The 72,089-nt window shown below is 33.5% G+C and overlaps 6 protein-coding genes across 9 annotated transcripts in view; 3 read left to right on the top strand and 3 right to left on the bottom strand.

The window, feature by feature from the left end:
• Window positions 1-20,556: 20,556 nt before the first annotated feature.
• On the top strand, window positions 20,557-26,983 carry LOC132309098 (homeobox protein SBH1-like). Its single transcript, XM_059807467.1, has 4 exons — window positions 20,557-21,042; window positions 21,494-21,740; window positions 25,996-26,240; window positions 26,780-26,983. The coding sequence occupies exons 1-4, from the start codon at window positions 20,641-20,643 to the stop codon at window positions 26,981-26,983; spliced, it is 1,098 nt and encodes a 365-aa protein (XP_059663450.1). The 5' UTR covers window positions 20,557-20,640.
• Window positions 26,984-33,721: 6,738 nt separating this feature from the next.
• LOC132308697 (chromatin remodeling protein EBS-like) lies at window positions 33,722-40,052 on the top strand. Of its 4 annotated transcripts, XR_009482461.1 has the most exons (7): window positions 33,723-34,113; window positions 34,733-35,075; window positions 35,167-35,235; window positions 36,187-36,322; window positions 36,771-36,817; window positions 38,797-38,838; window positions 39,779-40,052. XR_009482461.1 is itself a non-coding variant. In XM_059806875.1 (6 exons), the coding sequence occupies exons 1-6, from the start codon at window positions 34,041-34,043 to the stop codon at window positions 39,803-39,805; spliced, it is 690 nt and encodes a 229-aa protein (XP_059662858.1). In that variant the 5' UTR covers window positions 33,722-34,040; the 3' UTR covers window positions 39,806-40,052. The 4 variants fall into 4 exon arrangements, 3 of the variants coding, with proteins under 3 accessions (XP_059662858.1, XP_059662866.1, XP_059662877.1); XM_059806875.1 differs by lacking the exon at window positions 36,771-36,817 and having other exon boundaries at window positions 33,722-34,113; XM_059806883.1 differs by lacking the exon at window positions 38,797-38,838.
• A 1,562-nt stretch (window positions 40,053-41,614) lies between these two features.
• LOC132278543 (FAM10 family protein At4g22670-like) lies at window positions 41,615-41,878 on the top strand. Its single transcript, XM_059780357.1, has one exon. The coding sequence runs from the start codon at window positions 41,615-41,617 to the stop codon at window positions 41,876-41,878; it is 264 nt and encodes an 87-aa protein (XP_059636340.1).
• A 673-nt stretch (window positions 41,879-42,551) lies between these two features.
• On the bottom strand, window positions 42,552-56,064 carry LOC132278537 (putative germin-like protein 2-1). Its single transcript, XM_059780348.1, has 6 exons — window positions 56,044-56,064; window positions 54,479-54,501; window positions 51,283-51,446; window positions 50,972-51,075; window positions 50,771-50,834; window positions 42,552-43,087 (listed from the first exon to the last, which is right to left on the bottom strand). The coding sequence occupies exons 1-6, from the start codon at window positions 56,062-56,064 to the stop codon at window positions 42,552-42,554; spliced, it is 912 nt and encodes a 303-aa protein (XP_059636331.1).
• On the bottom strand, window positions 44,295-50,270 carry LOC132308689 (O-fucosyltransferase 15-like). The gene is made up of 10 exons (XM_059806862.1): window positions 49,578-50,270; window positions 48,727-48,816; window positions 48,515-48,614; window positions 48,326-48,387; window positions 48,072-48,160; window positions 47,011-47,131; window positions 46,762-46,905; window positions 46,326-46,660; window positions 45,544-45,784; window positions 44,295-44,769 (listed from the first exon to the last, which is right to left on the bottom strand). The coding sequence occupies exons 1-10, from the start codon at window positions 50,067-50,069 to the stop codon at window positions 44,461-44,463; spliced, it is 1,983 nt and encodes a 660-aa protein (XP_059662845.1). The 5' UTR covers window positions 50,070-50,270; the 3' UTR covers window positions 44,295-44,460.
• A 15,610-nt stretch (window positions 56,065-71,674) lies between the features above and the next one.
• Window positions 71,675-72,089, bottom strand: part of LOC132308681 (protein STRUBBELIG-RECEPTOR FAMILY 8-like) — a 10,469-nt gene continuing 10,054 nt past the window's right edge. The window contains exon 16 of the mRNA XM_059806851.1: window positions 71,675-72,089. This exon is cut by the window's right edge and continues 282 nt beyond it. The gene's annotated coding sequence lies outside the window, so the exon portion shown is untranslated.

Raw genomic sequence — 72,089 nt, 5'->3', positions numbered from 1 at the left:
ATTATATAGAGTTGTATTTATTTGTATAGCCCACTATTTCCAACAGAGTGGTATCAAAACAAAGTCAGAAAGTGGTATCAGAAAAAAAAGGCCAACATATTCACTTTGTCCTTTAAAGAATGTGAACTTTGACCTTTTCACTTGAGATGTGAAGTAGTACCATTAGGTTGCTCTAGCCAACTTTGAATTGAGGGAACTCAATGTCAACACGTGTAACAGTGGAGAGGATACTACATAGAAAAAACATGGAGATGTGAAGAGCTTTAGAGTAGGGGTGACAATTCGTGTTTACGGGTCATAATCGTGTCATGTAAACATATGTAATAGTATTATACTAAATAGTTCAACTCGAACACGACCCATTTAATATTCGTGTCAAGAACCCTCAATACTAATCCAACCTGTTTATTAAACAGGTTATACGCATAACCCGTTTAATGACTTATTTACTAAAACAAAAATATATATATTATTTAAATTATTAATAATACTCAATCAAATAATAAATAGTATAAAAAAAAAAATAACTTTCAATCCAACCAAATTACTAAATAATCTCTAATTTACAAAAGAGTAAATTATAAAACAAAAATTTAGTTAGTTATTTTGGAACTTAAATATAATTTTTTTATGACACGTATAATTAATCGTGTTGAATCACTACAACCCAAACACGATACGATCAACTAAACGAGTTTATCGTGTTGACCTATTTACAATCTGAACCCATTTAAGGTCAACGCAAACCTATTTAAATTATGTTGTCATGTTGGCGGGTCGTGTCTAACTTTGTCACCCCTACCCGGGGGTTATGGTTGTTCTCAAGATCAATATCTGACAGATTCAAAGAATAAGGTTTTGCCAAGATGATGATGATGATAATGAAAAATAAGGTTATTTTCTAATACATTATTGTCAAGAATTCAAAGTAATTGTTCGGTGCTACCTTGTAAACATACCAAATTCTCAAGTGATTAATATTGATTTCTGTAAGAGTTATGGCCACGCCAAAACATAATAGAAAGCAGTATTCAAAATCCATTTTTACCGGCACAATAGTACATGAAATTAACTCAAACGGATGCCTAAATTTTAACTAGACATTTTGCGTTTCTATTTTCATCCAAAATAGAAATGGTGGTTTTAAGAAAAATCGGGCAAAAAGTAATGTAAAATATGTGAAAGAATTTAAATGATCTTGTTCCTCGAGGATGGTTGTGATCGCACATATATGTGAAACGTTCTTCAAATCCTATTTCCGTAATACACCTCGATTGTAGAGCCACAGGTGATCAAGTTCGAGCACAGATCCGAGGGATACCAAACAATTAATATTTAAATAAACACGGAATACAAAATGAATTAATAAATAAATAATAAAATCTAAAGAATTTTAAACGATAATCCTCAATATTAAATTATTAAAATCCAGTAATTCCAAAACCTCCAGTATTTAAACAACTTAGGAATCCATCTAGGGGACCCCTATCAAAATCTCAAATTGATAAGTAAACAACTGAAATAAAATCTAAGATTAAACCATGAAGAGAAATCTTACGTCATCGGAAGAATGAGTGATCGTCTCTGCTCAACACGAACAAGTTCTAAGATTAGAACAGTCCGATACCTGAAAAATAATAGTGGGTTAGGCCTATGAACAAGTTCTATTCTAAGTACAATCCAAAAAAAGACTCGATACACAGATACATCTTAGACAACTCAGACTATATAGTCCGTACATATATACAACTACACTAAGGGACTCTCACTGGACTACAGGCCAGTCTCAACCTGGCTAGTAGGTAACATGCAAAACGCACCTGAAGTGGGCATGATTACCTAGACCTAACAGGGTACACTTCCAACCATCATAAAAGCTATGCATCCCAATGCATATACGCTCCCTAACCGTCGATCCTGAGACTCAAGCTTATATCGAGGTACTATAATTATATATTTAAAACCCATCCAAACCAAAGTAGTGCCGCTCAACTGTTCGTTGCCAAGACACGACATATCAGTAGGATTTAACTTTATAGTTAATCTATTCCTTAATTCCAAAGTGAGTAGGACTTAGCGTTATAAGTTAATCCACCCCTAGTATGCCACCGTCCTATACCGGTGCACACAATCCATAAATCCACTAATTGATGAAATACATAATTAAACTAACATCAATTAAGTTCAAACAGTTGACATTACAAATAATAAATGTAATCATTAATTACTCCACGATAAGCATAATAAAAAAAAAAAACTGTAAATTAACATGCTTATTTCATACCATTGATACATAATTAAACAGTATATCCATTCACTGAAAAATTGCTAAAATAACAATAACAATTTAAATCATCCATACCCAACACAGTAAACATATTTGCTTAAGAAAAATATAGTGTTCAAGCCATAAGCACTATGTGGTTTACTAAATCTTAATACACACTCTGAGAGATTATTCTACATCCTAAGAACCATTTTAATCCTTCCTAGAAGTTCCTAATACTCTCTGGAACTTCAAAATCCAAGCCCTGTGGCCCAGAACAACCCAAAAACGCGTCAAAACAACCAACCAAACAAAGAGCCGCCCCCCCATGGAAGGAGCTGCCTCCACCAAGCATGGAGCCGACTCCCTCCTCAAAGGAGCTGCCTCCCTTGCATATAGAGCCAGCTCCCTTCCATGGGGAGCCGCTTCTTTGAGAAAGGAGCCGTCTCCCTTCAAAAGAGAGCCGGCTCTCTTTCTGTTTTCCTTCTCTGCTTCGCCTCTGGTAATGTTTAACCCTTCTGTAACTCCTGTCTAAGGTTTCTAGGGTTTTGTCTATGTCCCAATTTATTCTAGAACTCATAAGAACTTAGTATGAATTATTTGCAGAATTACAATACAACAGAGGCAATAATTGATAGGATAAATTAATTTCACTTTACAATGCATAACACGGTTAAACATTCAGAATTTAAATACATACATGATCAGTTTTAAATGTCCAATTAAAATCCTCAAGTTATCTAAGCATGCACAGAACACAGGCCTAAGAGAAAGAATTAGAGATAGAACTTGCTTTTGAGATTTTCGATTAAAATCTCAACTGTCGTCTTCCTAAACTTCTCCGACAATTCCTACTGTTCTCAACTCCTCTGGAACCACCCACGAATACACTCCTTCATTCACTCCTTGATTCAGCCCTAATCTCAGCCAAATCCTAAATTTCCTCTCTTTGATTTCTCTCAAGTCTCTCTGTACGTGAATAGGGTTTCCAACCTTAAACAGACGTATGCAGGTAAATATATAGGCTTATACAAATACAACCCTAATACGAATTATATTAAGAGAAGGAAAAATATACATATAATTAATTATATAACTAAGTCGGCTAACTCCCCAACGTGACTACCTAACAGAAAAACCCTAATAAACAATTATTGAAAACAAATAACTTAATAGCCACATAAGCATACCACAATGAAAGCAAATAATTAAAACAAATAATTCAGTTAAATAAAAATAAATAAACAAATCTTTCAATTAAATAAAAATAATTAAACAAATAGGCAAATAAGTAAATAATCAACTAATAATGAAATAAAACAATTAATTAAATACCTAGACTATCCTTTTAAAATTAGGGATATTACAATTTCCATCTCAAAACTCTCTTTTGGCATGTTTGTGGTGTTTCATTTGCACAATAAGAGCGTTGTTGTCACCAGGTTTGTCCCATGTTAGACAAAGAGTTCAACTCAATTTAAATAATTAAAACTTTTAAATTGGATGACTAGGCTACAACTCATTAGAGCTGGTATAAGAGCCAACTCAGTTCCTCATATTCCTATCCCATCTATCTTCTTAACAAGGGTGAAAATGTTATGCTCCGGACTTGTTGGAGTCAATATTGACTCTATAGTTAGTCTATTTCTTTACTGAGCCCAGAAGCCATGCATCATCATCATTGTCTTAATTCCATATGAAAATAGGGTTGGCTATATGAATTCTTTATCTTCAATATTTTCTATTATATGGCATTCCACCTATTATATTTAACTTTCTAAAGTTATTTTAATAATCCCATCCTATATTATTTTTTGTCACCATTTTCGTCTCTTACCTTTTTAGATAGCTAATTTTCCTCCTTTTATGAGTGCATCTATATGTGTTTCTTATTTATGTGGCCTAATTTTTCTCTCACACTTTTCATTTGTGACCCTATATCTTCTAGTCACTTCAATCATCCATCTTAACATTCTCATTTTTGCTACACGAACGAATTGTTCTTGTTTCTTTTTGTAATACCCCTAGTTTTCAAAAAGGTATAAAAGGGATTTAATTAGTTATTTTATTATATTTTATGTGCTTACGTGATTATGTGCTTATGTGGTTACATGATTATATGTTTATTTGTCTCAATTGTTTATGTGATTTATTTAATTTAATTGGGTGCTTGTGTGGTGTATTAATTGGGTGTTTTACTTGCTTAAATGATTTGTGATTTAATTGTAATTAATTGTTAGGATTAAATAATATAATTGTTTTATGTTTTATTTTGTTGTATTTAATTTTTTTAAAGGATGGATTTGGATAGTTGTAATGAGCCAACCTAATGGTCACATGGACTACTTGGATAGGAAGCTAATGGGTACAATTATTTACCCATGGATTAAGGTACATATATATATGGGTATATATGTATATAAGGGGATTATAATTATAATAATTATAATTAATAGTTAATGATAATAGTTTTTGTAGTCGGTTGATATATATAGTTATAAGTTAATTATATATTATATTTATATACATGTATATCACGTATTATATTTAAGATATATATGTATATTGTATTTTTCCTTTTTATTTGTTCTTTTTTTTAGCAGACTTACTTAGAAAAGGATTTTATATAAGTCTATATATATGTAGTGATAGTCTGCCAAAGGGTTTAGAAACCCTATTCACGCCACTTTTTAGAGACAGGGAGTTTGAGAGAAACAGAGAGAGGAAGCTAGAATTTCGGCCAAGAGGACTGAACCAGGAAGGAGGAAGAATAACGGGTTGTTTGGGGGTTTAAGATTGAACAACATAGGGCTTAGACAGTAGTTAGAGGTCACCGGAAAAGTTAGGAAGAAAAAGAGAAGGTTTCAATCCGAAACCTTAAAGCAAGTTCTTCTTCTATCTCCTTCCCTTAGACTTCGTGTTCTATACAGGCCTAAGTTAATTCCAGGAACTAATCAGACTTTAAATTGACCTATTATGCATGCGAATTATGATTTAAAACAATGTTAGATGAATTTATTTGTAACTGATTGATCTTATAATTTATGCCATGAGTATTTGTTTTAATTGATGTTAATGATGTATAATTAATTTATATAAATTACTGGAATGATTCCGGACGTAGTTCAGACTCTTAGAACCATCAACAATGGAGAACAGAGGGATTTTGTAATACACCTAATTTTAAAAGGACTTAATTGGAATTTTAAAAGGGACTTAATTGGAATTTAGTTATTGTATTTGATGTGCTTAGGTGGATATATGTTTATGTTGAATTGATTAATTGTTTTTCGTGGATTGGTTGTTTAATTGATTTTTGAATTCTTTTTACTGCAAACTGATTTAAATAAAGGACTGAGATGCTTTTGGATATTCTTTAGACTCTTAAGAACAGTATTCATGAAGAACGGAATGGCTGAAAACGGCCGAAAACGCAGCAGACGAAATGAAGAGTTGCAGAACTCTGAGAGAGGGAGAGAGAGCCGGCTCCATGGGAGTGGGAGCCGGCTCCCCTCTTTACAGAGCTGGCTCCAAGGGCTAGGGAGCCAGCTCTGAGATGCTTGGAACCTACTCCATCTTCTTGAGAGCAGGCTCTATGGTTTTAATACGTACGGGGTAATTTTGATGAGTTCTAGAGTGGTTTTGGGCACTGTTTGGACTCGTGGGTGTCTTGAACTATGTTGGAATGTTAATGAGGGTTCTAAATATTAATTCAGAGTATATTAAAAGCCTTGGATGCATAGTCTTTAGTAGTATGCTAATAATTTGAACTGCATCGAAAATTAAACAATTTTGATTGCAGTTAACGGATAGGAAGAAGTAGATTATTAAATTTTGTTTTAATAATTTAATGGATAGTAGCATAGAATCCAAACATTATATTATGTTGTTTTAGAGCCCAATTTGCATAATTAATGTCTTTGTGCTCATGAATTTAACAGTAGAAAAGTTTAACCGATCTTGGTTACTATTAATGGATAGACAGGATTAAATTGTTTAGTTTTGTTTTAACAATTTAATGGGTTGTAGAGTGATTTATAAATCATGTTCAGGATGCATAATAGAGTCATTTAATTATCAGACTTGTTTTATGCTTACTTTGGATTATAATTGCTGAGGTATTATACTTTAATCTGCAATTACATAGATTACGGTTTTGGAATTTTAATTGCTGAGATATTAAAACTCTGTAATGCAATTACGTGGATAAAGTGCTTTGGATTCTCTTTGCTAAACTATTAAATAATGTTCTAGCAATTTACAAGGATGTTAGTTTAGATTTTGGTTGATGAACTGTTTAAATTTTATTTCATCAGCTATATGGATTATGTAGATTATATTTAGTGTACTGTATGAGGTGTTGCATCATTTACGGATCATTTGCATGATATGCACCGGTATGGGACGGTGGCATATGGAGGGACAGATTAGATCAAAACGTTAATTCCTACCTATTCATACGTACGGAATGAATTAACTAAAACAGTTAAATCTTACATGCTTTCATGTCCTGTCAACTAAAACAGTTGAACGACATATTGGATGGTTGTTTATATTTCTGTATTAGGAAGGATAAGGATTTAATTAAAACATTTAAATCATAACTTTATTTAAGTCAGATCGACTGAGTAAGTTGAATGACTACCTGGATTAATTGTGTTTACAGTTAAGTCAGATCGATTGCATAAGTTAAGTGACTAACTGGATTACAACTCTTATGTCAAATCAATAAACAATAAAATGACATACTTTGGATTCAGACGGACTATATATATATATGATTATGGTACCGCGATATGAGCTTGAGTCTCAGGATCGTTGGTTAAGGTACGTATATGCAACAAGATGCATAGCTGGTTATGATGGTTGAGGTATACCCTGTTAGGTCTAGGTACTCATGCCCACCTTTGGGTGCGTTTTTGTATGTTACTTTCTATTCAGGTTGAGACCCGCATTGTAGTCCAGTGAGAGTCCTGTAGTGTGGATATATATATATATATATTTACGGACTATATAGATGTGGTTCAGATATCTAGGGTGTATCTACGTATTGGGTCTCTGTTTGGATTGTAATTAGAATAGAACTTGTTTATAGGCCTGACCCACTATTATTTTTCAGGTACTGGACAGTTCCAGATATAGAGTTTACTCATGCTGAACAGAGACGGTCACTCACTCTTCCGACGGTGTAGAACTGTTATTTATATTTAGTTTTGGATTTTCCTTGTTTAGTTTAGTTTAATTTCAATTGGGTTTTGAATAGGGGTCCACTGGATGGATTCCCGAGTTGTATTCGTGGATGATGAGTTGCATCAGAAGAGGTTACTTATTAATGAAAATTTATTCTGCGATTTCAGTTTAGTTTATCATTTTAGGATTCTTTTCAACAAATTTTATTTATTCTTGCTCATCTTAATTGTATTCTGTGTTCATTTATTAATAATTGGTTTGATATCCTCGGGTAATCAAGCGTGGGTCTGGCCAACCCGCATCTGGAAATCCGGGGGTATCACAGATTTGAACTTGTCGAAGACGAGGAAGATGATGCAGAACCGGGTGAAAACTAGCTCCCAAGGGGTGAGAGCCGGCTCCCAAAAGGGAATTATTTTGACGACTCTCAGTGAGAGAGAGCTGACTTCATAGAGTTGAGAGCCTGCTCCCTTAAGACGAGAGCTTGCTCTTAAGTGGACAGACTTTGCTCTCACAAGGACAGAGTTTGCTGTCAAGTGGACAGAGCTTGCTCCTTAATTTGAGAGCATGCTACATCACTGCTGCTTTAATATTTTGGGATTTTTGGCTACTATTTTGAGGTTTTGGATGTTCCAGGGCTGTGTAGGTTATTATAGGTGATTTAAATGACTACAGTGAACATGTTAAATACCTAGAATGCATAATTAATAATTATATGCTATGGAACGATGAACAATGTGAAATTTTAATTAAATTTACATGTTGTTAATGGATGGTTTAGCAATCTAAATTGATGATATATAATATTTATCATGTATTAGCAGTAATAAATTAAGTTATTGTCTGACTATTATTATGCTTATCTCTGGATGTAATTGATGTTGTATTTACATATTTCTTCATCAATTATTGGATGGCATGGAGAAATTAATTGCCTAAAAATAACTTAGCAATTAATGTGGATATTATATGATTCTAATTATGCATTAACAGTATAATATGATTATGTTATTATCTGAGTTTTATTATGCTTGTTTATGGAATTAATTGATGTGTTATTTTAATTATTTCATCAATTATTGGACTGTATGGATGTAATGCACCGGTATAAGATGGTGGCATTCTGGGATGGATTAACCAAAAAAGTTAAATCTTACCTATTCTGGTATAAGAGAATGGATTAACTACAATGTTAAATCCTACTTATATTCATGTCAGGTCAACGAAACAGTTGGATGGCATATCGAATGTTTATTTTACGTTCTGAATTAATAAGGATTATATATATATATAGTATGAGCCATAATATGAACTTGAGTCTCAGGATCATGGTTAGGGAGAGTATATGCAGTGGGATGCATAGCTGGCTATGATGGTTAGTGGTGTACCCTGTTAGGTCTAGGTACTCATGACCACTTCAGGTGCGTTTTGCATGTTACCTACTAATTAGGTTAAGACCGCCTGTAGTCCAGTGAGAGTTCCTTAGTGTGTATGTGTATATATATATATATGGAATATATAGTTATTGTTGGATTAACTAGGATGCATATATGTATCGGATCTCTGCTTCGACTGTAGTAGAGTAGAACTTATTTGTGGGCCTGACCTACTATTTTTTTTTTTCAGTTGTTCTTCAAGAGTAGGGATTGTTTGTGCTGAACAGGGATCATCTACTTCATTCTTCCGGATTTTCTACATAGGAGTTTCCTTTATGATTCAGTGTCTAGTTGTAGTCAGTTGTTTACTATTGATTATTGGTTTGAGATTTTCTAGGGATCCACACAGTATGGATTCCCAAGTTGTATTATTAGAGGATTAATTGTATCAGAATAATTTATTTATTTAATGAAATTTATTCTGAGGATTTTATTAATGGATTATCATTTTAGTTTCTTTCAGCAACTTATCTATTCTTAGTTATTATATTTGTATTCTGTATTCGTTTATTATCGATTTATTTTTTATATCCTCGGGTATTCGGGCGTGGGCCTGGCCAACCCACATCCGAAAATCCGAGGGTATCACACCTTTTAAGAGTAACAATTTGTTCCATGTAACATAATTAGTCTAATATTAGTCCTATAAAATGCAGTTAGCTTGTCTCCATTTTGTCCACCCTACAACAAATTTATTAGTTATATTATTATTTATCTCTCTATTATTTTGTATTATCGATCATAAATAACAAAAATGATTATTTTAAGTAATTTTTTGAAATTTGAAGTGTATTCATTATGTTATCAATATTTAAATAGTTATTAAATTTATACTTCATAAAATCTGTTTCTAGCACAAAAAGTACATATATTCAAATAGGTAAAAAAATAAATGGGTAAAGTACAATGACACCTCATGAGGTTTGGAGTAAGGATAGACAGATACAAATTGGCCTATTTTTGGACAATGACACCCCTTAATGAGATTTGCAATCCAAATAGAGCCTAAAAATATGTGAGAAGACTATTTTACCCTTCATTATTTGATTAATTTTAATGGTAAGATATTAAAATAATTAGAGGACCGAATTACCATTTTCCTTTATATATAATATATATATTATACCTATCTTTGTTTGGACAAAATTAACCACACTAGACCATGCCACCTCATAAACACATATGGGCACTAATGTAATCTTAGAGCACTAGCTATCTGAACTCCAAAAACCCGATCCCCTCTCTCTCTCTCAACATTTCTCTCTCTGTTCTAAATCACCTTAACTATGGGGATGGTGGCGGTGGTTGTCTGCTATGGGATGGTGGTGGTCAGGCGATGATTGTCGACTATGGGGATAGTGGTTGTTGACAGGGATGATGGTTGTGGTGGTTGTGTGGCAGGGAATAGCGATGGCGGTGGTGACGTCTGTTGGTGGAGGGTTTTGTTGTGGGGATATGGTTCGGCGGCGAAGGCGACGATTGGAACCCATCCTGCCACCAAAAGACATCGACATGACGCCGTCATCAACGGCCTCCTCCACTGCCATTAGTTATTGGACCTTAAATGTAATACCCCTAATTTTAAAAGGATAATCTTGGTATTTATTTATTTGTTTTAATTGTATTTTTAATTGTTTAATTATTATTTTGGCTAATTGCTTATGTGTTTAAATTAATTTAAGTGTTACTTGATTAATTACATATTTGTCTGTGTGTTATTTGTATTATTTGTTTGATTAAATTGTGTGCTTTAATGATGTAAATTAATTGTAATTTTGTTTGGTAGATTAAATGTTTATTTTATTTTATTTTTAGTTTAAAAGGATGGATATGGATAGTAGTAATGGACCAACCAATTGGGTCACATGGACTACTTAAATAGGAGATAAATGGGTACGGATATTTACCCATGGATAGTAATATATGTTTATATATATACAAGGATAGTATTGTATTACTATTATTTTTTATATTAGTATTAATAATATTATACAATAATCTGATATATATTTATTTAATAAAAGTTATATATATAAGATTATATATACGTATATCATTAGTTACCCTTTTCTGTTATATTTCTTTATAGTCAGATTTAGGGTTAAACTAGGATTAGGGTTTTATATTGACCTATAATATGCTTATTCCTGGATTTATTGATGTATTGTTTTATTTCTTTCATCAATAATTAGATTATATGAATGTAATGCACCGTATGGGATGGTGGCATTTTAAGGACGGATTAATCAAATAAATTAAGTCCTACCTATTCCTATTATTTTAGGGACGAATTAACTAAAAAAGTTAAGTCCTACCTACTTGTGTTATTAGGTACGGATTAACTAAAATGTTAAGTCCTACCTGTTCATGTCAGGCCACTGTATCAGTTGGATAACATTTTACTTTTATGTTTTAGACGGATTTTATATACATATAGTTGTGAGCCATAATATAAGCTTGAGTCTCAGGATCAATAGTTAGGGAACGTATATCGCCCTGGAAAGTCTCATTGGTTATAGGAGTTGTTGAGAACCCTGGTAGATCTAGGTATTCATGCCCACTTCATGTGCGTTTTGCATGCTGCCTACTATTCAGGTTGAGTCCATCCTATATTCCAACGGTAACCCTTAGTGTGTATCTATATGTATATATATGGACTATTAGTTATTGTTGAGTTGACTAGGATATATACGTGTATCGGATCTCTACTTGGACTGTAGTAGAGTAGAACTTGTTTGTGGGCCTGACCTACCATTATTTTTCAGGTGTTCGTCAAATGTAGAGATTGTTCGTGCTGAGCAGGGACCAGTCTACTTCATTCTTCCGATTCTATTTAGGAGATTCTTTTCTGTTTCATTTGTCTGATGTGTACAGTTGTTACTGTTATTTATTCAGTTTTAGATTTATAGGGGTCTACACGGTATAGATTCCCAAGTTGTATTATTTAGAGAATTAGTTGTATCAGAAGAGTTTATTAATTAGTGAAAATTTATTATGAGAAATTATTAGATTATTATTTTAGTTTCTTTTCATAATTTTATTTATTCTTATTTATCATATTTGTATTCTGTGTTCGTTTCTTGCCGATTTGTTTTTGATATTCCCGGGCGTTTAGGCGTGGGCCTGCCAACTCGCATTCGAAAATTCGGGGTATCACATTAAATAACTTCCGACCCAGCACACCTTGTAAATGGAAATAAAGGCAAATCCAAGAATTGTTAATACGGTGGGCTTAATATTTCTTTGGGTTGACTAATAGTAATAAATTTTTTTTTTTTTTTTTTTGCTAGGTTAAAATTAGGTATAGTAAAAAAAAAAATTGGGCTTGAGCCCACCCCTGGATCCACCAGTGAATGGAAACCCTCGTACGTCGCCAAAATACCCAACTGATCCTCAATTTTAGTTCCGGCGACCCATCAAAGTTTGTCAATTTCCACGTCTGACCCTTGTTCGTGACTAAACCCAAAAGATTCCTCAGAAATCCACTGACCAATCACCGCCATCCCATGTTATCTTTCTTGATCTCTGTCGATCGAGTGCATCCTTGCTGGTTGCCGGTAGGTTCTTTAGAGGTCTCTGTTACCGTTGGTTCACTGTCGTGGTAGCGGCGGCTCCTTCATCGTTGTAGCGGCGATGGTAGTGAATATACAGTGGTGGGTGGTTTTGTTGATGGAGACAATGGTGGGTTTAAGGGAAAGGCAGTGGCAGCTTGTTTAGGTTAGGGTCAAGGTTTGAGAAGGAAAAGAAAATAAGAGAGTGAGGAGAGAGAAAAAATGGGTTTTCAGATGGGTTGTACCGGGTAACCCTTTTACACTTATTTGATTTAAGGGTATTTTAGTCAATTGAAAATGATTGTATTGTTTAAATTGATAATTTAATGTATCAAACGGTATTGACGTCAATTCACCATTGTAAGAGTGTCTCTATCCACTTTATCAAGAGTGTCATTGTCCAAAAATAGGCCAACTTGTATCCTTACCCCAAACCTCGAGGGGTCTCATTATACTTTACCCAAAACAAATTTATTCATTGGAGACCCTGTAATATGCCTATTAGAAACATTGTTTCTCACAATTGTAAATTCTTATCTCACATTATGATAATCTAAATATACTAAAAACATACACAAGTCATGCATATTTGCAACCTAAGTCACACAGCGTAGGAGTGAAAACGTTAAAGTCTAAAACTTTTGAAGGCGGGAGCATCTTGAGAGTGTCTATGTATTAGGTTTAAATACATGACATATATATTTTATATTTATTTATTTATTTAAATTCATAAGCAAATATATTCATTATTATTTATTCCATTAATGATGTATGTAATAAATAAGCTAACTTTTCTTACTCATAGATGCGTGATTTATTTGTAATATTCTCCAATTGGGAATTTTTTAGTGGTATATTTTCAAACATGTATAATTAATATGTGTGTGTGTGTGTGTGTGTGTATGTGTGTGTGTGGTAGTATAGCAATGCCATTCAGCTAGAGCACACGGGAAGTTTAAGTAATTAATGTATATATTGAATTATAGTGTAAGTAATAAATGCATATATAGTAATATTGGTGTTTTATATCACTGTGATTCTAACAAATTTAGTTGTGTAAAGTAAATTCGTATGGAAATCGCTAATTAGGAAAATAAATTCACAAATTGCAAAAATTAAATTTGCGGATTTTGTGCGAATTTGCAATTACCCTTATAACTTTTTAAAAATCTTATTCTATGCGGAACTTAAGAGTGGGACTTCTTTAAACCAATTGTGTGACTAAGGTTGCAACTTACATATACGATGATAAAATTCACTACATACGTATAGTTGTACTCCCTCTGTCTCTTATTAGTAGTCCATTTTTCCTTTTTAGAGTATCCCAAATTAAATGTCCACTTTAAAAAGTCAAACAAAAGAATTGTTATCTTTCCATAATTACCCTTCTAACTTTTTAAAAATTTTATAATTTGGAGTATATATTTAAAATTTAAAAGACAACTTAATAATTTAAAATGAGAATAATACATTAATTATATGTCTCTTTAAAAAAATTATAAAATTAAAAATAGATACCTAATAATGGACGAGGGAGTATAAATAAGTGATTGTAGACAAAGATACATAGTACTTTTTTTTTTTCTTGAAAGGTAAAAGATACATGGTACTCACATTACACAAGACTTTACGAGTACTTTTTAGTTATCACAGAAACTAGTTGTTCAAAACTGTGTGTGTAATTCATCTCTTCTTGGAGTAGGTGACATTTGGACGCCATACATCTGAGCCTATGAGGCATGTATTTACGCAACTTATGTATATTGTATGTGTGTGTATATATAGAGAGAGAGAGAGTGGTGGGGGTAGGGGGAGATAAGTAGAGAGAGAGAGAGGACATTCGGACTGTCCCACAACTTTACACAGCTTTTTAAGAGGAAATTCACTTTATTTCTATGTGAATAATTACTGATTAGACGGGGAAGATGAGACAAACAAAGGGATAGAGAGAGTGTGAGAATTTTAGATTTTGGGAAAGATTTTCTCTGTGCAATTTAAATTGGAGACAGCTCAAACACCTGTCACCCTTCCATTAGACAAATATGACATCATCACCGTCAGTACAACCGTGAACCGTCACACTTTAAACTTCCGATAAATTACATTTAAACTGGAACACTGTAGAAAGAAAAGAGAAATAAAATGATAATATAGTATTAGTTTAAGGGAAAAAACAAAGAATGAAAAGGAGAGATAATGTTAATTCCTTGTCATGTTTAATTGATTAATGAAAAAAAAATGAAATAATAAAAATTATGTTTTGAAAAAAAAAGAGAAAATTTTATTTTATTGAATTTACAATCATACCTTTATTAGTGGAGTTTTTTTTATAAAAAAAATAAAAATAAAGACAGATTTAATATTAATAAAATTTTATTAAAAATATTAGTCTTTTATTCCTTTCCTCCCATTTTTGGAGTTGTGTTTTAACTTAATTAATTTATGTTGTGTGTCTGTATAATGCAGTGTTAACACCAAGAAGTATACAATACACAATTTTTTTTCTTAAATTGTATTTTTATATAATTAAAAATAAATAAAATTGATGAGGTTAGTTTGATGATCATCAATGACTGAGGATACAAGTTCACTGTAAGAATATTTTGTTATAATTTTTTCATCATAAATATGTGAAGATTAAGGCATTAGAAATTCATTCAACTTTTGATAAAGACAATTCTAGTCTAATTAACATAAAATGACTCTTACAACCCAACAATATTATTTGCTTTGTTTCCCCACCCCCCAATTTTAAAGGAAAATGAATTCTGATAATAAATAAATAAATAAATAAAACATAATGGGTTTTCAAAAAAATAAACACTTTTTAGTTCTTTTTTTAGTGAAGTGCAATAGTATAAATATCATATCCTATTTAAATCTCGCAACCTTAACAATTTTTATTATTATATCTATTAAACTTAATATATATATAAATGTTTTTTTTTTTAAATGTAATTTTTTTTGTCATGCAATATTACATAGTTTAATGATATATTGTAATAAATATTTATTACGCAAGATATATTGTGCACCGAACTAATATGAATCGTTACGCACAAATATGATGGATAATGCATCAGCCGAATTGTACTCCTCAAAAAAGGAAAGGGTTCGAGCTCGGTGAGCATGAGTGAGTGTGAAAAAGTAATAAGTTAACACCACCTTTTAGATCTATAAGAAACTAAGAAATACTAAAGAGTCCAGACAACGTAAACACCCACACGCACACAATTACACAAAGAGATACACACGGGTTGGTTCAGATTCTTCCGAAAGATTTTACTAGTCTCACACAGAAATTATAGAATAAAAGATGTTCACTTCATAACCAATTATTTCTTGTATTCTTTATTTTTTTATTATAAAAAATACGAAAAGGCTTTTAAAATTGGTACCACAAATTAAAATGATTAGTTGTCAAATAAGAATTAATAGATGTTAACAAGAATCTCAGGAGCACTAAATCAATAAATTATATTTGGAGTTAGAAAAAAATTAGTTAAAATACTTAGGTCCTCATTAGTGAGGATCTACACTTTATGTAGTTTATTAAAAATAAAACAAGTTCTCTTTTTTTTAAGAGGTTAGAAAAATAAAATAAATTGAATCCTACCCGAATGAAATCAAGTAAATGGGTACCGCCTTCAGCCTTCTCTTTCCACGATCTTCTTTCTGTCAATCTTCTCGTCCTAAAAACAATAATATTTGAAAGAGATATGATCTATTTGTTTTTTTCACACATGTAGGGTTCTTTTTCTATAAGGGGATTTTCCATGAAAGATTATGGATTAGATTTAAGGTTCCACATACATATCAACACAAAACTCTAAAACCTAATTTCCCCTGAAATTATGTCCCTAAGGTTTTTTTTTTTTCTTTCCAAAAATCTGATCTTTTTTTTTCTCTCTCTCTCTCTCTCTTTTCTCTTTTTTTTTGGTTATTTATATGCTGATTTTTTATTCAAAAAAAATAAAAATCAATGGAATTTGAAAGAAGCTTAACAGAGAGGCCAATGATTTGTCGAGGACTAAAAGCTTATGAGGAAGAAAATGGTGGAGAGAGAGGGATGAAGGTGGTGCTGGAAAGCGAGAGGACCAAAAAGCGACGTTGACCCCTTGAAAAAGATAAAAAAAATTGGTTAAACTCGCATTACCAAAAAATTGGTAAAACTGAAATTATGTCCCTGAGTTTTTTTTTTTCCTCCAAAAATCTGATTTGTTTCTTTTTTTTTTCTCTCTCTCTCTCTCTCTCTTTTTTGTTATTTAAATGCTGATTTTTTATTCAGAAAAAAAAAAAAAATCAATGAAATATGAAAGAAGCTTAACAGCTAAATTACAACTATACATAACATGATGCTAAATCAAAGGATGGTGACTGATATGCAAATCCTTGATTCATGAGAAATTGTTCAATCTGGTTGTGCTTGATTGGGAAAGTCAATGGATTTGCTAGAGCTTGATTTAGAGACATTAATTGACTTCTGATTGTGAAGAATTGTATCTAATCTCATAAAAGCGTTAAACCTTTTTAAAAAAAATAAAATAAATCATTGAACCCACATTACCCGATCTCATTAGGGTATGATCCGATTTATTTTATTTTTCTAATTTGTTTAATAAAAGAGGACCCGTTTTCTTTTTATTGAATCACATAATTGATGAGAATAGTGTAAATTCTTATTAGTGAGGACTTAAATATTGATATAAATTTATTTATGTAACCCTGTTTTAGAAAAATTATGATTTCTGAAATATTGAGGACCATTGGTCAAAATCTATATTTTTGAACATAATAACGAATATTGAATTGGTCAAAATCTATATGGTCCATCTGGAAAGACGGAAGCCTAAAGAGCTAGTTGTTTTTCAGCACATATCCAACCTATTTTAATTCACCAATGCCAATTTTTTAGAATCATAACTTTTAAAAAATATTTAAAATTGTTCATTGGTAAAGCAGCTTTCCTAGCCACTCCAACAACAGAAAAACAATCTTTCTTCAGATTCTCCTTTATTATATTTCTTTAATTTTATCATTCAATTTGTGTTAAAACCACTAAATTAAGTAATAAGCAGGGAGAATTTGAACGAGAGTGGGTGCAGAGTTTGAGAGCGACACATGCTGAGAATTGTGTGACTTATGGTCCAAGTCTCTTCAAAATCACTGTAAAGAGTTATTTGCCACAGATAAAGAAATAAAATTCTCTCAAATACTTCTATATATAATAATCCGCCAGGGAACTACTCCCCTGATCCCAATTTAAATATTGCTTTTAAGGAGTATGAATTTTTAAGGAGACATGTGGAATATGTCTTGTCATTATGAAAAGTTACTAATTTGTCCTTATATTCAAATTTAAAATTTAAAATTTCAAAGACATATATAAAAAGATTTAAAATATATTATTTGAAAAAGGTAAGTGATTAATTATTTTGGGACAGACAAAAATAAAAATAAAAAAATATGATATTTTTTTTGAGATAGAGAAAATAGATCTTATGAACATGGGAGGTCAAATTTAATGACTCTCTAAGGCGATCACATCTAATCTAAATTTTTGGATAAAAACATAGGCTTCACTCTAAACATCAAACGAGTCTTTTTTATTATTATTATTTTTTACAACTGAGGCTTTAAGCCACAATTTTAGGACCTGTTTAAAATTGGAAATGGAATCCCTTCCGGTCATGTGCCATATTTTGTGCATTAAAATGGCATAGTTTTGATGTACAGTACAGAGTTCCACGCGCCCCAAATTGACTTCCATGTTTACCCATCAAAATTGTCCTGTCTTGGTGCATAGCAAGGGGATTTGAGTTCTTAGAATTGTTATTCAACTAATTGAAAGCACTTTTATTTTAAATGTTTGCTTTTAAATATATTTCCTTTTAAAAAATACTTTTAAGTGACAGAAAGGTTTTTAGTATACAATTTTATTGAATTTTATTTTTTATAAAAACAATTTCATCCCTCTTTTTAGGCATTATTGTAAAATTAACTATAGAAATATTTTAAACAATATTATTATCAAACAAATTCAAATATCTCAAATTGCAGAATTACTTTATAAAATGCGTCATAAAACACCTATCAAGTTTGTTTTGTGTTAGTGATAATTTACGTTAATAAAGATGACTTAGGATGGAGTCAAACGGGAGACATTTCGGAGGTGATCTAAAACACATCTTTAACTAGAAGGTATTAGATACACTCATCATATTGTGCATTGGGCTCATTTGAGCAATACGTGTTGTACACTCACGGACGTGTGCACGTAAGCTCGAATGAGTTGGTGTATCGTGCACCGAGTGCACTCAAGGACGAAGCTAATATAGGACCCAGGGGCATGTGCCCCCCTGAATTTTTTCCTTATTTGTTTCTTAAATATATATATATTTTAAATTGTTTTATTATATTATGTATATATAATTTATTAATTTACTTCATCACAAGAATACCAATCTCTATATATATCCACTTATGTCTCTTTATATATATATATATATTTTGTAAACACTAATTTAATTTATATGTAATTTAGTGTAATACAATGTGCCCCACCTAAAAAAGAATTCTGGCTCCATCCTTGGCGCACTTAATATCTATTCCTTCTTCAACCTAGTTATTTTTCTTAAACTCGATACATTTTAGAGTTGATGTAAGAGAAAAACTTACTCCATGTATTAGTGATATGGTATTACGAACGATTAAATATTGACACATAATGATATGAACCGTAAAAAATAAATTTATTTTTACTTATGTAACAATATTTAATTAGTTGATCACTTGTAGGAAAGCCTTTGTTGTGATCTAGAGACACATATTGTATTACCTTTTATTTATTTTTTCAACAATGGACCTTTCTGAATATCCTGAATAGTTATCGAGAAATTTCCTAAAAGTGGTTCCAAGAATAATCTACACAGGTACATGTAAGAAACAGGCAGCAGTGAAAATTTCAAGAGTATTACTCAATTTTCCGGAGAAAAAAACAAACGGAAAGAAAAGAAAAGAAAAATTCAAGAGTAATCAAATGAGTATTCTGTCATACAACCTTGTAGCCTCAATAATAATCCCTCACCTTTAATATCAAAATATTCCTATAAAAACAACAAACATCAAAAGAAGCTAGATGCTTTTGAAAAGTCGCCATGCATCCAATTACAGCATGAGATGACTGCATTATATTATATATAGATATATTGAAAAGGAAAAATATTATCTTGGGCCTCCCCCATTCAATGAAGACTTGTTCTTCCCTAAAAAGAAAAAAATACAAAAGTAAAAAAAATAAAAATAATAAGGAAAAAGAGAGCCAGAGAGTGTTGGATAATCGAGGGATAGAGAGAGAGGACAATCCATGAGCGAATATTGAATGAGTGGACAAATTGCTCTAAGCAGTATCAGTACACACGGTACCACAGGAATTGTGATTCCGTGCCCCAAAAACCAAACCTTCTCACTCCGGTCGTTTTTATCTCTCTCTCTCTACACTAGCTACACCTCGATTTGATCGTTCCTCTCTCTCTCTCTAACATTTTTCTTTTCTTTTCTTTTCTCTCTCTAGATGCCAGTAATGGCAGTGCACCAGTGGCAGTGTAAGAAAAGAGGGAGAGAGTTTTCATCGGGAAGGTAAAGCTTGCACCACAAAGGTGACTCTTTGTGAACTCTCTCACTCTTACTGCTACAACCGCGTGCACATCTGCAAATCTCTCTCCAACTTCCCTTGTAGAAATAGGGAAGATATATTTGTATATATGGAGAGAGAAAGTGTGTGTGTGTGTGTGTGTTAATACATGCTCTTAATGAGCAGAAAGATAAACACCCATTTCCAGAGGCAATCTGAACAGGCTTTCTCAGACAAACCAAGAGCAACAAAACCTTCATAAACTGACTACTACCACTACAACTATTTAGGATTTTTCTGTAAAAAGGCTGAAAGCTGAAGCATAAATCTCGGGAGAGCACTGCAGAGATAGAGAAAAGTGTGTTATTATTTGAGTGATACATATCTATATATTTCTCTATATATATATGTGTATGTAGAGAGATAGAGGGAGAAACAATCATCAAACAGATGGCTATGGTTAGGGTTGTATAAGAAAAAAGCTAGGGGGGGAACAAAGGAGTGAGAATATTAGCGTAGTATATTGTAGAGAGAGAAATTAAACAGGAGAGAGAGAGAGAGATAATGGAGTGTGGTGGTTCTAGTAGCACTTCATGTTTGATGGGGTTTGGGAGCAACAGTAATGGACTATGTCCTATGATGATGATGATGCCTCCAATGACTACCACTAATGTGGACAACAATACCCTACTTCTTCCTCTACCTCTACCTTCCAGCAGCAACAACAATCAAGGTCAAAACCGTCATAGTAGCTGCAGTACTGGTAATTCTTCTCTCATGCTTGATCAAGATCATCACCACCACCACCACGATAATCACATCAACAACAACACAAGCACAGGAGGAGGAGGAGGGTGTTATTTCATGGATAACAACAACGGCAATTCATCCCCTTCTGTCAAGTCTAAGATCATTGCTCATCCTCTTTATCACCGTCTCTTGGCCTCCTATGTCAATTGCCAAAAGGTGAACCAGTCAAAATCCTAACAATCCCAAACCCTACTCTCTCTAGCTCTCTCTGTGTGTTTGTGTGTGTGCACTCAAGCTCCCATAATTTGTGCCTCTCCCTAGCGAAAGATGGACAAATTCAGACACCCTTTTCTCTTTTCCTTTTAAAAATTGTTTTTGATGATGAAATATGCATATAGACACAGAAATATGTAATGGGTAGCAAGTAAATATATGCATCTCTCTCTGTAATCTCTGTGTGTGAGAGAGGGAGAGAGCTTTCATTTACTGTTTCTTTAACTTTGCTAGGATTAACCCTCAAGGAAAAAAGTTTAGAACACAAAACGATTCTGACTAGATAGTGACAGTAGTCTTAGTTTTGGTACTTCATGGAAATTATTTTCTACTAATTAATACTGATGACATATAGTGAACTATGTGTGTGTGTGTATACGTGTATTATACGCAGATAGGAGCTCCACCTGAAGTGGTGGCAAGACTGGAGGAAGCCTGCGGGTCTGCCGCGGCGATGGGCCGAACGGCAGGGTCCGGCAGTTTCGGGGAAGATCCGGCGCTTGATCAATTCATGGAGGCCTACTGTGAGATGCTGACAAAGTATGAGCAAGAACTCTCCAAACCCTTCAAAGAAGCCATGCTTTTCCTCTCAAGGATTGAGTGCCAGTTCAAAGCCCTCACACTAGCTTCCTCTGATTCTGGTGATCATCACCTTCTCTCTCACTAAATGCTTCTGATTTGTTTATTGTTTGAATATGTTTGTTTCATGGTAATAATAGCCAGATATAATTATTCATTTATGTGTATGTTTCCAAGAACATAAAGATTTAATTAAGCCACAACTAAAAAGGAAAAGGGTTATAATTATTTAACAACTGGGTGCTTAGATTTTGTCCATTTCTTTAATCTATGTCTCTCTCCATGCCACTTAATTTTTTTTTTTTTTCTTTTTTTCTGCTATATATCTCTATATATGTACTCCTATTTGCTTAGTTTGTTTTTTTTTTCCTAATGCTTGTATACTTGTGGAACTGTTTTAGGGCTAGGGTATTAATTCAATTGATGTTCTATCATATGGATGAACAGTGATGTCCCTAGCTTTGATCTGTTCTTGATGTTTGTTTCTTGAACTCGGCTTATTCCTTTGCTTTACATTCTTGATTCTTCATCTGGTGTTTTGGAACTTTGGTAGGTACTGACACATTTTTTTGCAGCTTTTATTATTCAAAGAGAATGGCTTTTGTCATTCTTTTTTCCTCTTAATCTGTTGTTGATCAAGCTTGATGATCTCGATTCTTCGCATGCTTCATAATCTGTATCGGTGTTATATATAGTGCAATTTATGCTTAAGCTTTATCGCAATTCATCTTTGATCTTTTATATGATTATTTCAGGTATTTTGTTTATGGTGCTAAGCTGCCAAATTTATTTAATGCTTAAAGCTTTATACAAACCATGCCATGTTATTTTTTACAGTTAATGATTTAAATGTATCTGATAAGCACTAAACCTATAGGTTTAATTGAATTGTCTTCCAAACTAGGGTTTGCAGCTGGAGACTATAGGAAGACAATAGGGTTTAAATATATATTCCACTGAAACAGGTTCAATTGGTTTTTAAAGATGCATGAACATAGAAATATGTGCCCAGTATAAAATTGTGTCATTTTTTATATAACCAAAGGGCTGTTATATATATATATATATATATATCACCAAAGGGCTAATAAATTCTCATTTTGATGTGATTGAAAAACACCATGGACTCTTTTTAATATCCATGAGTTGTACACTCATTACTCCATGTGTGGGGTTCAACATGTTCCTATAATTCTACTTGCCATTATTTTTGGTTTCGTCCGTTCATACTTATGTGGATGTTTTATCTTCAATGTGGGTCACTAAAATTCAATAGACATTGTAAATTCGATTTAAAATCAGTCAACTGGGTATCTCTTCCAATTTTTCTTGGCTTCTTTCTCTTCTATGATCAAAAAATGTGGTTAACTTTTCTAAGCTGCATGTGCTACTCATCTTTTACATGCTCAGTGAATGATCTTAATGATTCCTCTACTGAGTATATACGTACTGGCTAGTTTTACCATTTTATCTCTCGAACTTGTCTCTAAACACTCCACCTCCTAAATAAAAATGAAATTTCTGAGAATTTCTTGTATTCAGACATTTATATTTTTGTGACGCACGCTGGCTAGTTTGAGGATTTCTTGTATTCAATCACGCATTTAGATTTTGTGATGCATCCCGGGTAAAAATGAACTGGTAATGGCTAATAATTTGTAGTGGTTAGTATGTGTAGGGTCTATTATTGACATTTACTACAGCGAATGAACTGTATGAAGGTCAATCACGTAATCTTGTAAGTTGCAAATTTTTTTTTTTAGTTAAAGGGTAAGCTTGTACATAATGGAAAAGAATGTACAAGGCAGTCCTAAAAAAATAGGAACAACAAACTGCACAAGGCAGCAGCAAAACCCAAGCCAGATACTAAGGCAAGGGGCCAAACTTGGCCAACATACTAAGGCTACACCATACAAAGCAAGTGACAGTCCACAGCAAGAGACAGTCCACAGCATACAAATGTTATTTACTGGTTTATATTGACTTTGTGCATCCTTCTCTTTTTATGTTGTTATTTCACTAGAGTGTCATTGTTAGAGGTTAATGTGATTACTAAAGATTTTCTCACCATCTTCATTAATTTGGAAGCAGTCTGCAAGCTTTTACCACATTATCATTCATGAATAGAGGCACACCATCTTTATTTACTGTCTTTGTGCTTGTGTGATTTGATTTATTTGTTGTTATGAAAAGGGCAGTCTTCATAATAAACCTCAATCTTTTTGGAGTTCAAGAGATCGATTGTTAGGTTGGCGAAAAAGCAAGTCATGAAGTCAGGCTCCTACTCGCAGATCAAGCAGCACTTTACAAATGTTTAAATTGGTTTCAACAATCAATTGGTACACTAGTAACTTCAAAAAATACTCAACTTGGAAGCTGTTTTTCCTTTTTCCTTCTCTTTTTCTTTTCTTCATGCATTTATTATTCCATATGTAGAGCATTTTCAACCCCTCTATTGGATGCAAGCAATTCGAGAACATGCATGTCTTCAATAGTTTTAAGCCAAGATTGTTTCTTTTGTGATAGCTAGCACTCTTTAGTTAATTTTTTTTTTTTTTTTCTTCTTCATAAATATAACTTTATTATATTGCCAAAATTTTATAACTGGTTCAGAGTTTCATGTAGCGTTGAAGGGTTATCATCAACTGGCAGGCAGTACATAGTGTCAATAACTAGCCTATTATTGCCATATTCTTCACTGTGAAAATGTGATCATATAGCCGGTCAATAAATTCAAAAAAGCTAAATATTCACCTATAAAGAAACCTCTAGTCAGTTTAATTAACAGGGTGTCAATGGACTGTTAGAAATTACTTAGGCGGATTGAAACTGTTCATTTCATCCTTGTAGGCTTGAGAAAGAGCCTATATAAGCCATGAAGCAGGGCTTATGGACATCGGGCCTTTAATTTAGGACTCGGAAACTCAAAAAAGACACCTTCAGGTAAAGTTGGAAAATCTAGGATTGTATACTCAATGTTGGAAGTCAAGATACTCGCTCAACTAACATCTACATGATATTAGTGGGCTGCTGTAATTAATATATTAAGGGTTAAGACTGAAGAGAAACTTGGTTAGATTATAGGTTCACATTTTGTTTTATAAGGGGTAAAAGAGAAGGAAAAAGAGGAAGACTACATCAAATAATAAATTGACATTTATTGAAAATCAATCTACATACTTAGCTTCTTATAATTTGACCTTTTTGTGAAATTCCCTTGGATGAATATCAGACTTATCTTAATGGAAGTTTCAGAACCTGCTTTTAGTTCTTGAGGTTTTGGTGAATTTTTGGTGAAGTGGCCTCCACTAGAGGCTTATTGATCTCTACATCCCATTCTTCTGATGTCCTAGACATGGAATTTTTGATAACTTATAATGATGTTATCGACCTTTTTGCATGAACTATCTATATAAAATGTACATATATATAAATATTTGTGTCCTTAGCTGGTCCTTCGGATGAATTTTGTTTACTATGCTTGATTACTTGGCATAAGTCTTCCAAAGTGCCATTAGGGGATGGTATGCCTTTACGATAAGTCCTACTTGTTCTTGAAGCTTGCCAACCTATACCATCCGTTCTTATGATTCCAAAAATGGGAGGAGCATTTCTTATTTCAAATGATGTTTCTGTCCAAGTGACTTTTGCTTTGAATTGTCTGTCCGTAGTAAATATATGATGTATAGATATTATTTGCATGGTTAGTTACTATTTGTGAAACATGTGTATTGTGTTCAATTACATGGATCTTTCATGATATCTATAAGCCTCCAGGAACACTATATTGATGGATAGTGTATTGTGAAGCATGAGGAATATTATATTTGATGATTAGTGTCTTCCATAGTTCCCTTGTTCTACTTGAAAAACTATAGGTATTTGTTCTGAAACTTACATATTACAAGTACGTTCTTCTGTTTTGGAGTAGAAGAAATGGATTAGAGGTTTGGAAAGTAATTTGTTGAAATTAATTACATTTCATATTCACCTCTTCCCCTAAATAAAGAATAAAGGGATGGTAAAATATTAATCGGTTCATTCCTTCCTCCTCAAAATAATCACGTTGAGTTCAACTTTAGTGGCCTGTGAAGTAAACAAGATGGTACAGCAAAGTTTGATTTGATGATCTGCGGGATCTATTTTTTTCCTACTATAAAAGTTCATAAACTTTTGTAATACATAATGCTAAAATTTAGTTTGTTGTGATATCCAATCGTTAAACTATGACAGAAGCACGTGTAACACTAATTTTAGCTACTTATTCCGGAAACTCATTTTCACATTGAAGTGCTTACTATTTCCTGTTATAATCAGCTTGTGGTGATGAATTAGATAGAACTGAATCACCCGAGGAAGAGGCTGACATGAATAACAATATGATTGATCCTCAAGCAGAAGATAAGGAATTGAAAGGTCAGCTTTTGCGCAAGTACAGCGGATATTTAGGCAGTCTCAAGCAGGAGTTCATGAAGAAGCGAAAGAAAGGAAAGCTGCCTAAAGAAGCCAGGCAACAATTGCTGGATTGGTGGAGCAGACATTACAAATGGCCCTACCCATCGGTATCTATCTTTGCTCCTTAGATGATGGATTCATAGTAATATAAGAAGTTTATGACTCTTGACTCTTGATTTTTTAATTGCATTTCCCTATCTCTTATCTTCTTCCGTTCTTGCCTCTTGTATTGACTTAGCCTGTTAGTTGTAGATGACTTAATAACAATCTATGATGCAGTGCCCAGCGATAATTTATCCCGGTCCTGCTGTTGGTTACTTTTCAGGGAAATTAGGGGATCCTCTTCTAGCATTTTATCATATGGCACACAAACACTAGTTCGTGACATGACAATGTGTTTGTTGTTCAATAAATGCTAGAATAACAATTTTAGAGAAAAAGATTCAATCCCTTTCTCCTAATACCCAGTTGAATGTCAAGGCATTGTGTTAATTGATACACTTGTACGAATGTATTCAAACTTCATTTTCTGCTTGACACATCTTTTTAGTGCTTCTATGTGGTTTATAGCTTGTTTTTCATTCTCTATGCAAATATCAACAGAATTAATGGTTTTAGTAACTAGTAACATTTCGTGTCTCCACAGGAATCACAGAAGCTGGCATTAGCGGAATCCACTGGGCTGGATCAGAAGCAAATCAACAACTGGTTCATAAATCAAAGAAAGCGACACTGGAAGCCTTCTGAGGATATGCAGTTTATGGGGATGGATGTTACACATCCTCACTATTACATGGATAATTTTATGGGCGATCCTTTTCCTATGGATATCTCGCCTGCACTCCTCTGAAGTTGCCGGTGATGTCCAACTAAGTTCTTGAACTCCTATCTTTTATGTGTACTACTTGTATGCATGCACTTTCTTTATGTTGTTAAACTGAGACTTTTAATTAGTCCTTAATTCGTTAGATTGTCACGATCTTAGAGTCTTGTATTTGAGATTGTTGTTGCTTAATTAAGCTCGAGTTCGAGTAGGTTTCATTTTTTTTCCCCAATAAATAAAACTTAAAAAGGGCAAAAACACAAGAGACCCTAGAAGGGCCAGAGCTCAAACAAAGCCTACTGTGGTAACTAGAAGTTATTAGTTGTGTAAGGTGATGGAAGACTACACAGCAGCCATTTCTCTAACCCATTTCACATTTCTGTCCTTGTCTGCCATAAGCCTACGTCTAAAGGAATCAAGCACTTCTTCTTCTTCTTTTCTTTCTTTTTTTATTTTTTTATTTTATCACTTGGAAGGAGAAGAATAATTTTTTAATATTCTCTGTGTTTTTTTGTGTTGTGCTGCATTAGATGGATCCCAGCTCATACACGTGTGAGGTGAACTGTTTGGAGAGTTGGTGAGAACGAGTAGTGGTTTATCTCTAGTTTGGAGAATTTTTTGGGATAGCATCATAGCAAGCCAAATAGTGAAACATTGCCTTGGAATGGATGGATCAACACAAATGAGGGGTGAATTAAATGTGTGGAATGGAAAAGGAGTTAGAAGGAGAAGCAATTCTGGAGTACATGAGGTAAGACCGTGTACATATGATCCTCTCTAGACACTGCAATGACGAGAGCCTCGTACACTAAGCCGTGAATGGTCGGTGTTGGTGCCATTGGTAAAACCAAAAACTTGTGGCACCTCCATTACATACTTGCATTCTGATAAACTGTTCTAGCTAAAGGTCTTTTAGCTTTAGGATGTTTCTCCAACTCCATGAGCTATCAGATGGAATCTTGATATCCCACAAGCTTTCTTTTTCTCAGAAGGTGAATTCTGACCCATCTAACCTAAAGACAGTTGTTTGAGTTGTCAATCAGATATTCCAAATGATTCTTACCACAGCAACTTGGTTCCTTGTGTTCAGGTAAAATGAACACTAGACCACCCTCCTCAATAGGCTTAATTGCCAAAACTGTGCCAAGCCACTATGGCTGCAGTTTCATTTCAAAGGAATCTCCTCATAACGAGTGTATCTCATATTGGTTGTTGTTATAAGGGGTACTTGTGTCCTACATCGAATTCGGCTGGGAAGTGAAATGGGTATAAATAAGTGAGTATGCAGTACTACCTAAAGTAAATAAGTAAGCGTCTCCTTATCCTTAGAAATTTAAATTCATAAACTAGAATGTTATTCTCTTAATCTAGAAAAAAAATAATAATAATAATAATAATAATAAAAAAAATCTTCTAATTTTTGGACATTTTATTCAAGTATTATTGGGAAGAAAAATACATGTTTTGAAAAGAAAATTAAATTAATTATTTTTCCATTTTACTTGAACTTCTAAATCATTGGTGTATAAAAAAAAAAAATCAAAACTCTACTGCCGGGATTTGCCAAAGTGCTACAGTGGATTTTGTCGTTTCATTTAACAGTTTTAGTTATGACCAAAAATTCAACTTTGGGCAAGGCCCACACAAGCCCATTATGGAATTTCGGTGCTTGAAATCGTATGGCTGATTTCTATTGGGCCTGAATATGAAAAATAATAAAAAATTATTCCACTGCCAGGATTTGAACCCGGATTCTTTTCACCACAAGAATTGCCAAAGTGCTACAGTGGATTTTTTTGTGATGTTGATGGAATTAATTTTACTTATCACCATTAATATTCAACTTCGGCCTGTAATTTTTGTGTACCACTTACTTCTATGCATGAACTGGCTTTCTGATGTTACTTTTAATTCGGTATATTGTCTCGATCTTTGGAGTGTTGTATTTGGGATTGTTGTTGCTTAATTAAGCTTGAGCTCAAGTAGATCTAGGGCAAAAGAACTAGAGGGCCTAAAAAGGCTACACACATTCTGCAAATGAAACAAGTAGTGCATGAACACAATTTGAACTAGTTTGTGTTTCAATTTCAAATTGGCTAAACGAGCCAAACAAGTCAAGTTCGAGATTGAACCGAATTTGAATACATATTTGTGTTTGAATTGGATTTGAAGTCAAAATGTAGATCGACTTGCATTTTGTAATTGGAGTAATGTTATATGTATAAGAGTAATGATATTTATATGAATGAGTTAGGCAGAATTGTTAGGCTTACTAAATTTGATTGGTCATTAATGCATTAAATAAAGAAATGGATTATTTCCTTGAGTTTTATTATCTGTTTTCGATCAACCAATTTGAAAAAAAAAAAAAAAAACTTGTGAAGATGTTTTGTTTGGATTTTCATTATTAATAATTAATATTATTAAATAAAAAACACTTTTGCCCTCAACTTTTATTTACTCAAGCTTCAATTATAATATTTAAAAACATAAATAATACCGAATATTGTACTGTAGTGACATTTTTTCTCTTTTCAAATTCAAAAGTACTCATCCCAACATGTGAGTTTCTTATTAATTCAATAAATAAATACATAATTTTAAATAATAAATAAATAAATAAATAAGACATGAAAAACACAAAGTACTCATCCCAACATGTGAGTTTCTTATCAATTCAATAAATAAATACATAATTTTAAATAATAAATAAATACATAAGACATGAAAAACACAAAAACATTCATTCCACTGCCAGGAATTGAACTTGGATAACACAAGAATTGCCAAGGTGCTACAGTTGATTTTGTTGACAATTAAATGAAATTAATTTTATTTAATAACTATTGAACTTTGGGCAAGGCCCGCAACAGCCCATTACGAAATACCACGGCTTGAAATTTTATTGCTGATTTCTACTGGGCCTAGAACATATAAAAATAAAAAAAAAATCATTCCACTGCCGGGATTTGAACCCGGATTCTTTACAACACAAGAATTGCCAAGGTGCTACAGTGGATTTTATTGTCTAAAGAAAGAAATTAATTTTATTTAACATGTTTTACTTATCACGATTAATGTTAAACTGATACTTTTAACTAGTGCTTAATTGGTTAGATTGTCTCGATCTTGGAGTCTTGCATTTGAGATTGTTGCTGCTTAATTATGCTAGAGTTCGAGTACATTTTTTTCCTTCCATAAATAAATTTTATTTATTGAATGGGCAAAAGAACAAGAGAACATAGAAGGTTACACATTCAGTAAATCAGAGACAACAAAAAAGAGTAATAACTAACAAGCCTTAAAGCCTAAGCACCGGAATTTCCCCAATAATGAACAAACTCGGTGCATGTAAGCAAAGTTTCGTGCACTGAATTTGTCTTTTTATGATGCCATGAATGGTCGACTTTGGCGGAGCCAGTAGGCCAGGTGCCATTGATCAAACCAAAAACTGGTACTACCTCCATTACCTACTTGTATTCTGATAAACTGATCAAGCTAAAGGTCTTAGGTTTAGGATGTTTCTACAACTCATCTGACCCAATGGGAGTTGTTTGAGTTGTCAATCAGATTCCAAATGTTTCTTGTCACACCAACTTGGTTTAATGTGCTTGGATTTTAACTTCCAAATTTTAGATCAAAGTTTCGAGATGGATAAAGAGATGAAACAAAAAATAAATAAAAGAATCTCTTGGTAATTAAGTAGATTCCACATTGACAGTACATAAGTGAAAATTTAGAAATATACATTTCATAAACTGTAATGAATGTTATTCACTTACTGTTATAAGCTTTTTGAGAATTAGATATATTCTTTTTTGAAAAAAAATAAAATAAATAAGAAAGAAAGAAGATAGAATATTTATTCTAAAGTTTTGATTTTATTTGTGGTAAGAAAAACACAGATGTTGAAAAGAAAATTAAATAACTTCTAAATTTCAGGTATATATTGAGCCAAATATTTTTATTTGTCATTATGACCGTTTACCCGCTAAGGTACTGATTAATTAAAATAAAAATGTTGATATTTGTATTGCACTTTTTAACAAATGCATATTATGTATTTATTTAAAAAGAAAAATGACATTATTGTCTTTAAATTTATAATTGAGAGTAGGGACACTTTTCTTTTTCTTTTTTATAAAAAATAATAATAATAATAATAATAAATAATTGAGTGACCTCCTCAGTACAATAGTCAATAAAATTTGTGGCCTCAATTTTAGTTCTTGTCAGTACCCTATTTGCCCGATTAGTTGGCCCATTATTGGTCTTTGAAGCCCAAAATTTTAAGACTATCCTCGACTTGAATGGAGAAAACTAGTGGGGAATACTCCGCAGCATATTAGCATGTATATATATATATATGTGTGTGTGTGTGTGGTTCATATCGGCAGTTTATTAGAGAATGCATGATCATTTAAGTGTTTGTAGATTTGTGAATATGACTCGTTTATTTGAGCATTTTTTAGTTTTTCACTAATTTTTGCTGGTAACAAAATGTGTGTACACTTAGCTATAATTCTCCGGAATCACATGACCACCTCTTCTTTAGTTGCCCCTTCATTTCACCAATATGGAGGTATATCAAGGATAAATGCCACTTCTCAACTGCAATTACAAACTAGAGCAACTTGGTTATGCTCACCAGCCACATGTGGAAGTCCAACTCACCACAAAACACGGTAAGGAAAATTTGCCTATCCTCGGTAGTTTACCACACTTGGGAAGAACGAAATAGTAGAATTTTCAAGAAAAAAGAATTGTTCACAGAGAGTGGTCCTCGCTAAGAGTAACTCCTCTGTCACTTCAATTCTTCGACTTGCTTTCCTTAGGCTATGTTTGGTAGGGTGGATTTGAAGGGGAATGATAACAGTAATTATGAGGGAAAGGGAAGGAAAGGAAAGGGAATGATAATTTTAATTTGGTATTGTATTTGGTTGATTAATGAAGGAAAATAAAGGGAAAGATAATAATCATATTTGGGGAAAGAAAGGGAAGGATATGAAGGAGAATTATTTTAATAAATTTACTATTATGCCCTTTTATATTTTAAAATATAAATTTATATATATATATATATATATATATATATATATATATATTTGTCTTGTAGGAAAAATTTTTTTAGGGCAAATCATTTCAGCCACCATTTTTTTAGGGCAAATCAACCCATTTATCTATTCTCGTTCCAAACGCTGAACTTCTCTCTCTCTCTCTCTGTGCAACTACAAACTATTGCAAGAATCAGAAGTTCAAAACCCATATATTTCAGTTTATATATTTGTCTGTAAGAATCAAAACTTCAAAATCCATATCGGCATCATTTCAGATTGTTCAAAAAATCAAAACCCAATTTCAGATTGTTTAAAAAATCAAAACCCATATCAGATTGTTCAAAAAATCAAAACCCATATCAGTTTCCATCGCCCGTTGTTCCAATTCAGGTTTGCCGTTCGTAAGCAAGCTTCGCCGTTCTCAACTCTCAAGCTTGCCCTCCTCTCTTTCTGCAACTGCTAAATCAACTAATCAAGGGCAAGATATGCATCTGAAATCACACACCAAGCCTCTCCTTCCCTTTCCCTTCATTTCCTCCCATTTTTGGGAGGTTAAGAAATTTACTGTTGAAGGCACAAGTTAACCCTCCAAACCCATCCCTTCCCTTTCCTTCCAATTTTTGCCAAACACAAATTTTTAATCCCCTTCCATTACTTTCCTTTCCCTTCCCTTTCTTCCCATTTCCACTCTACTAAACTGACCCTTAGAGATTCAGCTGCTTCAAGGAGAATTCTACTTGAATGGAATCTTCCTCCATCATGCTAAAGACCCCCTCCTCGTCCGCCGGATTAACAAGCTGTGAAGTTGCACTGCTTAATTTGGATACCGGATTATGGTTCTAATGAGCTTAACTAACAGTTATTAACAACTATTGTTCCTCATCTGTGTTATTCGGTTGGGTTTGTGCCCTATGTTTGCCTTTTGGGCATATTTTGCGTAGTGGGCTTTTACTTAAAGTCATGAATTGGGCTAAGATCCTAACTTTGTACATATTTATCTTTATATATATCAGTTGCTTTATTCTTCGAAAAAAAGATTAACTAATAGTGCATATATTAATTATTTTCCTGAGTTTTATGATTTAGGTTCCATCATAAAACAATTTAACACTTAAACGTGTAGTTACTCACACTTGATGATAATATTTTAAAATGTAAAATGATATTAAATACTGTAGTTCAATGGTATTTTTTATTTTTTAAAATAGAGGTTCTAAAAGTTTTTCGTGTTTTTTTTACTTTTGTTAATATATTGTAGTGAAACAAAAACATAAAGCATCTTTGATAACGTTTGTTGTCATTTGAATAGTATTGAAATACTTCCGAAAAAAGAGACAAAAATCGAAAACACACAAATGATGCTTTGATTACTTCTGCACCGTAACAAAAGCACTATAAAAAATAAACAAAAAAAAAAAAAATCTAAAAATAACAATTTTAACTAACTATTTAATTTTTCAAACTTACAACGCTTTTTATAAAATATGCTATAATATAAGATTATTATTAATTAAAAAATAAACAAAAAACATAATTATGATTGACACCTAATTACAATATTTATAAAACATGCTTTAATATAAGATTTTTATTAATTAAAAAATAAAAAACATAATTATGATTGACACCTAATTACAATATTTTAAATAAAAAGACATAATTGCTTTATATATATATATGTATATATCTGTGTGATGGGGGTGTGGGGGTAAATAAAATGAATCATATACGGATTCATTGAATAAAATTCTCACACTCCACAAAGCCACTAGTGTACAAGTCTCGAGTCTTCAAAACCAGGGTTCTGTCTTCTTCTCCCCTAAATCTAGGGTTTTTAAACAACTATTTTTTTCAGAGTCGATTGACATACCTCGAAAACCAGCTAGCAATCCCGAACAATTCACCTAGATTTACGATTCGTCCGCCAAAATACACTCCAAATTCTATACATATATCGGTTTTTATCTCTATAGTTCTCTGAAATTTGTTCGCATTTGCGCCATAGCAAAAACTCAACATCTGTGTCAATGGCCAAGACGAGACCAGGAAAAAGAGACATGGACTCTTACACCATCAGAGGCACCAACAAAGTCGTCAGAGGTAATATATATACATGCATATACATATAATCGTCAGAGGTAATATATACATGCATATACACCTAAGTTTATATCCATCTATATACATACATTTCTAGTGATGATATATATATATATATATATTTAATGTTGTTTTGTAGCTGGAAATTTGTGTTGCTGTGGCATGTATATATGCATATATGCTTATAAAAAATACATGGATTTATTTATTTAGGAAAAAAAATATGGTTTTAGTGATTGAATGCCGCTTTTCATTGTTCTGGTGTGCTTTTTGATTTTGGATGTGGGTTTTAGCTGGAAATTTGTGTTGCTGTGATTTTTCATGCTTATTAAAACACATGCATATAAACATAAGTTTACATCTACCTATATACATACATTTTCAGTGGTAGTTTTATTAAATTATTTATTTTTTACAATTTTTTATGTGGTTTTGAAGTTGGAAATATGTGTTCCTGTTACATACATATATGCTTATAAAAAGACATGTTTTCAGTGATTGAATGTTACTTTCGATTGTTCAGGTGTGCTTTTGATTTTTGGTGTGGTTTTTAGCTGGAAATTTGTACCTGTTTTGATGATTGAATGTCGGGTTTGATTGTTTTGATGTGTTTCTGAAGCTGGGGATTGTGTGTTGATGCGACCATCGGACACCAATACGGCACCTTATGTGGCGCTTGTGGAGAGGATTGAAGCAGATATTCGGAACAACGTGAAGGTCAGGGTGAGGTGGTACTATCGGCCGGAGGAGTCTATGGGAGGGCGGAGACAGTTCCATGGAGCAAAAGAGTTGTTCTTGTCGGACCACCATGATGTTCAGAGTGCTCACACTATTGAAGGCAAGTGCACTGTTCACACTTTCAAGAACTATACTAAGCTTGAAAATGTTGGTGCTGAAGATTACTATTGTCGTTTTGAGTATAAAGCTGCTACAGGAGCATTCACACCAGACCGTGTTGCAGTGTGAGTTTGTGTTTTATCAATTTGGTCCTTACCTGAAGTTCAGTTAATTTTATTTGTGGATAAGATGATGATTCTGGGTGTTGTTTTGAAGGTATTGCAAATGTGAAATGCCTTATAATCCGGATGATTTGATGGTACAATGTGAGGGATGCAAGGACTGGTATATATTTTTTTTTCAGTTGTTGATTATTATTTTGAGTCCTTCCAGTTTATGTTAAAAAAAAGTTGTTTGCGTAGCCTTTTGTTTGGTTGTTGGGGAAATGGAGGAAAAGAGAAGAAATTGTTATGGCTTGCGTTTTAGTTGTTTTGAAGTATGAAAGATGAGGAAATCTATCAACTAAGCCTATAAGTGTAATGAGGCTCAGTTTATTGGTGTTACAGTTTTCTTCGTTTTCTGACCATATATCTTCTTTTCTTTTCCTATGTCTCTGCAATCAAAGGAATGTTGAATGAAGATTGTCTGGAAAACCTTATTTTGTTGATAGTAATTACTTAGGAATTTCCATTCAAAGTGTAAACATGAACAAGATGGACTTCAGAAAGAGGTAAAAACTGAAGAGTTCACTTCCAGCCACTGTAATGCCCAAAATGGATTACATGAAAGCAAGGAATTCAAAGCTAATTCCTTGATTACAAGCAATATGAACCACTTAATGTTCAAGGACAAAAAGGAATACCTATAATTCGCAAAACAACTTAAGTAGTCTAAACATCTCCTGGCTTGTAGATTGATGGACTTCCATCTGCTGCTACATCTTCTTTAACCTTCATAAGTATGCTGATTTTTTCGAGTTGTTTATTCTGTTTTTTCTAGTTTTTTTTTGGTTTGTACTTTAGCACATGTATATAATATAATTCAGAGGATTGCTTACATTTGTTAAGCTTTGGGCGTTTTGCTGGTGGAAACAAGAGCATTTTGGTGCCTGAATAACTCAGTTTCTAGTGAAAATGATAAAATCTCTATATAATGTTATTGTTGTTGTTCATTTAGATTTAAGCCTTCAAGTGTGCCTCACCTTGGATGCAGCAATTTACAAATGTGGACTTCAGAGTGACTTGCTTAAATGTCTGCATTATGGTATGTAATGTGTTGCTACCGTGGTACTTGTAGGTATCATCCTGCTTGTGTGGACATGACTATTGAACACGCAAAAAAGTTGGAACGCTTTATGTGTGCAGACTGTGAATATGATGATACCAAAAAATCCCAGGACACCTTTCCTGCATCAGCAATGGCTAATGGGAAGGTGAGACTACTCATTGGCTTGCTTCCAATCATTAAAGTTGCATGTGTTCTGTCCTTGTTTGTGTCATTCAATCTGTCTGTCATGACTCACATAATAAAATGATTTACTTGTTTAAAGGGCTGATCTGTAGTTGCAAAGGTTAGACTACTCATGAGCATGCTTCCAATCATTAAAGTTGCATGTTTTCTGTCCTTGTTTGCCTCATTCAATCTGTCTGTCATGACTCACATAATATATTGATTTACTTGTTTTAAGGGCTAATCTGTAGGTGCAACATTGGAGGATAACAAATATGAAAAATAGTGACATGAATAAATTTTTTTCTGGGCAAAATTGTGGTTAAGCACACATGCACTTCAGATGGAAAATTGTTTGCAGCTAATGCTATGAGTAAACGTTTTTGTTTAGTGAAGGAAAGATTAATTGATGCATTTTCTTTACATTACAGAAGGAGTTTGCTACCCTGGAAGAATACACATGAGCCACTATCAAGATGTGAGCTATTTAATTTGTATTATAATTAGAGATTTATGTAGTTGTAACACATTAATAATGGTAATAGCTTAGAAGGTAAGTTGGTGAAAACATTAGTTCAAAAGAAACTTATGTGTTACTTACCAATAGAAGGAAAAAGGAAATCATGTGTTCACTTATTGAGTCATGGATAATATGGGATCTTTGTGGGGGCATTGATTGAACATTCACACAAAATTTAAGTAAAATATGTAGCATCATTTTGAGCTTCATAATATTGCTGTACATATGATATATTTTTGCATCCACGGGCAAATTGGTTGCAATGGAGAAACTGGTTTTGAATCATTTTTTATCTTGACAACGTTCACACTTCATAGTTCATTATCATCATCCCTGCCTTATTCCCATATGAATGGGGTCAGCCACATCAATTCTCTGTCTCCATTCCTTTCTATTGGTGTTCACACGTCACAGTTGGTTGTTATAATTGGCGTGACTGTCTGCATTTCCAATTTTAATTGCCGATTCTGACCCCATAAAGTAGAATATGTTGCTCTTACTCTGCCTTGGAGAACTTGGGTTTGCAATATCTTTCTCTGGAGCATATCCTTGGGAACATCATGTTAACTCATTCTTGACCACATCCCAATTATTTCTATATTTATTTATTTTGCTAAGTTTATCATTTCCCTATTATCATCTAATACGCTTCTTGTTTTACACTTTGGAAAACATTGTTCATGTATAGTCCTTTTACATGACAATAAAAAGGTTTTCGTTCTTATTTACCCGTGTGGCTGAAGCTTTAAAAATTATTTACGATATTTTTAGAAACTGACCACAGACTCTTATTTTTATGTACATCAAGTAAAGCAAATCAATTTTATGTTAGTGTACTTGTACAAGTAGGGTTGAAAAAAATGGAGATAAATCATGCACGTATACATGTATATGAATTTGTATAATAAGCACAGTGTGTTTATATATGCATTGATTACATGTGTGTGTGTACATGTTACTAGTAAAAAGAAAAAAAACAAACGGATCATTAATTTTTCCATTTAGACTTTCAAACATTTGAGAAATGCATTATTTTGAGTCTAGTATGATTTTATAAAAATAATCTATTTTTCCAAGAGCTGTTTTTACTGGAGTCATAGTGTGGTACATTTGTTGGATGAGTAACGCTACATGTAGGGTTGGAAAAAAACGGAGATGTCATTGTATACAACCATCTGTTAGAAATAATCTGTTGTTGGCGCTCGAAACTTCATAGTCTAGTATGATTTTATAAAAATAATCTGTTGTTGGCGCTCGAGACGTCATTGTATGCATTATTTAAGAGTTTGTAGCTGTTTATAAATTTTGATACTGTGTTAGAAATGCTAATAAATAGGGATTATTCCTCTGTTGTTGGTTGAATTGTATCAGGGGCGACAAATTGATATGCTTACACAAGAATTTAACTTCAAATCAACATCCCAAAAGAACTTTATATTCTAAAATATGTTTGGAAGATGAATGTTTTGCTGTAAGAACAACAAATGTATGATTACAAGTTTGCATTATAGGGTAAAACTAGGAGTGGAGGGTGCAATTTTGGAGGCCTGAAAATTTGGAAGCATTTTGTTTGGGAGTTGAATACTTTCTTAATAAACATCTGAGAGTACTCTGCAGCTTTTACCCGGATGCTTTTTACAGGAGGATACTCACTCCATTTCTCTGAATTAAATTGTTGTTGATGTCATTTTGGAATTTCTAGTTCTTTTACTAATTTTTTTTTTTTCTTTTTTTCATGATTAGTTATTTTACTAATTTATGTGACTGAAATTGAGCATGTTATGATGTAATCACCCTTTGTTCCTTTATTTACGAAGTAAAGATCTTAATGTGATTATAATTGCTACTTGTCATTTTAGAGTGCCTAAATCTTCTGTCTATTGTATTTTTACTTTGATCCCTTTTTTTTTTTCCCTCTCTCTGAATTATTGTATCAGAATCGGTGCTTAAGATATCCGTCAGAAGGTCAAAACTTGTTGGTGAGCAACATCATCTAAATATGAAATGTAATTTGTATGCTACACAAATTTGTTAATGGCTAATTTGAAAGGTTGTTAATGTTCTCTTTTTTTGTTCTTATTTTGCCAATGTCCTATTATTGAATAATTGTCTGGCTGTTATGCGACCCTAAACTGAGAGGACCAGGTTGTTAAATTTCTCTTATTTTCTTCTTATTTTGGATCTCCTTTGATTGAATAATTGTCTGGCTGTGATGTGACCCTAAACCGAGAGGATCTGTGTGTGTGTGTTTTTTTAACCTTTATAAATTCTAATTCTTTTGTATCTTGAGAAATTGATCTTATGTGATTACCATGAATGGTATAAGTTGTTCTCTACTATTCCAGATTTTTAGATTTACGCTGCAAATGAACCTTACAATGTCATAACTCTATAGATCTTTTTTATACAAGCATTGTCTTGTCTTGTCTTTACATGATATGTCTGTGTGTCACCACTGAACCTTACCTGCAAGATGTTGTAATTGTTGCTCTCATCATCTAGCTATTTAATATTTATTTTTGTAGCATCCCATTATTTATACTTCTGGGAGTGGCCTAATGCAGAGTAGTCAAAAACTCTCTCTTTCCGAACGTTCTATATTTTGTGTAGAGTTTCTGAGATCTTTCCCTCATATCTGAGTTCTCATTTCGGTCTCCAAGAGCAATTTAGTGGGTTAGCTCGCTTTATCCCTGTTTTTTAAGGTAGTTTTGGGCCTCAGTGAGACTAGAGTAAATCCTGTCAGAGCCGATATATTTAATAAATTGGTCTAGTCATTTTTTTTATGTGTCTATATGTTTTGATTAGCCTTAGAACCATATTGATTATAACTTCCTTTAATAACTGCATCTGGTAGCAAAATGTTTGCGTGTGTTTCTAATATGATGCTTCTTGATCAATAAAAGCTCCCTTCTTGTGCAGATGGAGCCCAAGCGGCAGAAGAGGTGAATTCATCTGGAGGCTCGCGCTGCATGAAGTGACATGACCATTAAACTCAGTGTTGATCTTTTGGGTGCTGTACAGTGCAGAATATTGTAATGGTTATCCGATCAGACTAAAGGCTGTTGGTAATTTGCATCTTGTCTTGATCTAAATTCGTGTTTTATGTATTTAGAAGATGACTTTGGTACATGTTCTGTGCAGTTGGACGATTCAGTAATTAAATCTCTAATTTAGGAAAAATGTTGGTTCTGAATTGTTAGTATTAACTATTAACATCTGCTAAAACCATGTATGATGCATCTCTTGGACTGCATTGTCGTTTTGTTCAAAAAGCAGTATGTTGGCTGAAAATCTAACTCTTTGTGCTCTTTTCTGCCATTGATGCCAATAAAATGGAAGTCCGACCGGCATATGGTAAGTTAACAAGCTCAAGCTTGTTACCAACAATTTTCATGGCGTCTAACATGACACCAAGCGGTTAGTTTTACTTGCTTTTTAATAAATGAAAACCTAAATTGTGTTGCTATGCAGGGATGGCTCTTTGTAATCGACTGTTACTGGTATTTGTGAGTACAATACAACTTTTTTTTGGTTTAATAAGTACAATACAACTTTTTTTTTCCCATCAGCAGCATTAAGTACAGGAACATTAATTTACCAGGATTGTGAATGGGGCTTTGGGAGAGACTAAATTGGTGGTTATATATATATATATATATATATATATATATTTATTGATGTATGTCTGATACTTTAGAATGGCACCTTTAGTGTAGGAGGCCCTTGACAAATGGCCCTCTCACATGCATGTATATATATAAATTAACCCCCAGTTGAATTTTCATGGGAAAATTTATATACAGGTTGTCTTTCGATTTCGTGTTTACTCGCACAGTCGTCCGTCTTGGCAAATACATCGGAAGTTGTGCCGCCAATGAAGCCCGCTGCTAGTAGTAGGCTACTAGCCACAAAAATCAGATTTTATAATTTGCCACACTTTACCAGAAAAAATAAAATAAAATAAAATTGTAGTAATTGACATGGAAATTGCCAGGGATAGTGTGCAACACAGTTTGATGATACTTTCAACCATTAGAGATAATTAACTGAGGTGGTTACATGCCATATGATTTGATGTATATTTATATCATTCACAACCATCTACTCTATTGTGATGTTGTGGCCCAAATCTTGAAAAGGTCACTTTAAAAAGAGAGTGAGCGGAGGGTTAGAAGACTCAAACTTATAATTTTATGTTTTTAATTTATTTTTTGCATAGTGAAATCTTTTATCAATATTTACATTAGTCATAGATTTTAATGAAAGATTTTCAATTCTTTTTTCTATTTTATATTTTTATTTTTATTATTATTTAGTGAAATCTTTTGTCAAATATTTATATTAGTCATAAATTTTGACCGAAGATTTCCAATTCTTTTTCTTTTTTATATGTATAGTGAGCGGGAGGGTTAGAAGACTCAAATTAGTAATTTTACGTACATAAATCTTTGTATTATGATTCTTGATATATTCTCTTGGTTCACCGCGTTTGGTACGTCGTTATGTCTGAAACCGTATGGGTACATGATATGGTGTGTATGCGCATGCGTCCTTAGTACTTGTGTCTGGATCGGTATGGGTATTAGTTAAAACATTCTCAACAATCAACTCCATGATATGTCTGGATCGGTATGGGTGTATATATCTAAAACATTCCACGATATTTTGTATGTCATTTTATATATATATAAACCCTCACTGGAAGTGTTCACTTCTCAATATCAAAAGCCATCTTTACTGTCATTACTTTTAAAGATGACTTGTAGGTTTGTTCTTGTGGTGCTTCTTGGTGCTCTTATTTGTAACACCTACGCTAGGAAGCTTGAAAGCTCAGGGGGATCTAGTGCTGCCGGAGATGGTGATGGAATCTTTGGACAGCCTGGTGTCGGGGCTAATATCGGTGGTGTAGCACTGCCTGGAATCGGCGGTGGACAGCCTGGTATCGGAGGTGGACTACCTGGAATCGGTGGTGTACCACTGCCACTGCCTGGAATCGGTGGTGTACCACTGCCGCCTTGAGTGAGCTAGGAAAGAAGCTGTGTTCCCAAGCATATATATATATATAAAATAATAAATTGCCTACTATTCACTGGTTTTGTTCAATTAGGTTGCTAATGGTGTACTGTTTCTATGTATGTCTGATTTGCCATCTAAATATTATAATAAAGAATAACTGCATTTGATATATATATTGAACTATACGTGCCTCTCTAGCTCTGTCAAAGAGACACAAGTTATATATATATATATATATATATATATATAGATAGAAGTTCTAAAAAATGGAAACAGGAGCAATATTGCATTTTAAGTTATACATCAATGTATCTCTCTCTCTCTCTCTCAAACCATGTTATTTATTTTGTCTTGTCTTTTCATGAGATGTCCTTGTGTCACCACTGAACCTAGCCATGTTGTAATTGTAGCTTGTTAGTGAAGTTTCCAAGGTACGTTCATGCAAGATCACTTGGTGGATTCTCAACCAACCTCTGGTACTTTTTTCTTTAAAAGGACAGAGTCAACACTAATTAAAATTTGCATACTTGAATTTTATTAGTCTTTGGAACAAACAATCAAATTACTCATGTAACAAATCAAGTAAATCAAACAATAGCAGGCTAATTAAATAAACACAACCACATTGATCACTAATTATTCTTCGACTTAACGGCTCCAAATCGTTGCCTAGCACCTAGAATTTCGAGTGCAACTGATGGATTATGTTCTTGTCAACTTGAAAAGCCTTCGTCAGAACATCACCAGAGATGTCCGGCTTCGATCCGAACACAGCATTGGCAATGGTAATAACACCAGGATTCTGGCTACCAAGAGCTGCAATAGCAACCGCATGACCATGTCCCACATTTTGCTGGAAATGGACAAGTCCTTCCGAGAACACGAACACGTCACCCTTGTTGAGAACCTTAGCGATGAGCCTGTTTTCCTGGTTGGAGGTGACGAACCCTACGTGGAGGCTGCCTTCAAGGACGGTCAGGATTTCAGTGGCACGAGGGTGGGTGTGGGGAGGGTTGATGCCCCATGGTGCATAGTCGATACGCACCATGGAGATGCCAAGAGTGTTGAGTCCTGGTATTTGAGCTACATTTACTGGACTCACTTTTGAGCCAACTGCGTTGGATGTGTTGCCGGCCACGTGAAGACCGCTGAAGAAGAAATCGGTGGCTTGTGCAAGCTTGGGGTCCTTGCAAACCATGCCATTCACTAGCACTGTTATATGTTGCACCAAAAAAATGTAAGAACTATGAAATATTCAACAAGTACGACTGAGATGTTCGAGTTGTGCTGGGGTTAATATTGTGGGTAAGCGTTCGTTTAGTTAAATTTGCAAGTAAATAATAATAATAATAATAATAATAATAATAATAATAATGATATTTATATATATCAGAAGCTAAGGCCGGTTACGAGTTTGGAATTCACTGCCATACAAAATGGGTGTTGTTTGGCAACCAAGGGCTGTGATTCAAACACATACATAAACACACAAGGCTATATGTTTCAATCACAATCATTGATTGTTGTACATCACCTATGCTGTGCAATATGTTTCAATCACAATCATTGATTGTTGTACATCACCTATGCTGTACAATAGAGGATCTGATCTAACGTTATGAGTTGTACTGTAATCAAGGGTTGTGATTGAAACACACACGACTGCGTGTTTTTTAATTACATACAGTGTTTGATTGTTGTGGAATACCCGTGCTGTACAACAAAGGATTCCGGTCCGCAATGATAAAAGATTTCACCTCGTGTGGAATTGGTAAATTGTACAAATTCTTTGGTGCCGGCTCACGATCTGCTTGATGTACACGGCTTGCTCAAACTGGATTTATGAATAAATTAAAGCAAGCAATCTTTCGATCTCACAATGTAGTAATAGTGAACAAGATTGGTATTCTTAAATAAATTAACAGCAATGGTCATAAAAAAAAAAAAACCATTTGATTTTGAGACGACTTGGTCAGACAAATCGATCATGGACCTATATAATATGTGACCGTTTCAAGACATGAATGCACCCAATTGTCTCAAACCGGGTTTGTAGATGAGCCCAGGGAATGAGGATTAATTATTTCTTGGCTAATTGTTCTGTTCTTGTATTATTTACCAGAAAAACAATGATAAAGGTAATTAATTAATTTTTTCTTGATTTTCATTTGCTTCCTTTTTTTTTTTTTTTTTTTTTTTTTTTTTTTTTTTTTCAGTAATTTGTAAAACTGAACTATACTTATTGTTACAAATTGCAATACCATATTACAGCTTTGATTGTTACTCTGGGACTTTGGTTGGTGGTGTCCTCTGCAATTTCATAAAAAATAAAGAAAGAAAAAAGAAAAATGAATTGTATAAGATTTTGACTTTTATTCAGGCAGGTTGGGGAGAGGAGAAGAATGCAAAGCTTCCAGAGTTGTATATCTATCAGCACTAATTTTTTATTTTTTTTGGGGGGGGAATGAATGTTACAAATACAAGAATTGGTAAGAAACTCAAAACAAGACTAAAAATACAACAATGAATGTTAAAATTATAATTGACAAGCAAAGACAGATTTTGCAGACTGCTTTAAAAATCCACTATTCTGTCATGCACATACACTCCTTACACCGTGGATACCTGTATACACTCCTTCCGGTAGGCCGTGAAAAAACCCGTTTATTTTGTCTTACCGCCTTCCTGACTCTTCCCTCAAACACCTTCCATTCTATTGTGTTGTTCTTCAAAAAGATGTCTGCAAGTCTTCGCTTGTTTGGCCGTATAGTTGGCATTTTCCCTCCACCATAGTATACACGATAACCAGACACCAAAGATGACATCTGACTCCCCGAGTCCGTCATGGCAAATACATCGGAAGCTGTGCAGCCAATGAAGTCCAGTGCCGCTAGCTACACACCAGCAGAAAAAATAAATATTATTGTAACGGACATGAAAACTGCAAGGAATAGTCTGCAACTCAGTCGAATACTTTCAACAATTAATGATAGCTAACTGATGTAAAAAAAAATATATATATATACATGATGGTTTATGTGGGATTACTTTCCTTTCACAGAAAAGATAGTCAGTGCACCAGAGAATACAGGTTTAGTAAATGGAGCAATTATACACCAAAGCATATTTCAGGTCTTCATTTTATATACATATCAGTAATTTTAAACTGAGAGTGAAGTAAGAATACCCAAAAAGATTACACGCAATGCGTAAGGACGCCAAAACTCCCAAATGCACCTAGAACAAAATGAAGGCATCTAGGACCTATGCTTTTTAGGTTTTCAATATATAGCATACTACTTCAAACAATCATTATTGAAAAAATAAAAATAAAAAATCAACTACTCTCTAATCCCACGAGAAAAGATGGTCAGGATGTAGCAAAACATCCTAATTTATTTGTATTACAGAAATCTAAATAAAAAACAAAGTATGAACCTTATTCGAGCAGATGTTGTCCACTAGAGCCCAAAAAAAATCCATATTAAAACGTGGAGAAGTTGAGTTACATAAATTATCAATGTGTTGGATGATAGAAAGAGCTTGCTATAGAACACTTCAAAATTAAAAGTTACACACAAATGGGTGGGGAAGGAACTCAGTTAGGCAAGTCTAGTAATAGCCGAAACAGGCCAAGGATTAAAGAGAAGATGCAATATAAACATTACCTGAGATGAAAAATTGCTGAATGATTCCATTTCAGATGATGAAAGCAATTTCTCTTTAGTAACCAAATTAGGATACAAGCTGATTAAGGCAGCCAACCTCGACCTCCCTCCAAAAATATTGGCACCTGCCAGAAATATGTTGGTCTTGCGGTTAAAACCAAGAGCAGCAAGCATAAGCACAGTTTCTTCAGGCGCTAATGGACATAAACCTTCTGATCTAAGTGCTGTTGGAGAGGGTAACCTGCAACAAATTCAAAGATGACTTGAAATTATTCAAATAAATGTGAGATAAATGCTCCCCATAGTAGTGTAAATCAAATGTACGATAAATATCAACATATCAGTCTTGTTTCTAAGGGTTGTCCATAGATCAAGCGTAATATTGCATCATGAAAAACTAGTTCCAAGAATGCTTCTAGGTAGTCTTATACCAATATGTCCACTACACAAACTGATCTATAATTTATCTGCAACAAATTCTTTACATTCCAGAGGGAGGTAAAGTGATGATGTCACAAGAAGATTCCTTCTGAAAATAGTCCAAAACTGGATCCAACGCTTTGTTTAATGTCAGTGAAACTACAAGTGAATATTACTTTGAGAGAGTTTTTTTCAAAAGTCTGCAGGTGTATCACCTCCATTGCATTCACCATGCAATACTAGTGAAAGTCAACCCCTCAAAAAGAAGCGGCCTCTTCATATGGCCGCTTTCCATATCACAAATCATTATATGTGAGTGCGCAAGTAGAAAATCAAATAATAAAAATGAAAAGGAGGCATACTTTGTGGTATACTTTAGATGAGTCAATGCAGGGAAATGAATTTCACGATATGCTTCCAATTCTTTTCTTTCTTCTTCTCCCCCACCAAACTCGCACAAAGAATGAGCTACCATGTCAATTTCAAACCTCAGGTGCAAAGCCAAGTATCGGGAAGCTTTCAGTGCATTACCCCTTTTCTTCTTCATCTTTGATTCCGCAAATGGGCCAACAAGGTATCGATCTAATGTTCCTGAGTGTGTAGCATTCTGGCGCATCCTTTGAATAAGCAAAGCACCAGTTTTTTGTATTTTGGGAACAAATTGCAATGCATGAAAATTACATCTGCACCGCAGTCTCTAGACAAAGTGCCCCAATTAGCAAGAAATGTATTAAAGGCAAAAAGTATCAGAAGCTAACATTACAATAGATAAAGATGTTAAAAACGCTAGAGATCTACCTGCAACTGAGATGGTAATGGATCAGATGCCAAACGATTCCCAAATCCAACAAAATGGACAACTCTATTTCGATGTAAGATAGGAAGAATGTATTTCAGGTAAAAACTTGGCTTGGCCTCTTTCATAATGTCTGCATCTGTCACCTGTAACAGAATTCCAGTAAGAAATGCAATATGAGCAAAACATTTAATTGAAGCTACCTATGCACCATAAGCAACTGTTATCATTGATTGGGGTAAGAATCTGACCATACTACCAATTGCCTCCAGATCTAATGACTGAAGCTCCTTAGGCAGTTCCTTCACTATCCGAATATCAGGTTTCAAGTAGTTGATAAAATGCTCCTCCTGATAGATATCGCTGAATTGGCTAAGAAATTATAGAATTTGGCAGTCACTTCTCCATTTTAAGAATCGAGACAGATTTCAAACAATTTTGTCATTAGAAACTACTTGGAATACTTATTGTCATATTGATCTTGCATAGAGACAAATATACAGATAAGTTCATATTAAGACGGCACTTTCTGTGAGACTACTATCATTTTACTCAATTCACCATTCTAAATCAGTATTTGAAAACCAAGGCAGGCATCTGAAAGACCCAAGTTCGTATAAAGGTGCCAAATCTGTGAAAGTGAAATCGACTCATTGTAAATGATTAGTTGTAATCATAGAACTTAATACTGGAACGAGTGCCCAAATTAAAATTCATTAACAGAGCAAAATCAAAGATTGTGACATGGACATGAGCTATTATAGCTTGACAAACATGTAAAACTTTTTATGGCAATGGCAAAACACAAAATAGGAAAATTAAAACACACAACACACATAAATCCCATTATGCAGTTATCCCTATCTATCAGAGGTTCTATCGCATTGCCAAGTGGTAGCATTTTCGAGAACATACCAAACGGTTCAAACCCAACCAATCAAATCAAAAGAGATATTCCCTCAATATAAGCATATAGTAGAATAATGAATATATAAATATATAATATGCTAAACTTTGTGCTCTCAGTATCATCTTATAACCCCAAGAAAAAATAAGAGAAAACCTTACTTGCTCATATGAATAAACTATTCTTGAGGAACACTGAAGGAATCTAATATAAGAGTAAAACCAAGGGTCTTATAACAAAGAAGTAAACTTGTAAAATAGGTTCCCTCCAATAATGAATGACCTTTAGACCAATATGTAATCTTACACGAAGGTAGAGGCATCAACAGTTTATCACTACAGAACAGAAAGAATGTAAGATGGAAGAAAAAAGATGACGACAAAACAGAAGAGCTTAATATGTCACCTCACATCTCTCCAAACGCTACTATACAGAAAATTGGGAACAACAAGAGTTGCATTAAGTAATCGAGCAACAGCAACAGCATTACAGACCTGTTGTCAATCAGAGCAGTGATTTAGCTGGTAGAAAACAGTACAAGCAATTTTATATTATTCAATAGGACCGAAACTTCTTTTCAGGAATCAAGACGACTCATACGATTGAAACAACTATAAATAATCATAGAAGCAGGAATTTGATTCATAGACATAACTTACAGCTACTCGTTGTTGGTTTATCCCACCATTAGCACTAACAAGAATGTATCCATTGAATCCCTCTGATTACAAACAACATTCAGCACCATATGAGATTTATTAAGTCGTGGGATGCATCCGTGCATGTGGCCATACACACAGAGATAGATAGATAGGTTGAAGGGGAGAGAGAGAGAGAGAGAGGGTCACCATTAGGTTCCCAGTTACGTTGGTCAGCGCAAGGTATCCAGGAAGAAGCAGGGACGAATGGCTCATCCCAAAGGCCTTTTGGCTCGGGTTTGTTCTGTCCCTGAGTATTGTAACATCAAATAATAAAACAAGGCAACTTAACAACCAAATAATGAAACAAATATATCCGTTGTATGGATTAACGTAAGACAAACTTCACAAATTAAGCCTACCTCTGCCAAGGCATGGGCCGCTTTAGCCAACAGCCTTGCATAGATAGTTTTTTGTGGCTTCTTCCCCTTTCCAATCTTTCCCAATTCTCCCTGTAATCATTGTGTGAGGAAAATGTAAGAACAACCAGATTTCTGCACCAGCTCAAACAAAACACATTGATGTACAACAATTGTACCAATTTTGACTACTCCACTAACCAGCAAAAAGGAATCAGCTGTGTGTGTGTGTGTTTTTTTTTTTTTTGTCAACCGGCTCTGCATTTAATTTTGAAACTGGACTTGCAACACAATCCAGGAAGACATAGTAGCAGGTGGATTAGTGTAGCACAACAACCATTTCTACTGTAGCATCAAATTGAGATGTAAAATCCTATAACACTGCTCACAACGACAACATAAGGAGTATCATACTTGTAATTGCCACATCAAGTTGGTTCCTGCAAAGATGGACAAATAATTGAATACCTCCATCCTACTGTACAAGTAACTGACACCCATTGATTAATTGTCCATTACAATTTAGCCACATGCCTAAAATCATTCTTTCTCCACAGTTCAACAAATCAAAGCTGTTCTATACAATACCAAATATTATTGACCAATCACTTCTCTTATATTCTTTCAAAAGAATTCAATTTTTTTCAGGATCCAGTAGGCAATAAAAACTACAGCATTTATGGGTAATTTTTATACATTTCCAATCTTTTGAAAGTTTCAATGTTTAGTAGAATCCTGCTAGTAAAAGATGATTGAACTCATGCATCAACAGCGCATTTCACCAGTAGTAACTTGTACTTGTACAAGCTAGAACTTTAACCTCAAAATTGAATTGAAACTTGATTAAAACATACCGGAATTGACAACTTTGAAGCATTTGCTCTTCGAAACTTGTGCTTAAGACTCAGACCAAATCCCGAATCTTGAATCCGCCAAAGCATCCACCAATTCATCAAGAAAAAACAAGCCACCAATCCAATCACCGCCGCTATTCCCCTCACTCGCCTCCTATACCAGACCTTCCTCGCCTTCTTATTCAGCACTCTCTGCCTCGATTCCAAGAAAAACCCTAACTCTAACCACCGAATAAACCCAAAACAACAAAGAGAAGAAGACTGGGCATTGGAGGACCGAGTTCCGAGGGGATCTCGAGGCGAGCTCTGTCGAGTTCTTGGAGTGGAGCACCGAGCGGTTAACGAGTTGGACAACTGGTTCGACTCGGACCGATCCGAGACTCGGATTTCATCAAAGTCAGGTTCTTGCTGAGCTTGCTGTTGAATTAGTATCAGACCGTTGGTTTCCACAGGTACATGTGAGGAGTGACTAGAGATGGAGGTCATATTCATGATCTATAGTTAGCTAATCTGTACCGAATGTTTCTTGAATGTCATCTGAATCTGTGTGTGTTTGTGAACATTGTGTGTGTGTTTGTGAACTTTGTGTGCGTGTGTGTGTGTGTGTGAGAGAGAGAGAGATACAGAGAGTTGAAGACGTGCTTTTTTCTTTTTTTTTTTGTAGGAATATTTAGTGAGGGTGGTGGGAAGTGTCCGAATTAAAACTAAATATGAGGGTTTGGTTTCCTGTCTTAAAAAATGCCACTATGCCACTAATTATGTATTAAGTATATATATTTTTTTATGAATAATGCCATTCACTTCTTATGTAGTCAAATAACAAAATAGCACGTCACATTTAATAATAAAATAATTCACACCTTTTTTTGTTTTCTTGGATCAACTATCCAATAAATGTATATAGTTTTCTTGAATCAAGTATCGAATAAATGTATATAGTTTTCTTGAATAAAGTATCGAATAAATGTATATAGTGTTTTTAGGTGTGGATTATTTTATTATTAAATGTGATGTGCTATTTTGTTATTGGACCACATAGGGAGTGGGTAATTTCACCCTAGTGAGTAGCTAAGCATTGTCTATTTTTTATTAAAAAAATTGATAAAAAAATTAAGGGTAAAGTGCAAAAAAAACCCCTGAACTATACTCTCTCTCCCTAAAAACCCCCCTGAACTTTTTTTTTAACATTTAACCCCCTGAACTATCCAAACTTTTGCAAAACTTACCCACCGGTAAGGTTCCATTTGGTTCCTCCGGCTAAATAGGCACGTGATAATCACATGCCAGGGCTGTAACTTTAAAATGACAAAGCTGCCCTTATTGTATAAAACCAAAATTTTTGATATTTTCCAAAAAAAAAAAATATCCAAAATTAAAACCTAAACAAAATTAACCCCAAATCGCCGACTCTCTCTCTCTGTATCTTCTTCCCCAACCAGCCACTTCCACCATCCATGGACGCCACCACCGCCTCTCCCTCTCTCTAATCCAACTCCATCTCTTTAAGAAGATGAGAAAAAAAAATTAAGACAAACAACAACCCCCTCTCTCTGTTTCTAACCCTAGGAATCCAACTTTTCCTGCAAAATCAAAGAGTTTGCAACAATCAACACCCCCCTCTCTCTCTCTTTTCTAGACCTTGGAACCCAACTTTTCTACAAAATCAATGCAAAAGAAGAAAACACACAAAAACACACATCTTAACCTTCTGCAATCCAGTCTGGTTGGGTCTCAGCAGGTGGGTCAAAATTCACAAGCACCGGACACGGCGATGCCGACGACGAACAACGAAGGCGACGACGGCGATCCAATTGGGTTTCAATCTGAATATCAATTCGGCGACGAGACCATGTTCTCGATTTGGGTTCGCTGAAACAAGCAATTGGGTCTAATTTGAACCATCAATTCGGCGACGAGTGAAAGGGGGGTGTGTCGCCGGCTGAGTTACGGTTCCGATGAGGAGTGTAAGGGTATCGATGGAGAGGAGTGGTGAGGGTTTTGTTTGGATTTCAATCCCTCTGTTTCATATTTAACTATTTCTCCCGAAAATGCTTCCTCTGGATATCTTCAATTCTCTGGACAGGCACATATATATATATATAGACACACACATAGAGGGAGGGAAGGAGAGAGCTGCTGTTTATGCTGCCTTAGTTGGAGCGGCGAAATCTTGCGGTTAGGATTGATGAAGAAGATAAACAGTGTAATGATAAGGCTGTGTTTGGGTAATTAGGTGTAACAGTAAACTAAGGTTGTGTTTGGGTGTGATTTGGGAATAAACCATCAAAACTGCATCGTTCCACTAAAGGATAATTTTGTAATTTTCTTTTTCTGGTGACGGAAACTTGCCTACTGTCCTTAAATGCAACTTTTTAATAGTTCAGGGGGGCATTGGTTAATTCAAGGGGGTTTTGTGCAATTGGCTGATAGTTCAGGGGGGTTTTTTGCATTTTACCCAAAAATTAATGAAAACATTTTGTATTTTGAATGTTTTCTTTTCTTTTTCTTGTTCAACATGAGATCCAATTATGGGCGGGCTTTGGAAACGAAAAGTTATTTTGTCATTTATTTTATTATCATTTTATGATGTTGCAGATGCAAAATTTTATAGGTAATGGAAACTCGGTCAGCTATTAAATCGATCAAATCGAATAATTTTATATGACATATGAAAATATAAAACTATCTTTTATCTAGAATGGGGCATTTAGGTCTCTAGAATTTTTATTTTTTATTTTTTTATATATATAATAAGATATAAGGTAATTTTTGGACGTATTTTCGAGGAGCACAACCCAAAATTTTCAAAAACTTATAAACACAAAATAATCAAAATGCACCATTTTGAGCAAATTAGGAGGATCTAGATAAAAAATTTCAAAGAAAATAGAAATATACATTTCAAAGTTTCAAGAAAAAACAGATTTAAATAAATGAAAAGATATCTATGCATTTTATATATGGAAATGAAAGGTATAGTAATTTTTAGAATTTTTTATTTTGATTGAAGCATTTTAATTGATAATTTTGTAATTCAAAATATAAGACGATCATATTTACTTTAATATGAAGCTGAATTTTGAGATTTTATTTTTTGTGAATTTTGAGATTTTATTTTTTGTGTTTTAAATATTAATATCTCATTTTAATAAAAATTTTATACTCTTATAATTTTTTTAATATATGTGAAATATTATAAAGGTCTCTCGTGTGAAAGTTCACCAACCACCCCTCAAAATTTTGAGAATCTCGTGGTGGGTTGACTATATATGTATGCGCAAATATGAATTTTGATTCCTCTCGTTCTCCGAAACACAGCATTCGATCAAGCCATTTGTGTACATACAAAAGCACAATAGGCCAAATTGTATGTATCACTGATCTCTATGTTTCACAATTGGCCAAATCTGATGATTTTCAATCCACGTTAGGCCACGCTTTAATGAAAAATATATACGAGTATATATATATATATTTAATGTAAACTATTTAATAATTTTTTTTTATATATATATAATAAGATATAAGGTAATTTTTGGACGTATTTTCGAGGAGCACAACCCAAAATTTTCAAAAACTTATGAACACAAAATAATCAAAATGCACCATTTTGAGCAAATTAGGAGGATCTAGATAAAAAATTTCAAAGAAAATAGAAATATACATTTCAACGTTTCAAGAAAAAACAGATTTAAATAAATGAAAAGATATCTATGCATTTTATATATGGAAATGAAAGGTATAGTAATTTTTAGAATTTTTTATTTTGATTGAAACATTTTAATTGATAATTTTGTAATTCAAAATGTAAGACGATCATATTTACATTAATATGAAGTTGAATTTTGAGATTTTGGTATAACCACTTTGGCCTTAGCCTTGTTTTTGCCACGAGCCTTTGGAGTATTACCCCGGCCCTGCCCATGGGGGGGCTGATTCATGAACCCTGCAAAAATTCACGAGTTAGAAAATCCGGTAAAGAATTAGAACTGCCTTTAATATATGCAATAGAAAAATCAAAAGCAGATAAATCAGCTTGCCAACCAGCAAATATCTGTTTGGAAACTAAATTTTTAACATCTTTTTCCAGTACTTGTTTAGCAGCACTACAATCAATGCGTAACAAGAATTTCTGATTGATTAAATCATCTTGGAATTTATAAATGCATTTAACCAAAGAAAGAATTTCCTTTTTTATGGTTGAATAATTTAATTGTGCATTTTTCCAAGTTCCTGAAGTGAAGCGAACAAGTTCCTCCGTTCCTGTATTTGGATTTTGCTGTTTCAGAATACCACCGTATCCAATGTTGGAGGCATCTGTTTCCACAATTTTGAACCATGAAGAATTGGCTAGAGCTAAGCAAGGAATTTGTTTTGCTCTGAGTTTAATCTTCTGGACTGCTTTGGTGTGATCCAAAGTCCATGGGGAAGGAGATTTCCTTAACCTGGTGTACAAAATTGCTGTATCCTGTGCAAGATTTTTGTAGTGACTTCGAATATAATTCAAGCTACCCAAAAATCTTTGGAGCTGAGTTTTATCCTTAATTTCATCTGGAAATTTAGAAGCAAACTCAATACTGCGATCAATAGGTCTAATTTTCCCATCACAAATTTCATGACCAAGAAATCTGACCTTTGTTAAAAACAATTTTAGTTTAGGAGCAGAAACTACTAAACCACTTCGGTAAATGATATCTTTGAAAATTTTCAAGTGTTTATAATGCTGATCGATTGAATTTGAAAATATGAGGATATAATCAATATAAACAATAGAAAATTCAGTAAAAGGATTAAATATGTCATTCAAAATATGTTGAAATTCTGAAGGGGCATTTTTTAATCCAAATGGCATTACTGTCCATTCATACTGTCCGAAAGGTACGCAAAAAGCTGTTTTGTACCTGTCTTCTTCGGTGATTTGTACCTGGTAATATCCAGATTTAAGATCAAATTTAGAGAAGATTACAGCAGATTGCAACCTATCTAAAAGATCTTTGATATTGGGGATTGGATATCGGATCCAACTTAAAGTAAGATTAAGTGGCCGATAATCAATAACCAATCGAGGAATTCCTCGTTCCTTTTCAGCATTTTTATTGACATAAAAAGCTCTACAACTCCAGGGGGAGTAGCTAGTAGTGACAAGCTTTTTAGCCATTAAAGAGTTGATTTCAGTTTTACATAATTCCAAGTAGTCAGCTTTCATGTGGCTGGGACTAGCTTTAGAAGGAATCATGCTATCAGTAAACCCCTTGACATAGGGTAAAGAAACAATATGCTTCTTTCTGGCCCAAAAAGCATTAGGAATCTCACTACAGATTTCTTTTAGAAAGTGTTGCCGTAGTGACTCAATTTTCTGTTGCTCCTTGGGTTGTACCAATCTTTGATTAATTGCTAAGGAGGATACCTCCTGTTGCAAATAATTCAGTTGTTTTTCCTTAAAGATAATGTTATCTTTAAGAGTATTGATATGCTTATTTACTGGTGGGGTCAAGAACTGGAAAGTAATTGACTGGCCATGTAAAGTAGAGCATATTCCATGAGAATCAATTTTCTCAATTGGCATAATCAAAGCTAAAAAGGGAGTGCCCAAAATAACCTGTTGTGCCAAGTTTCTGATGAGTAAGAAGGTAGATGGGAGGCAAATACCTTCTTTACAAATGAAAACATCCTGGTAAAAAATACTGAAGTAGTGGAATGGACCAATGTTCAAAATCAATTGAACAAATGGACTATCCCTCCAGTAAGTGCTAAAAGCATTTACAAAATCGGAATGCTTAATTTAGCTGATCTATGGACTATTAAGACCATGGAACAGACCATGCAATTAAGCACTAAGGATACAATAATTAAATTAAACAATATGCTGATCTAAGGATACAATAATTAAACAATATGCTGATCTATGGACTATTAGGCATTCTTGGTTTTTCAAGATATGTCCTCAATCAGTTAAGGCTGATTTTCCAAACTGGGTTATACCCTGGTGGGCTATATTTGGCCCTGATCTGGATATGTTGCCTGAATCAATCAGCAAATTATATTTGCCATGGCAACAATTTCATCCTCAATTACGAGGACAGGATAATATTCCTGTAGGGAAATCCACCCTATTGTTCTTTACTGAATTTGGAATCCCTTGGATTTGGAAATGGGATTTCCAATGTGGTTATACCACTGACAAGTTACCAGTCCTTCAGAGGATATTTTATTACAGATGGTGGTCAGGCATGACGCAAGAACCTATTCAAGCCCTCCTCCATCAGATCAGAAAGAAAACAATGGAATATATGGATAAGATTCCAAAGTTAACTATTCCGGAACCAGAAATCTTTAACCCCTTTGAACTTGTTAAAGATATGATCAGAAAACAACAACCATTAATTACTGAAGCAGATTTAATGGTTAAATGCATGGATTTTATGAGGAATAAATTTGTTAAATCCTTTGAATCCTCTACCCCTACAGTACGAGATGATGCATCCATGGTATCAGTCTCTAGCCAGACCAGTCAAGATGGAAATCAGTTTTCTTGTCTTGCAGGTTATGCTCAGGATCCCAACGAAGATCTTAATTCCGAAGATGAGATTTCGATAGCAGACTATTGGGACTCTCTCACAGGACATTTGAAGGATAAGATGAATCCACCCAAAAAGTAAAGATTCCTCTTAATCCTACCGACAGAAGAAGCCAAAGAACTTTTCCAAAAGTCTTTGATTCAACAGTATTTCCTTTCATCAGATGTCTACTTTCCATCCGATAAGGAGACAGCACTTAGTGGTGGGCCGACCGACTGCATTATTCGAGCACACGATCCCATACACTATGCGGACTTCAAATTGTGAATTTCAAGTCCATTTTATGTATAAATAGAAGGCGATGTTTTCCTTCAATGTATCTTTCAATTTTCTTTTCTCTCCTCTGTAATATTTCTCTGTACAAGTTTAATAAAGAAAGTTTTCTGTAAGTCTTTTAAATTTTGTTCTAGTCTATCGATCCTTTATAGATATTGCATATATATACTGTTACTGTATCTATCTATATTCATATCTATATCTAATTTGGTATCAGAGCCATGTTGGCTTAAATTTTTATTGTTAATGCTTTTAGGTTCTGGTAGCATGATTATTATCGTAATTATGTACTGAACAATATGAATATTATTCTGTCTAAATTATGTTTATCACAGATTCAATTATGGGTCGTCCAAAAGTCGCGTTGGAATGTTTAACCCGTTTTTGCATTAGATTGCTGCACAGGGTATTGTTTCCAGTAAATCGTTGACAGACGAGTAATAGAATCTCTCTTAAGCAGAACGACGACAGAATAGTAACTTACTGTTCACTATATAATATTATAATAGTTACACTATGCAGACCTAAAGTATTAACAATAATTAACAGCCATGTTACAACCATCTTCGTCCTCCTCTTCAGGACTACAGGATAACCAGGATTCAGAACTGGTAAAAAATACTGAAGTAGTGGAATGGACCAATATTCAAAATCAATTGAACAAATGGACTATCCCTCCAGTAAGTGCTAAAAGCATTTACAAAATCGGAATGCTTAATTTAGCTGATCTATGGACTATTAAGACCATGGAACAGACCATGCAATTAAGCACTAAGGATACAATAATTAAATTATTGTCTTCCCGTGACCTTCAGAGGCACATGCATAAATATAAGTACATCCATATAGGTTTAATTCAAATTGCTTTTAAACCTTTAACCTTGTTAGGTATGGATGCCTGCATTCAAGCAACCCTAAGGGATGCTAGATGTCTGAAATTTCACCCTTCTTTGATGGGTGCACTGGAAACCAGTCTATGTCATGGACCGGTTTATTTTGATGTCTATCCTAGTCTGAATTTATCTTTAACAGATAAAAATATCCATGAGGCAGTAAGTCTTAGGGTACAGACTTATGGATATGATTACTTACCTGGATCGGAAGTGATAAGTGTTATTTATCGCATCCATTACAAAGTACTTGATACTATGTGTCCCAAGGCCATACGCAAAGACTCTAAAGGAGTAACAGCGTTATGGGACACTAACATGTACACATCCAATGTTGCCACAAAAAGGATGATTCCTTGGAGTGAGATAACATTTCCTGAACACTGGACGATTTCTAATGCCGTCCCAGCACAGCCAATTGCTAATCATAGCTTAGACTGTGTTATTCAGGACCAAGATGGTGATGTTTTTCTGAATTTCAGAAAATCTATAGATCTATCCAGATCTGCATCATCTAAAGGAAGCCATCTTCCTTATCGTGTTTCTTGTCCTCCTTCTCGACATTCGATCTCTTCAGATTATCGTAAAGAAGGACTCCCTGAAGCAGTTGATTCCAAGCTCAAGCTGAAAGGAATACAACAATCCCCGAATCAGATTCCAAGAGGAGTTTACGAGAAGGCACCCATAGGTATGTCTCGTCGCCAATTTGGAATTGAATTCAGCCCAACTCCATCTGAAATGGGAATCGGAAACGAATCTGTAAAGGATCAGTTTGAAGATCCTACAGATATCAATGATCCTCATGAATATTAGTTTTAATGGATTTTGTCCCTGATAGAATTGCCATTAATGCTGAATTTCAACAGGATCAATATAAAGAATTCAGAAGTTGGTATTTCAAAAGTTTTGACCAAAATCAATTACAACTTTTCAAAACCCAATTTTATGAATTTCTACAAGAACGCAAAATGGTTATACCTTTTGTTTCTTGGTTTTACATGACCAATCATTCTCTTGTTAATATTAACATATTGGATGATTTTCTCAAACCATGGACCACATCTGAAGATAAGGTCTTCCACTCTGTCCATCCTCCCCCTGACCATCTAATTCTCAAAAGAATTGACCCGGACAGTGGTTCTAAAGTAGAAACCAAGGCTTATAGCCAACCGAAAGTAATTGACCCAACTAGTACTGCGACTAGAAAGGACATTACTCACGTTTACAAGCAGAACAATTATACCAATGTTTGCTTACAAACTATAGGGTCCCAGCTTGGGAGAATTGAAACAGGAATAGACACGGTGTTAAATACAATTAATACTAAGTGTATTTCTGTGAAAACTTCTCCTCCAGAAGCTTCCTTATCCAAAGCATTGGTGAAACCTGCAATTGAAGTTCAAGGCTTCAATCTGACACATCCTAAGAAGAATGAAGAATTTCTTACTCTTCTTACTCAGAAAATTCAAGGACTTAAAATTCAGACTTTATCCCATGATGAATCTGAAATTGGTTCTGATTCTGAGAATGTGTTACCTCATATTGAGGAAGTCCTTAAGGATCTTACTCAGCTACCTGAGTTCAACAGGATTGTCTATGATAAGAATATCCACTCAAATACAGCCCCTGCTCCGAGTCGATATTATTATCCCAGACCCACACCTCAAGATATCTTGTATGAAGAAGATTATTTTCATACACAGAAATCTTTTCATGGCAAGACCATTTATGAATGGAACATAGATGGCAAATCTGATTATCAGATTTACGAGGTTATTCATCAAATCCTGATGTATAGCCAAGTTTGTAAAATCAACAACAATACTGACCCAACCATTGCTAAGTTTGTCGTTGCTGGTTTTACAGGAATCCTTAAAGGATGGTGGGATAATGTTCTCACTGACATTCAGAAAGCTGAAATCTTTGCTGCTACCAAGACTGTTAAAGATGAAGCTACTCAACAATCAGGCCCTGCTCCTGATGCGGTTTACACACTCATTACCACTATTATCCAACATTTTGTTGGCCCTGAAGGTGCTAATAGTGAAAGGAGTCGTGAACTTCTGCAAAATCTAAGATGTCCATCTTTAACTCATTTCCGGTGGTATAAAGATGTATTCTTGGCAAAGGTTCTCCAACTCAATGATGCGAATCATGAGCACTGGAAAGCCAAATTTGTAGATGGTTTACCAACCTTCTTTGCTGAAAGAATCAGGAAAAAGCTTAGAGATATGAATAATGGTATCTCTATCCCTTACAGAAACTATACCTATGGTGGATTAGTTAACATTGTAATCCAAGAAGGTCTAGCTCTCTGTAATGATCTGAAGTTACAATCCCAGTTAAAATCCCAAAGATTAACTGGTCGAAAGGAAGTAGGTGAATTTTGTGATCAATTTGCCTATCAAACTCCCTTATCTTATCCTAAACCTAGGAAAAGAAATAAGGTTGAAAACCCTTATAAAAGGAAGTATTCCAAAAGAAAGAATTATTCAAAGGAAAAGGATAATTCTAGACAGTATACTAAGCCTAAAAGGAGATATACTCCTAAAGCAAAGGGTAAAGGAAAGCCCAAGGCTGAGGCTAAATGTTTCAAATGTGGACGCATTGGCCACTATGCAAACAAATGCAGAACTAAGGAGAAGCTCAGTAGTCTTCACATAGAAGAAGAACTGAGACTTCAATTAAGTAAATTGTTACTTAATACTAGTTCTTCTGAACCAGAATCATCAAGTGATTACGGAGATGTTGTCATGGAATTACAATCTTCTTCTTCCTCTGAAGCAGAGATTGAAAACCCTAGATGTTCCTGTAATCCTTCGCATGATGATTATTATAAGGCAATTGTTGAGATGAATGGATTAAGCTTAAATGTTTTAACTTCAACTCAACAATCCTTATTGGATCTTATAGATCATATCCAGGATCCTCAAATCAAGATGAAAGTCTTTGAAATAGGTTCTGCTCTGGCAAAATCTAATGAGGAACCGGATAATCCAGATTTTCTGCGAGCAGAAAATCATTACAGCATGAAAGAAGTTCTACGCAGATTAGAACACCAAGGACAAAACTCTCGTCCTGCTAATCTCCCAGATCTTAAGATGGAGATTAACCTTTTAAAAGAAGAAATTCGTCAATTAAAGTCTAGACAGACTACGATGGATTTGGAAATTACTCTTTTAAAAGCAAAATCTGCAATCCCATCTTCATCATCCAATGATGAAGTTATTCCATCCGAAGGTAATAATTATCTTCAACTCTTGAATCAAGTTACTTACCAAAAATGGTATATTACTATCAATTTGGTAATTAATCAGGAGTACACACTCACTAATGCAATTGCTTTAGTTGATAGTGGTGCAGACATGAACTGCATACAGGAAGGTTTGGTTCCTACTCAATATTTTGAGAAAACCACTCAAGGTTTTACCAGTGCAAGTGGTGGTAAGATGCAGATTAAGTATAAACTTAATCATGTTTTCATTTGTAAAGAAGGTATTTGCCTCCCATCTACCTTCTTACTCATCAGAAACTTGGCACAACAGGTTATTTTGGGCACTCCCTTTTTAGCTTTGATTATGCCAATTGAGAAAATTGATTCTCATGGAATATGCTCTACTTTACATGGCCAGTCAATTACTTTCCAGTTCTTGACCCCACCAGTAAATAAGCATATCAATACTCTTAAAGATAACATTATCTTTAAGGAAAAACAACTGAATTATTTGCAACAGGAGGTATCCTCCTTAGCAATTAATCAAAGATTGGTACAACCCAAGGAGCAACAGAAAATTGAGTCACTACGGCAACACTTTCTAAAAGAAATCTGTAGTGAGATTCCTAATGCTTTTTGGGCCAGAAAGAAGCATATTGTTTCTTTACCCTATGTCAAGGGGTTTACTGATAGCATGATTCCTTCTAAAGCTAGTCCCAGCCACATGAAAGCTGACTACTTGGAATTATGTAAAACTGAAATCAGCTCTTTAATGGCTAAAAAGCTTGTCACTACTAGCTACTCCCCCTGGAGTTGTAGAGCTTTTTATGTCAATAAAAATGCTGAAAAGGAACGAGGAATTCCTCGATTGGTTATTGATTATCGGCCACTTAATCTTACTTTAAGTTGGATCCGATATCCAATCCCCAATATCAAAGATCTTTTAGATAGGTTGCAATCTGCTGTAATCTTCTCTAAATTTGATCTTAAATCTGGATATTACCAGGTACAAATCACCGAAGAAGACAGGTACAAAACAGCTTTTTGCGTACCTTTCGGACAGTATGAATGGACAGTAATGCCATTTGGATTAAAAAATGCCCCTTCAGAATTTCAACATATTAATATCTCATTTTAATAAAAATTTTATACTCTTATAATTTTTTTAATATATGTGAAATATTATAAAGGTCTCTCTCGTGTGATAGTTCACCAACCACCTCTCAAAATTTTGAGAATCTCGTGGTGGGTGACTATATATGTATGCGCAAATATGAATTTTGATTCCTCTCGTTCTCCGAAACACAGCATTCGATCAAGCCATTTGTGTACATACAAAAGCACAATAGGCCAAATTGTATGTATCACTGATCTCTATGTTTCACAATTGGCCAAATCTGATGATTTTCAATCCACGTTAGGCCACGCTTTAATGAAAAATATATACGAGTGTATATATATATATTTAATGTAAACTATTTAATAATTTTTTTTTATATTTTTAATGTTTAGAAATAAAAAATTCACATCTTTATAATAGTATAGCTAATATAGATAAATTAGCAAGGATATTATGGTTCAATAGTTTTTTTTTTTTTTTCACCTTCCAAAGTAAATGATGAAAGTTCGAGTCTTTAAAAGAATAAAGTGAGTATGGGTGAATTTTTTACCAATGACAAAAAAAAAAAAGAAAAAAAAAAAGATATTGATAAATATAAATATGTTTAAAATTAAGAAAATCCCCTTATACAGACACTGAAATTTGGTAAAATGATATAAAAAATGTATCTAAAAGCACTTTAATAAAAAAAAAAAATTTAATGAAAAACATTTTGTATTTTTAATGGTTATAAATAGGAAAAATTCATACTTTTATAATAGTATAGATATAGATTATAAATAGATTTAAATATATAAAAATTGTTTAAAATTAAGAAAATTCCCTTATATAGATATTGGAAATGGGAAAAAAAATTATATAAAAAATGCATATAAAAAGTGAAAATAAAGGTTTGTTAAATCTTAATTAGAGAGGTGATTTAGTTTAAATAAGTAATTGTAGTAATAAATTACTTTAACAGTGGACGGTAAAAAGAGAAATGTTTGAAATGAATTGAAATAGAAATAAAAATAGGTACATGTAGCTCCCAGGAAGTCAACGTGCATATTCAAAAATTTTACTAAACACTCTTTATTATTAAGAATTCACTGGGCTTACAACGTATTGAGGCCAAATAGGCATATATTCTAGTGTTTGGAAACTACATTTTAGAAGAACTTTTAATATTAGAAGAGCTTTTCTGTCTATTTGGCAAAATGTTTACTAAAGCTCTTCTACTACTAATATAACTATTATGCCCTTAGATGAAATAAGGTTCCAAACAATAATCATTCCAACAACTGTAACCAAAACTATGATATTAACAAACATTTCATTTGTGAAAGAACAAAGTATGTCACACATCTATCATGAAAATGATTTAAAAATTATTTCTTTTACATTGTTGTTGGCTATAAAATGATCTAAATAACATTTTTTTTTAATACATTTTTTTATTAATTTCACCGTAAGGAAGTCATTCATACAGTTAATATCTAATTATTTTTCTTTTTTTTCAACATACATAATATATGCAACTCATTTTATAAATTCTTTCTTCTACAGTGTTTTGAGAAATTGATATATGAAAGGAATTTTTTTTTTTTTAAATACAACGCTTTACATACAAGTTCACCTATTTTTCAATTCAATTTTGAGGTTAAAAAAAGAAAAAGCTAAAGATGAAAAGAATTTTTTTTTCTTCATTTTTTTTGGGTTAGTACATCGTGGTTGCCATAGAAAGATTCCGCAGACACCTTTACATACATGTTCATTTTGAGGTGGAAAAAAGAAGAAGAAGAAGCTAAAGATGGAAAGTATTTCCCAATTTAATTTCAAGGTGAAAAAAAGAAGAAGCTAAAGTTGAAAAGATTTTTATGTTCTTCATATTTTTTGGTTGACCGTGGTTGTGTAAGTTGAAAGAGTCCTTAGCCCAACGGAGTTTATTTTCATAACCATCATCAAGTAAATAATATAAAATATACACATATATTACCGGTATAAAATTGAAGACAAAAACATATGATGGTAATGTCTATGAGAAAAAGGGAAAACAAAAAACCAAAATAAAGATGGAATCGAAATATAAATTACAATAGCTATATATATTAAATAATACTGTATTTAAGATTGAAAAAAATACGGAGTAGAAAAAACATAATCAAGTAAAAAAAAAAATCACTTACCAAAAAAAATGAAAAACAAAATTGTATCTCAAACTGAGAAAACACAAATTGAAATAGACAATGTCAATTTCTCTTCATTAAAAAGAAAAAGAAAAAGAAAAAGAAAGAAAGAAAGAAGATTGGCCTGAGACATAAGATTAGATGGTGGTGGATCTCATGTAACTATGTTAAGAAACTTTCTGAATTTTTAAGCCTGAACCAACACAATGGACTAATCTTGAGGATGAGAAAAAGGAGAGCATGGCCGTTGCTATGCCAACCAGATAAAAGAGACAATATGTAATGCGATTAGGTTTCTTTACACATGTATAGGGATACTGGTGGAATATTTTATTTTTGTTTCACAAATATGGAGGGTGTACTTGATATTTTGAAAGTTTCATTAAACCCCTTAATAACTTCCGTGTCTTTAAAAAAAAGAGTGTTTAGGAAAAGCTGGGATACACAACTTCTCCAAAATGCTCTTCTAAGACTCAAAAGTTCTTTTAAAAAATTAACCAAACACTACCCAAAACAACTTCTGACCCAAAAAAGCTAAAAACGACGTTTCAAAAGCCAATCCAAATAGGCCCTATATTTCTTTTCAAAAACATTTCATAGCTCAAATTTCATTAAAATAAATAAATATATATATATATATATATATATATATATATATATATATATATATATATATATTTGTATTCAAAGACACCAAGTTTTATCCGAGTGAGCAAACAAGGAGAGATAATTCTAATCTTATACCCCTCTAATCCCTATATACACACCATTCGAAGAAAACAAATTAAAAACCTTATTCATCTGTCCAAAATGCAATTTGCTGACTTTAGAACTTTAAAAATTATTTCTTTAAAAATTTTGTGAAAGAACAAAATATATCAGACATCTATCATGAAAATGATTTAAAAATTATTTCTTTTACATTGTTGTTGGCTATAAAATGATCTAAATAACATTTTTTTTTTTTTTTTACATTTTTTTTTAATTTCACTATAAGGAAGTCATTCATACAGTTAATTATCTAATTATTTTTCATTTTTTTCAACATACATAATACATGCAACTCATTTTATAAATTCTTTCTTCTATAGTGTTTTGAGAAATTGATATATGAAAGGAATTTTTTTTTTTTTTTTTTTAAATACAACGCTTTACATACAAGTTCACCTAATTTTCAATTCAATTTTGAGGTGAAAAAAAGAAAAAGGTAAAGATGGAAAGAATTTTTTTTTTCTTCATTTTTTTTGGGTTAGTACATCGTGGTTGCCATAGAAAGATTCTGATGACACCTTTACATACATGTACGTTCATTTTGAGGTGAAAAAAAAAAATAGAAGCTAAAGATGGAAAGTATTTCCCAATTCAATTTCAAGGTGAAAAAAACAAAGACGTTAAAGATGAAAAGATTTTTTTGTTCTTCATATTTTTTGGTTGACCGTGGTTGTGTAAGTTAAAAGAGTCCTTAGCCCAACGGAGTTTATTTTCATAACCATCATCAGGTAAATCATATAAAATATACACTTATATTACCCGTATAAAATTGAAGGCAAAAACATATAATGGTAATGTATATGAGAAAAAGGGAAAACAAAAAACCAAAATAAAGATGGAATCAAAATATAAATTGCAATAGCTATATATATTAAATAATACTGTATTTAGGATTTATTTGTCCAATGGAAAAAAATACGGAGTAGAAAAAACATAGTCAAATAAAAAATAAAAAAAATCACTTACCAAAGAAAATTAAAAACAAAATTATATCTCAAACTGAGAAAACACAAATTGAAACAGACAATGCCAATTTCTCTTCATTAAAAAAAAAAAAAAAAGAAGATTGGGCTGAGATATAAGATTAGATGGTGGTGGATCTCATGTAACTATGTTAAGAAGTTTTCTGAATTCTCAAGTCTGAACCAACACAAAGGACTAATCTTGAGAATGAGAAAAAGGAGAGGATGAATCCGTTGTTATGCGAACAAGATGAAAGAGACGATGTGTGATGCGATTAGGTTGCTTTATATATATATAGGGATAGTGGAATATTTTATTTTGAAAGTTTCATTACACCCAGCTTCCTATGTCTTAAAAAAAACGAGCGTTTAGGAAAAGTTGGGGGTACCCAACTTCTCCAAAATGCTCTTTTAAGACTCAAAAGTTCTTTTAAAAAATTAACTAAACACTATTCAAAACAACTTCTAACCCAAAAAAGCTAAAAGCAGCGTTTCAAAAGCCAATCCAAACGGCCCTATATTTCTTTTCAAAAACATTTCATAGCTCAAATTTCATTAAAATAAATGAATAAATATATATATATATATATATATATATATATATATATATATATTTGTATTCAAAGACACCAAGTTTTATCCGAGTGACCAAACAAGGAGAGATAATTGTAATCTTATACCCCTCTGATCCCTATATACACACCATTCGAAGAAAACAAATTAAAAACCTTATTCATCTCTCCAAAATGCAATTTACTGACTTTAGAACTTTGGAATTATCGTTATTTTTATTTTATTTTAATTTTTTTTGGAGGGGAAAGCAAATAAGGGGAGTTCTCTGAATGATCCTAGCGAGCAAGCATATAGCTATCTAAATTGTGAAGAAGTGGCCCCACGAATTTTGTTGGAGTTTGATAATTTGTAATCTTCATTTGTTCTTCGCTTATTTTCATGGGTTTTATTTTCTGTGGTTTTATTTTGTGATTGGGTTGTTGATTTTGCAGTATTTGTAGTAAAATAAATTATCTTCACTTGAATATCGAGTAAGGAACGGCATCGGCAACTGTATCATTAAAATGAGGAAGGTGGCAAGATGTACCTCTTCTTTCAACCAACAAAAGGTGAGTTCTATTCCAAACACCTGAAGAAATTTACTGTTGTCAGGAAAATTTTAATTTTGTCAAAGTGTTTGTTATTAATTTTTTTTGATGTTTGATTCCTAGGCGTTAGTCTTACATACCAAAAAATAAATAATAAAATAAAATAAAATCATTGCTTACACGAACAACCCAAAACTTTTATGTTGTTATTTTGGATATTTGTTAGTGTGGTGGTTATTATATTTTTTTGACAAAGTAGTACTTTATGTATGTGGCCTATATATTTTTTTTAATTTTTAAGTAGAATAGTGGTTTCCATTTTTTTTTTTTTGGTATTATTCTTGTGTTTACTACAATTTGGATGTTCAGAGAGAGGAGCATATGAAGGATGGAATAAGTGGATTGCCGGACGAAACCCTCATTGTCATCCTGTCTCTTTTAACGCTCAAGGAAGCTGCACGTACTAGTATTCTCTCACGTAGATGGAGATATTTATGGAGATATATAACTGGTAGTTTCGACTTCAATTCTAAGATACTACTAAGAACTCCTCTTTTTCGTGGGTTAGATAATGGTACTTCATCATCTATACTTGCACAAAACTTTACTAGGTTTAGGTATACATGTTGTGTGAATAATGTCTTGAAATGGCATCTTGGGTCCTGTATAGACGAAATGAGGATTTCCTTTGATTTCGGTGGGCACTACCCTCGTGATATCAATGATTGGATCAAGTTTGCAATGGAAAAGAGTGTTCAAAGGTTTGAATTGGATGTGTTTGCTGAGACATTACGGGATGTGTTTCCTGTGACATTACCCGCGTGGAGGCGTCAATATTATGATTTTCCAAGCATGGAAAACTTCAAATTCTTATTTAGGACTTCACACAGTCATCATGTGTCACAGACTATTGGTTCTGCAACTGGCTTTAGTTCCTTGACCGCCCTTCGTTTAGTCGGTGTTAATATCATGGAGGAGGTGCTTGAGAATTTCCTGTCCAACTGTCCATTTCTTGAACAATTATGCATTGTGGGTACAACATGTCTAGTGAATCTAAAAATTGCGGGCCCATCACTCAAATTGAAGTGCTTAGAGATATCTCACTGCCACTGTTTGGAAATTCTGGAAATTTCTGCAACAAATCTTATTTCATTCACCTACATGGGACGAGATATAAGTGTGCCTTTTAAAAACGTTCCTCTTCTCTCTAAGCTATCTATTGGGGGGCCATTCTGTTCATCCTTTGTTTTTGGATCTTGCAAGCATTCCACCTATATTCCTCAAATAGAAAAGCTCAAGTTAAAAGTGTGTTATGAGGTTAGAATACACAATCGTTGTGATAGTATGCTTTTTCTCTCTCTCTTTTTTATTTTTTATTTTTATGTAAACATCATTACTAACTAGTGCTTCCTTTTGGTAGGATTTTCATCTGTTCCCCATATATTTCCGTGAGCTAGGTAATCTCAAGCAAGTGGAATTGTCTATCATAGGATCTGCTGGTTGCAGCCTTCTTAGTTTAACTTCCGTGATTAGGGCATCTCCTAATTTGTCTAAGTTTTCTGTTCGGGTAAGTATCCTTTCTGTGTAATGTGAGGTATGTTTGCTGATGGAAGTATTATTGTTTTTGATTTATTAAAATTATGTGTATGATTTTAAATAGACTTTAAATGTAGAGAGATGAGAAGAAGAGAGTGAGAGGTGAAAGCAGAGAGAGACATGTATGATAGAATATAAGATCTTTGTTGAAGAGGCTGAGGAGGTGAAACTTGAAAGGGACCTTAATCCTGCCATTCTCGCCCCTGCAAGTAGATTCCCATCTAGAACTTAAAAGAGGAAACATATCGAAGTTGATTTCTTACTGAAAATATATTGATCCAAATTAAATTTAAAGAACAAGTTGAAGATGACAATTGAAAGTAATGCATTCCTAAAAAATGTCGTTCCAAATACACCCTTAATTTTGAGAACTTTGTGGGTTTGCACTTATATGATTTGAGTAACCTAAGTAAAATCTTTCATGGAGGCCTTCTGAATTTACCGCATCTAGGCGTCAAGTGTTAGGGAAAAGTAGACAGAGAGAATGGAATGGTATAAGAGGCTGAGAAATATAAGAATTTGAAAAAGAGGCAAATATCTTAAATTGTCCTCAATTATGAAAAAGGAAATTCAGGAAAAGAAAGGAGAAAGAATACATATCTAATATCATCAAGAAACATAATTTTATAAAGAGATCCGTTGATTGATCAACCCGCTGTTATCTTGGTTAGCCTTGGTTGCTATGCGTTTTCATGTGATCAACATGTGATCACTAATGAAAAAAAGTCGAAGTCTTACAATGTGTGACTCGAATGCGAAGTATATCAATATGTTATTACCAACCTAAATAAAAAGTAAGTTGTACCTAAATAAAGTGATTGAATCGATAAGGGTGAATTACCCTTACCTCCCCTGTGGTTTCACCTTTTCAACCAAATCTTCTTGTGTTAACCATCCATTGTTTCAGCTTCTAAATTCATTGTGTAGTTTGTTCTTATTTTTTTTTTTCATAGTTGGTATTCACACACACATGCCTCCACTAAGACTTGAATATTTCACCTCCTTTTGGGAAGTAAGACCTGATACCGTTAGGCCATTCGCCCATTGATTCTTGTGTTCTTCTTATTTATTTTATCTAATCTTCTTGTGTAAACAAGTTTTTGTTTGACTATCTTCCTCTATGGCAGATGATTATGGGAGAGAATGGTGAACAGGTACTAAAATTATAAATCTATAGTGGTCTAAGAGTTTGTTATATTCTTAACCTTGTCGGCAAATAATGCCTTCTCTTGTGGTGCTGGTAGGTAATAAGGGATGGTCAAATATACGCTGAAAAAGAGGCCACTAAATGTCATCATCAATGCCTGAAGGTGGTGGAATTGGTTGGGTTTGATGCGAGGCGTAGCAGTGAAGTTGATTTTGTTTTGCACATACTTGAGGTTGCCGCATCACTGGAGAAGATAATTATCGATCCACGCCCTGAAGATCCATGGCACGCCAAGGAGACGGAAGATGCTAGAGAGGGTGCTAGGCAGCTAAAAACAGTATTACCTGCAGCAGTTGAATTGGTGGTTCTTTAGTTAAAATAATAAAAAAGATCCCATTCCTATGTCTGCTGCTAGTAGGGAGGTTAACAATATGTAGTGATTATTTACTTATTCTTCTCATGTTATTCATCGCCTAAAACGCTTGGAAATATATCTGCTGGATTGCAATCAAAAGCTTCCGTGACTGGCTTTGGAAAGTGTAACATAGTACTGAATTGGATTATAAACCCTTAATGGAAATTATTAAACTGCTGAGGTTCAACATTTGTATGAATTGATCATCTCTATTTCATATATTTTGCATGCTGTTGGACCTTAATATTCACTTGCAGTAAGCTAATGTGGCTAATTGCGTCTGATTTTAGATGACTTCCATCTAAAAAGGGTGTTTCGGACACTAACAACCTTATGCTTTGATCCATTCATTCCACAATCACGAAGATAAGAAAATACTTATCTGACGGAAATGAATTGGGTTATTTCTAGTTACCGCCCATTTATGATCTGATTCAAAAATTTAAATTATCGTATAGATAGTGAGTGTTACATATCCAGCGAGAATTCCTAAAATTATTATGATAAATAAGTCAAACATAATCCATCATGTCAGATACTTGACCTAGAATTATTATGCTAAATAGGTCAATAGACTCGATACCAACATAACCCGTTGAGCTATTTTTCAAATGCTAGTTCGTTGTGGAATTGGTTGGGTTTAATCAGGATCTACATGGCAAATGTAAAGCGTGGAACCAAAAGTCCCACACAATACCAGAAATTTTACAAGAGATTCTGGCTGCACCTAAATCATTCTATGGGCTTACTAAATATCCGAAATGGATCTGATACAACATGAAATTATGAAAAAGAAATTCGGCTTTTCTATATATTATGTTGAATCTATCACAATACTCCTGTCGACCCGAATCCTCTCTATTGTAACAGTACTGTTCCGTCCAGACGGATTCAAAAGAGAATCAAAATGATTCACAGGAATCCTATATGAATAAATATATATGTAGATATACATATACATATACATAAATATATATATAAATATAAATATAGATTTTAGGGCTTTATTTGAATTCTTGCCCTTACAGGGATAACTGGTGTTCAATAGTACAACAATTATCTCTCAAGAGCTCCTCTCGACTGAACGTATCCATATCTTTCTGGCGAGTCACGGACTATCTGATTGCAAATTAGTAAAAATGTTTTCTTTCTTTTGTTTAACTTTGTTTGCACGAATTTTAGGGTTTTACAACTTGAATTGAGGGTTACTGTTTTCAAGACTTTGATGGTTTGAAATTATTGTTCTTTTACTCAATATTCAAGCTCTCTTGCCTCATGATCTTGTTCTTCCACTTGTCGGATTGTTATAACTTGTTAACACAGTGATATATGTAAGGTCTGTTTTGTAACTACAGTAGTTTTGTGCTTTGGCCTTAATTTAAAGAAAGAAGCAATTTTTTTTATTTTTTATTTTGGAGTTTAAAAACCTATTCGAAAGCATGTTTAATAATGTGTATATTTGATCTAAGATTTTTAGAAGTATGAGTATAAAAATATGTTTTTTTTTTTTTTTCTTCGATAATCGTATGTGTCCGAATTAACTTGCTTAACGACCGAGTAAGTTTCACTGTGGAGACTCGAACTGGTGACCATTGAAAAACAAACCCAAGACCTAACCAATTGAGTTACCGCAGAGTTAAATAAAAATGTTTGATAGTAAAAAAAAAAAGTAATAGAAGTTTAAAAAATTATTTAGAAATTTATTCTTATTTTTACTGCGACACAATCGGAAACACCCATTTATGAAAATAGTTGTCTGTCTATTTGACAATATATAGTAAAAGAGACATGATGAAAGACACGATTTGGTGTGTGCACTTGAATGATTCTACAAGAAACAAATAAGCTTAAAATACCTAGAACTTCAAAACAATAAAGAATGCACTTTGCTATCATAAATTTTAATGCAATTTATATATTTTTGGCAGATCATAAACTAATTTATTGTTGTTCCAAGTAATCGGATCAACTACAGATGCCTTGATAGCCCTCCGTTGGACTTTGGAGTGTCAGGCTTCGACTTTCTACATCTATTAATCTAACTTCTAACCCTTCTTGCCTTGTAAATAATAATAATAATCGGATCAACTTGGCAAATGTAAAGCTCCTAAATCCTCATATGGGCATGCTAAATATCCAAAATGGATCTGATAAGAACAGGAAATAATGAAAAGGAAAATCGGTTTTTCTATATATACTGAATCTATAAAGTTCGTCAGGTGTGCATGAAGTTACGTAAGGTTGCTCATCATCCTTTAACGCAGCTTTTTTCTGAATG

Source organism: Cornus florida, unplaced genomic scaffold (assembly GCF_030987335.1).
Source record: "Cornus florida cultivar Cherokee Brave unplaced genomic scaffold, ASM3098733v1 CherokeeBrave_3.0.0_Hap2_Chr01, whole genome shotgun sequence".
Classification (NCBI taxonomy): domain Eukaryota; kingdom Viridiplantae; phylum Streptophyta; class Magnoliopsida; order Cornales; family Cornaceae; genus Cornus; species Cornus florida.
The sequence above is the reverse complement of the archived record's forward strand: the minus strand, read 5'-3'. Positions and strand labels throughout refer to the sequence as shown.

Coding starts and splice junctions, on each gene's coding strand:
- LOC132278537 (XM_059780348.1), bottom strand. CDS start 56,064: ATGGATGCATCATCTCGTACT. Junction 51,447..54,478: donor CAAATCACCGAAGAAGACAG/GTACAAAACAGC, acceptor TGCTTGTTTCAG/CGAACCCAAATCGAGAACAT. Junction 51,076..51,282: donor ACCAGACTGGATTGCAGAAG/GTTAAGATGTGT, acceptor CTTCTTAAAGAG/ATGGAGTTGGATTAGAGAGA.
- LOC132278543 (XM_059780357.1), top strand. CDS start 41,615: ATGACTTGTAGGTTTGTTCTTGTGGTGCTTCTTGGTGCTCTTATTTGT.
- LOC132309098 (XM_059807467.1), top strand. CDS start 20,641: ATGGAGTGTGGTGGTTCTAGTAGCACTTCATGTTTGATGGGGTTTGGG. Junction 21,043..21,493: donor CCTATGTCAATTGCCAAAAG/GTGAACCAGTCA, acceptor TATTATACGCAG/ATAGGAGCTCCACCTGAAGT. Junction 26,241..26,779: donor ACAAATGGCCCTACCCATCG/GTATCTATCTTT, acceptor GTGTCTCCACAG/GAATCACAGAAGCTGGCATT.
- LOC132308697 (XM_059806875.1), top strand. CDS start 34,041: ATGGCCAAGACGAGACCAGGAAAAAGAGACATGGACTCTTACACCATC. Junction 34,114..34,732: donor CACCAACAAAGTCGTCAGAG/GTAATATATATA, acceptor GTGTTTCTGAAG/CTGGGGATTGTGTGTTGATG. Junction 35,076..35,166: donor ACACCAGACCGTGTTGCAGT/GTGAGTTTGTGT, acceptor GTTGTTTTGAAG/GTATTGCAAATGTGAAATGC.
- LOC132308689 (XM_059806862.1), bottom strand. CDS start 50,069: ATGAATATGACCTCCATCTCTAGTCACTCCTCACATGTACCTGTGGAA. Junction 48,817..49,577: donor CTTCAAAGTTGTCAATTCCG/GTATGTTTTAAT, acceptor CAATGATTACAG/GGAGAATTGGGAAAGATTGG. Junction 46,906..47,010: donor TGGAGGCAATTGGTAGTATG/GTCAGATTCTTA, acceptor ATTCTGTTACAG/GTGACAGATGCAGACATTAT.